The 72089-nt window shown below is 38.9% G+C and overlaps 1 protein-coding gene across 1 annotated transcript; it reads left to right on the top strand.

Annotated features, from left to right (window-relative positions):
- Positions 1-28272: 28272 nt before the first annotated feature.
- On the top strand, positions 28273-71251 carry ESRP2 (epithelial splicing regulatory protein 2; the record flags this gene model as incomplete). Its single annotated transcript, XM_082489294.1, has 15 exons — positions 28273-28416; positions 29355-29483; positions 47318-47431; positions 49320-49434; positions 50207-50305; positions 50427-50481; positions 51295-51405; positions 52232-52364; positions 52573-52615; positions 53127-53428; positions 55555-55776; positions 57028-57214; positions 58457-58649; positions 59676-59853; positions 71162-71251. The coding sequence occupies exons 1-15, from the start codon at positions 28282-28284 to the stop codon at positions 71249-71251; spliced, it is 2106 nt and encodes a 701-aa protein (XP_082345420.1). The 5' UTR covers positions 28273-28281.
- Positions 71252-72089: the final 838 nt, after the last annotated feature.

Below are 72089 nucleotides of genomic sequence, written 5' to 3'. Positions count from 1 at the left end.
TCGTTATTGTCAAAGCAAGAACTGATTGTGCGCAGTCAGTCTCCAGAAAAGCTTAAGAAATCAGGAATTTGGATGGTGGATGCACTTTTTTCTCTCGGTGACAAAGACAGTTTTCAAAGTTTGCTGCCCTTGTACCGCTATCCTCTTGCGTAGTCCTTGGTGGTGACAGTACAACTGTTTGTGAGCCTACATGTTAAACAGATGAGGGAAATTGTCTGTGTTAAAAATAACTCTTTTTCTTAGGGTTATCTTAACCCCTAATATCCTGAGAAAAAAAAGTTATTTTTAACACAGATAATTTCCTTGCTGTGTTTCATCATGCAGCCCCACAAGCAGTTGTGTGAACCGTTGTACCAAACCCCAGAAAAGTAAATTTTTGTTTTCACATTTTTTCAATATAGAAGTTTGCTTTATTGTTTCTATGGAAGCCACTACAGAGCAGCAAATATTTCAAGAGTGGTCAGTCGTAAATGTAACTGGTAAATTGACATCAAGATGATCAGTCAGGTAATTATGGTAAAAGAAGCAGAACTGGGACACTACTTGCCTGATTTTCTTACAGATACATTCTTTTTGCTTTCTTGGTATGATTGCAAATAGACAGTACACATTTTCAGGTGTAGTTCTACAGGCTATTTCTTTTCAGTGACCTTCAGAATTATATCTACTCCATTCACAAGTTTAAGCAAGTGCTTATTCGTCATCACAAATAGCAGTTCGCCAGTTTGAAAGGCAGGAGACATAAGATCAAATCATCACTAGTGAGAGAGTTTCTCTAATTGGAAATTTGTCAGTCAGTCTTAAAATATGAAGTAGATTACAATCAGGCTTGTGTCTCTGAAGATTTTTCATAGATATTGCTTATCATTAAGTGTTCTTGCTGAAAAAAAAAATTCTGTCTGAACTGGCCCCTTGATTTTCAGCATCAGCAGAGGGATGGAGCTTAAAGGACGTGGAAGTTAAATCTAGCCTGGACTATTACAGATTATGTTTTATTTCCTTCGTAGGCAGATTCAGCCTTTAAGAATGTAATTTTACGCCTTTTAAAACAACTTTCTTATTTAGGTCTCCAGGGTAGGATCAAAAATATGTATGATAAAGCTAAGTTACAGTGTATTCTTTGGATAGTGAAGGCTACATGTATACAGTAACCAAGCTTTGCCATAGCTGGGAGGCAGGATTACTATATTATAGTAAGAACAACACTAATGGTTGCAGTCACAGCATGTATTATCTTACCCCACTGCTGTACCCCCTATCTTTATTGGGGAAGAAACGGAGAAGAATGGAGATGATATGCAGTTTTACTGGGGATAAGTGGTAAACAAGAAAAAAAAATTAAAAAGGGAAATTTAATATTGCTAAATAAAAAAAAGGACATAAGATCATTTGTTTGGTGTTGCAAACCACACAGTTCTGGTGGGTGAACTCTTTCATTGCCCAAATAAGAATCGTGCAAAACCTTGGTAACCACTCTGTAGAAAAGACTATTGAAGAGTTTCCATGGAATCTGTTCCATGATCCCATTTACATCACACAGTTTTATGAGAGTCCAGATATTCAATCATTTTGGTTCCCAGATCTTGTATGACAGACCTTCCTAGCACTTCCTACCTTGTGAGAATATCCCAGCCTACTGGCCTGGGATATCAAGAAACAAGCAGAACAAAGCAATGACAACAGAAATATTCTTTAACTTAGCACAAATAATACTTTTGAAATTATTTAATTATTCTGGATTTATGAGAGATTATTTCAGAACATTATGAAATGATCTAAAAACATGAAGCTTGTGTCGTCTGAAAGCAATTTTGTGTTTTGGATGAGAGAGAGTTAACAGCCTGAGGCTGCAGTAGGGTTTCAGAAGCTCAAAAAAGATTTTTTGTTTTTCAGGAGTTCCTTATATCTTATATAGAACTGTAAAATCTTGCAAATTTGGTTTCACAGTTTTAGAGTTTCTCTTTGGTCCACTGTTTTGATGTCTTGAAAATGTGTCTCCAAGTAATAAGAAACCTTCGTCTTTTTGTTAGTGGGATCACAAGCTTTCCAGTGAGTGAATGTGACTGAACATACCAAACATATTTGCATGCTGACAGGTGGGGTAGCTATGCTCCCCTTGGGGCAGGGTTGGTGCATCTTAGCTTGTAAGTAAAAACATGTCTGTCCCAGTGAGTAACTGCTGCTGGGAAGAGCCTGCTTCAACAGTAGTTTTAGCCAGGCTAGCACTGAAGCTGGCTCTTCCCTTTGTGTCAATTTAGGATGAAAATTAAGAGAATCAACTGAAAAATCTTTTGTCAGAATCCTAACCAGACTGAGCAAAATGGTTGGAGCTTTTGAGAGTTTAAAGTTTCAGGTTGCCAGAGGAATTATTAAGTAGAGACTTTAAATACAGCTTTCCTTTTTCACTGTCATGGTCGCTAGTTTGTACATGCGAACTAGTGCATGTGGACATAAAATGAGAGAAATTAGCTTGGTTCTGTCCTTAGCTTTGCCTCAGGACTTGGTTTGGTCATCTGGTCCAGCCTAGCTTCAGCTGGCTCATGAGATCTCTAGACCGGTGTATCTGCTGCTGTCTCTACTCAGAGGATGGCTGACACCTCAGATTCACCAGCAGGGACACTTTGCTTTGGACAATTGCAGCTGTTCACACCCCTATTCTCCACCTTGCTGCTCTTCAGGGATGCTGCAGCCATTCATGCAGCGGTTGCTGAATTTTTGCATATTTTTGGACATATTTTCATATTTTATTTTACAGCCTGCCATGTTAAAGAACACCAAAATCTGTCATTCTTATCTTCAGTGTGTTGGATTGTAAATTGCAGCAGTACAGCTACTGCTTCAGAAGCTTTCGAGCTGCTTCATAAGCACCTGTGCTGAACCTCTACAAAAAACAGAGGCAGGATGCACATCAGGCTTAGCTTCTTTGTTAGTCAGAACTGCAAAGCCACTCTCAGATCACCTCCTAGATTGCAGTTTGTAGCAGGGTATTCTGAAACTGTGGTAGGTCAGGGGCTGATCCATAGACAGCAGAACATCTGTGCAGCAGAAATAAGGCACACACCTAGGAACAATATTTTCATCAGCATCCTAAGCTCATGCATCCATCTGACTATTCAGTTGCCTTCTGGTAATTCAGTTAAATTCAGGTATCATTTCGTCTGTGACATGAACATAGGGAAGAAACATGCCAAAAGTATTTTGATTAGAAAATAACACCAGTTCTGCATACTGACATTTTAAAGTGTGTGGATCTCAATAAATTTAATAGCAGGCATAAAGATAGTAACAAAAAGACATTTGAGTGATACTATTTTTATCTCAGTTTAGAAAACTAGACAGATAACCCAGATTCTGTGATGGTGCTGATTTGCATTCTCTCATTATCATACCAATGTAGAATTGGAGTAACACCAATATTAGTGGGATGTTCTTGATCTTTAATTGAAAAAAAAGATGTTAAAAGTTGAGTCATATTAATGTATATCAAAATAGTTAGACATCATGGGTTTGTGAGTTTCAGAACCCAAAATATCTGTGTGAATCTGAAGTCATTCGTACTAAATTTCCAAGTTAATGTAAGAAAAAGTTAGAGCACCAAGTTTACATATGTAAACATAAACAGTGGCAACAATTAAAAGGCCCTTATAATTAATTTTATAATTATATTTTTACATTATTCATATATATTCAGTCTTTTGTATGCTGTTTACCGTGCTGTATAAAATGTATGAATTAGTTTTTTATAAGACACTACTTGAGATCCTTGTCTTCCCAAGGTGATTATTTATCCTGGGTCAGGGTCTAGGTCTCTCAGGTAGCCTGAGCTATCCTGGGTTCCGGTTCCAGACCAATTTAAGATGACCAGGATGATCTTTGTCAGCACAGTGCTAGCTCCATCCCTCCCATCCCCTGCCATACACATGCCCTCTCCCCACCAACCTTTTGCTGCCTGACTTGGGGGTTATGTTTGCTCTAATCTGGCACTGTCAGACTCAACTGAGTCAGATTTTCCCACATTTTTATCATTGACTTGGCCATTCTTACTGTAAATATCCAAGTAATCTTTTTATATAACAGTAGTTTTCTGGAGAAAGAAAAGTTTCAGTGTTTGGTGTTGAAGCAGTTTTCAGTCATGAAGCAATCTGCTAAGTGGAAAGGGAACTTCCAGGAGCTGTCCAGATGTTGTAGGAAGGGCGGCTCAGGGACCAGTCAGTGGCTCTTTTCTTGTAATATACAAGAAATATATAAATTTCTTCAACTTTAAGTGTTGTCCTCTGTTAAAGCAAATCAATTCTTACAAGCTTTTTAAAAGAATCTCAGTGAAAATTATTTTTTTACTAAAGTATTTTTGTAGAAAGAACTGTTCTAAACTACCTTATTTTTATGTAAAAGCAGAGTAAAAATTAAACAATAGAAGGCTTCTAGATTTTTGAACAATGGCTTTGATAGAACTACATAGACTTATTTCTTCCAATTTGTATTTTAATGAAAGGAACTAAATTGTGTTGTTTTTCTATTTGCATGCCAATTTTACTTTGGAGAAAAAAGCCTTTCTGACAATATTGGATCAGTCTTCTGATGAAAGAGGCAGCTTTTTGGAAATATGCAAACCCAAGATTTTTCTTCCCTGCAGTCATCAAAAGTCCCTGATTCCCTATGAAAGAAGAGTATCAATCTGGGTGTTGTTGCCAAATTCCAGTATGATAATTACATTTCCTCCCTAAATTGTCCCCTCTAATTTCAATTCGGCGAGGTTTTCACCACTTTCTGTCTTAAGATATCTGTGTTACTGGCTCCTCCCTCCAGGCAGCTGACTTAGTCTTGAAGGGTGACCGCATTTCACTGTGGCATAAGCAGATCCTGTAAAGAGTGTGTGCCCTGTAATTGCTTTGTAAAACTCCCTCTGTGCCTGGACTGTAGAAAGGAAAAGCAATGGAAAGGTGAGATCATGCTGTTATGAACAGACAGTAGCATGGGACTAGAGGCTAGCAAGACATCATTTCACGTGATAATATTCAGTATTCATTAGTATGATAGTATTCAGTATTCCAAATATGACAAGGTAACGGAAATACACTGAAAGGCAACAAAAGCCTAATAAAGAGAAGCTAGCATGCAGGAGACTGACCATCAAAACCTAAAAGTAAGTTCCAACAAGTTTTGACTAGTGAACTATCTGGCTAGCTGGGAGGAGGTAAATAAAATCTGGACAGCTCAATCTTCTCTGCCCCTACTTGAGGGCTCACCTGCTGATGGGGAACATCAGCTGTGTTACAAAACTATTGTGATTCACAATCCTTGGACAGAACACAGATCGCAGAGTACACTAGGTAAAATTAGAGGAAACTTGTCACAGAACCCTTTGATCCACTCTGTCTGATGATCTGTGTTTGCTCTCACATGAGGGTCTAATCTGAGTTCAGGCTTTGCCTCTGGATTTTTGTGGAGCTATTCTCTCCTTGATACAGCAAACTATGTAGCCACTTCCCTGTAATGTGATGTTCATGAGGAAAGCTGCAGTCCTAGATGAAGGAATAGAAAAAGAATTCTTTTCAGTGTTCCTGAATTCTAGCATTGTGTGTCAAGATTAGCCCAGCATTTTCAAGGTGGTTTATGTCTTGTCCTTCTTGTTTTCACTTCCTTCATATTCTTGCAGTCACTAGGAAAAAACTCTTAATGTCTAGGTATGTTGGATCTGAGCATTTTCTGATTAGTACATTCCTGACAAGCTTGTCATGTTTGACGCTGTGTCTGTAACTCCTACAACACTGTCAGCATACCATTAGCCACTTGTCTACTCTAAGGACAAATAGTTTCTTTCTTACATGACAGACTTAATGTGGAAGAATCTCAGAAGAAGATCTGGACCAAATAAATGAATGTAATTCCAATTAACATAACAGAAGGCCTATCTATATGTACACACAGCTGCTCTATCAGGGTTCAGGGTTCTAAACCATATGGGAAGGCCACAACGGTAATTACAAAGTAGTTCAGTTCTTACCCATAACAAAGGACCAAATATCACACTTGATTACACTAATCTTACTATACTCAAAAAGATATATAGATGAGTACTTCAGATTGTGAAAATCTCTGTTCTTCTGTACTTACGAGTGTTGTCTGGAGAATCTGAAATCACCTGGAAGCTTTTTTCCTATACAGCTCCATTAAAACCTAGAGATTAGCTGAGATGGATGAGCAGCAGTGCCTTCCTATTGAATGGCCTTGTCTCCAATTACTGCACTATCACCTGTCTGGATACCCAGAGGGCTTATTCCCCTGCCACCAGTACAGGAAATAGCTCTGTCCTTAGGCTGGTGAAGGAAAAGGGATCTTACTATCCTTTGTAAGAAAAGAGGGGACTAAGACAGGAAGAAAGGTAAAAGTAAGAAGTTATGATGCAGTTCTGGTTTAGGAAGCTCAAAAGCAAAATGAGTGATCCCTGTGCTGATACTTGGGGTATATATAGATTTTCTTGTTTGTTCCTTTCCTAGTCAGGTAAGGGGAATTTGTATTACTGCCTTCTGTAATTTCACTGAGGTTCAAGGAAACTTTAGGTGAAGACTCTCAAGTAAAATATATTCCCTCCTACAGCGTGCTCAGAATTGCAGTGTAAATATGGTACAGTAGCACTTTTACAGTAGCAGGTTTTGTAAAGTTGCAAGAGATTTAGAGAGTCTGAGGAGTGCTTTCTATGACATAAAGAGTATTGGTGGTTCATGACATATTTGACACACAGAAACAAAATAAGAACTTTGCTGGCCTCATCATGAGAATTAATTTTGGGTCTGAAGCAGCTGATACATTTAATGATGTCCCCCTCTTTACCTTCCCAGTCTGAAAAAACATTTTTTTTTTATTTTGGATGTACATCCCAAACATAAAAAAAGCCAAGATTTATAAAAGTTTTCCAAAAGTAGAAAAGTTACTGACTTTGTGCTTCCAAAGTTGGCCTCAACTACAAGCAAGGTCAGTGATTGCTTTTGATTCCCTGTATCCTGACACTTCAGTAACGTCTCTAGAAGAGGAAGCCTGAAGTTTAGGAAGCTAAAAGATATGTTTCTCTCATTGAAAGCTCATCCCTGTGAGACCTTCAGTTTAACTTTTTTTATGGCTTACTATTTATTTCAGTGTCTTATATCCAGTTCCTGAGTACCTGTGACAGAATTTCTCCAAGAGTTATCCTGAAATTTACCTGGCTACCTCACAGAAGAGGAGACAGAAAAATAATTTGATGTTTTCACCACCAAATGCAGAAGTCATCTTTAATGGTCCTCAACAAATTTTATTCTCATATGACAACATGATCAAGTCATTTGAGCCTGCTGGAAATAATCAGATTGATCATTACTCCTGACCTCTGATAGCTCCTAAAAATGATCCTGAATAGTGCTATATATGAACTAAAACCAGAAATACTGGGTAAACCAGTTACACTGGTACAACTGGAGCCAGATGATGACTTCTGGTAATCTCCCGCCTCACAAGAGAACAGCATCAATTGTACATTTTTTTTCTGCACCTTGTAAGTACAAGTTTCAGTTTCATTCCTAACCCAGAAGATTATAGTCATAAATTACTTAACCGTAATATTTCTTCCAATATTTTGGAAGAAAAAATATTTCAGGAAAATAGATACACATGTTGATTTCTCTTTGAATTAAATGTTAGCTGAGTGTCACTCTTCAAAGATTACTGCATATAATAATTCTTATGGATTTTACTAATAGAAAAAATTTAGAATAGTATAGGTTGGGAGGGACCTCTGGAGGTCTGTGGTACAATCAAGTTAAGTTACACAGGGCTTGTCCAATAAAGATATGAATATCTCCAACACAGAGATCTCACAACCTCTCTGGGTCCACATTTGGACATTTGACAACCTCATGGTGAAAAAAAGCATCTCCTAATACATCCTCAGAACGTCCTTTTCTACAGCCTGTGCCTCTGTCCTGTCACTCATCCTCTAAGAAGAGTCTGATTCTGTCTTCTCTATACTTTTTACCCTTTACAGTTTAGTTTATTTACAAAACTTCAGCATCCTCAGAGCTTGAGGCAAGGAATATCTCAGACAAGTTTCATTCAAATGGTGAGTGTACATTTCTGATAACCTGATTTTACCTGTAATGGTTAAGATTAATGCACATTGTAAATATTTTCTATTTTCAACAATAAGAAGTCAGTGGTAATTTCTAACATAAGATGATCATTTTTTGTTTTCCACAACTGAAGAGCTTGGTTATTATAGTATTAATTTTTATAGAGCATTGACCCCAGGCTGTAACTGCAAATCAGTTAATTTTTATTTTTTATTATATAATGCAGTTATAAAATTTTATTTTATAACTTTGTGTTACTGGGGAAGCTGTCAACTGTGCAGAATGATGATAAGTTATGCATGGAACCTACCTCCAGAGCATTAGAGTACTATCTGCACAGATGGGCCTTTATTACTGTGACCAGCATCACCTGGGGCCTCCACCTACAGCCCTTGCAAATTAGTCCAGGAGCCCTATTTCAGCTCAGACCTGGGAAGCTGTTTCTGGCCTGAGCTCCCTGATAAGGAGTGGGGATGCTCCATGTGTTTGGGAGGGGGCAGCAACCCTGGAAGCATGGGTAACTATTGCACAGGTTGCCCCTTTGCTGGGCAAGGGGTATTCCTGCCATACCTGCCCCAGGTATACAGAGGTTGTGATCCTTCAACAGTCCCAAGTGAAGCAAGTTAACAAGTCAGGGTCTATTCTAGGTGTCCAAGTCAGCAGCAGGAAGAGATGGGGCCAGAGATCACACTGGAGAGAGACAAGCTACCTATGACATAGGTACATGTACAGCATGGCTAAGGGATAAACTCAGGGGCCCAGGGCTGAGCTGAAATGGGCTCTTGGGCATGTTATGTGGATGGAACCTGCAGCTGAGCTGAGTCTGGTCACCTAAGGCCTGCTAGTGTACTTGGGGCACAGACAGTGAATATAGTATATGCAGAAAGTAAAAAAGCCTTTCTGAAGCACCTTGCCACAGTTAATCTTCTGAATGAGTAACATGATAGGTAGATCAAACTAACAGAAGTGGAGTCTATGGTAGGAACCAGATTGGGATTGTTATCTGTGAAATCTGTGTACTTGGTTTTGGCCTTCTTTCTGGTACAATGTTCTCTATGGATTGCCTACTAAATGAGGAAGAATTACTGTGTGAATAGCTCACAGTACTGCAGTTTTTGTGCTAAGAAACAACAATAAATGTTCTGATCTGAAACATAAGATTTCTTTTACCAGCTGCTTTCCTGCGTGCTGCCTCATCCTGCTCACACATACAATGCTCTTCCTTCAGGGAAGCATCCGCCACTTCAGTGCAGATGAATATGTAAAAAAAAAAAAAAATAGGAACAGGACTAATTTACTACCCAATCTCTGTAGGTAGCTGAGAGATCAGTTACTACCCTTGCAATTTCATTCTCTAGTGGCTGTTGTGCAGCACTATGTTGCCTGCCTTACATGGCTCAGATACTGCTTAAGTAATTCTGACACAGTATCACAAATTAAGTACATAGTCTGCAATTAGAAGGTAAGCAATTGGGGCTTATCACTCCCAGAAGTAAGCTCAATTTAGATCTTCAAGGCATACCTTAAGCCTCCATCTTTTCACCTAATGCCTCCTAAAGATTTCAAAAGGTAGTCTTGTGACTCTGGCATCTCCAATACCTAGCTCTTCTGACTAAAATGAAAGAACATGTAAAAATACTTGCATAGTGCACTAGTTTTCCTGTGAACAATTGTTGTGTTTGCTAGAGTGTTGTTGTAGGTTCACAGATTGTAGATTTTTGAAGTTGTGAATGGAATAGGAATTTCTAAAAGACTTTCATATTAGAATACGGGATCTTGTAAATCTTGTATCTATTGATTATGGTAAATTTGTAGCATCTTTGAAGAATGAATACATGAAGTCCAAGATAAACATCACTGACAAATTATTTTTTTCTTTCCCTCACTTGGGACAAATCAAACATCCTGTGGCTCTTTCTTCTTTGCTTTTTTTGCATTTCCTGTAACCCATTACCAGAATGTAAATGTTTCAGCACCAAATTAAATTTTATGGCACAGAAATCAATATTACTGGCTTATTATTTTTCTACTGTCTTTCTTCATCCTTGTTCGTAGGCCAGTATGTGGCCAAGAGCATCCTGGACAGCGCTGCGCAACATGAGCAGGTTATAGCCTAGGGTAGCTCCTATGGTGAACCACTAGAGGCTGCTCAATAAACGCAGCCTACAGCCTCACCCCTTGAGGAGGGTGAATGAGATCATGTGTACAACTGAAGGAAAACATTACTAGAGCAGTCACCTGAAAGACAACCGGTTCTTCCTGGTTGGCATAGTGAGGAGTTACAAAAATAGAAGTAAAAAAAAAAAAATAATAGAGATTTCCTTTCCTGATTTCTGGGCCATTTTATTTGCTGGTTGTAAATATTAACAGTTGAAGACAAGATCTTGCTGAGTGATGCTATTTCTATGACATGTAGGCCATTCTGCTCGGTGAAATTGAGGGGAAGGCAAAAAATATGCACAGGAACAAGTTAGAGCTCCAGCAAAAACATCAAGGGATGTCCATCCGTCTGAATAACTGCTTGGGGAAAATGGTGTGTGTATATATGCTTATATAATATACATTTTAAGTATATATAAATACATATGCATGTTGTTGAGGAAAGGGTTCCTAACAAATCCGTTGATCCTTCTGTCTTGTTTCCATCATCCACTGGAGTTTCTTGTTAAGCTCAGATGAGAAAATGTTTTCTGTTCACTGGAACTGCTGTCTCTTCAGTGGGCTCTACCAACAGAATACTCTACTTTGATGTTTAGTAAGGTCATTCAGAGAATCACTGTAGGTATTGTACTAAACTCTGTATCCCTGAACTTCAAAAAACATTAGGACCTTTCCAGATAAGAGCAAAAAACTATATAGATGTCATGAGTTCTGATAATCAGAATGAACTACATCATAGAAAAGAACTGCATTTACCAGAATCTGGAGATGGATTCAAAAGAAGAAGAGGTAACGAGTCTCAGAGGCAAATGTGAACTCTAGCATGACCTCCCAAAATGGAGGTCGTCTGAGTCCTGACACTTTCATCAGTCAATTTAGTATTGTGGAGCTGAAGGGACAGTAGAGTCAGAAGCTTACTAATAGCTCAGTACTCATTCATCTGGGTTGTTAAATGTTGCATTAATTAAGCAACAACAATTGAGAAAGAAGCTGTTTCCTGGAGTTTAACAGGTAATGGGGAAGGCTCGATGGCCTGAGGATGCTGTTATATTAAAAGGTGGGATGGGGAGGAAAAAAGCTGGCTGCATGGTATTTGTTCATGAGCAAAGCTAGCTAACAAATAGAGACGAGATGTTTCTAAAATGACACTTCCAACCATCAGATTGGAGTCCCTTCTTGAAAACCTGAATCATTTTGTAGCAGACTGAAATTATATTTAAGGAAAGCAACTGTTTGAAAGGATATGTCTGTGCATACTGCTGTAGATGCATGTTCACAATTACCCAAAGGGAACACTCAAAATACATATGCTCATTCATCTGATATGTTGAAAAGAACTGTCCTTCATACCATCAGGTTTTTGTGATATTCTGGGAAACAAACACTGACATTCTTGTCCAAGATCAGTTTCTGTCTTGTACATTGCTGGTATAAAAAGTTTAAGGATAGTACTCTGCTATACTTTTTCCTCAGCTGTTACATCAGTGCCTTTAGCTATCGCTCTAAAAAGATTTGAGACTGTAAAATTCCAAATTTGAAAGACCCAGAGGCTGAAATAGTTGCTGTGTATATTTCAAAAGACTGCTAAGCAGCTATGAGTTCATGACCCATTAACTAATGAAGAGTTTGGCTGCTTACTGTTTAATCTCACTTCATTGCTTTGTTCTTTTCTGTACGTGCATCTGAAGTAAATAACTATTATGTCTTTAGATCAATATGGTCTGTACTAAACTGATTTCAATGTATGCCATGATATTTTAGTTATGACACCTTAAGGAAGCCTGTTCTTATGTCACCTCTCATACTAATGTTATATTTGTTTGAAGGACCCTATAAGGGCATAATATCATGATGATTCTTTGTGTCAGTACTTGCTAAAGCAGCTTATAGTTAAAACAGCATTTCTAGCCCCAGCCAACTCCCAAAAAGGAAAAGGTTGTGAAACTGCAGCTTAATTTAGCTAAAGGATAGTTAGGGAGTCAAGGCTTCTGAAAATTCCCCCAAAAATTTACTTGCCAAAACAAGTTTTACACTCCTGGTTACAGGCACAAAATCAGCTTTTTACAGTGTGTAAGTGATGAGAGGGATGTTGCATCATGGCCTCTGCCAGTCTTATGGTTTGCTGAAAGGGAGAGACTCTTGACTCTCACTCCTGACTGTATGCCTCTCTATTTATGTAGGCCCTGGCAGTAACAGCCTTCGTGTAGAACAAAGTCAGCCCGGTGATTAAAAGATGTTTTACTGGTGAATTAACAAGTTACATTGGCTCAGCTAGAGTCTGACCACAACCACAGCAGGTACAAAGAGATGGAATACGTGAAGCTGGGAAAGAGAAGAGTGGGGAAACAAGAAGGACCTCCCACTTCTGGCAGTAGCAAGCTGTCAAACCAGCTTAGCTGTAGTTTTTGCCTTCAAAAATTGTGTTCAGAAGTTTTACTTGAAAAGGTAAGTGTCAAATTAAAGATTTCTCTGAACAGTTTATGTTTGGAATTCAAATTTGAAGGTGGTCATGTGAGCCTGTTGTCTGATAACTATTCAGACTATTAAAGTTTTAGACTTTTAGGTATCATCTCTATATTAAAGTTTTTAAAATTTCCCTTGGTAATACAATGCAATGAAACAAAACAGAGACTTAATACCCTCAGCCAGTTTTGCAGTAATCTTACCATGCCCACTCAGATGAAAAGCGGCAGAGCAATATATCGGTTTACTATGATTTTATCAGTTTCTTAAACTCTAGTCCAGCATTCTCTCAGCAATGCTGCTGAGACTATTTAATATGCTATCACCCATAACCTGTTGGGTTTTTTTCCTGTCATCTGGAGCAGTTCTGACAGCAGAAAGGGTCATATGAATGCTCCCTAGTACTCTAGGGATAAAATCATCCCAGATGCATAAAATGTCTTTGTTGGCTGTTTAAACTGAAGCAGGTGACTTTGAAGGAAATTAGACAGCATGTACCTGCCTTTTCTGACAGTAGACCCAAGAAGGCTGCTCTCTCTGCTCTGACAAGTAAATGGGATACGTTACTGTTTTCAGCTGATGAAACTGTTCACAAAGTAAACTTTATCCATAGCAGGTCTGGGAACATTTTCCTTATTCTGAGGCTGAACAGATCTTTGAAATGCTTTTGGCAGGCCAACTATTAGTATGTACTTCTGTTCTAACTAGTTACAATGCACGCAAAATATGAAAAATGGTTGGCTGTAGGGCCACATGAGAGCTGAATTAAGTTATGAATTGTGTTTGCCCTCTGGATCATTGTTTAACTACCCTGATCTACATGGTAGAAGCTGTTCAACTGTTCAAGCAGAGGATGCCATATTATTCAGCTGTAAGGGTGAATGTAGTAATGATGATGGCTAAACTAAACAAATACATGGATGTTTACCATTTAACATACATGATGTAGTGTTTCTGTTAACAAACACTGCTACAGCTAAATGTTCCTATGGACTGTAAAGTTTCCTCTTGGTTTTTCAGAACCACAATTCAATACAAAAGACTTTTTTTCTTCTTTTTTTTTTCCCTAGCAAGTTAAAATACTCCTTTTCTCCTGCCTCATTGAGACAAACTGTACAGCAGTGCAACTGCAACAGCAGTGTTGTCCTCTTGCCGTGGATGTATTGTGCAGTCACTGCCTAAGAACATTTTCAAAGCTGGCCTGGTTCTGGGTGGGCTATAAAGAAAAATGCCAGTTTAAAAACGGAAAGGGAAAGTATATCCATAGACTCTTCAAGGCTTCTGTCTATCACCTCTATTATGAAAGTCTTGTATCTGATTCTCACATGTCATTATTATATGTATATAAACATACATATTTTATATTTAAAATTGGATTTGTCTATTAACTTGTGGTTTTCTTTGTAGTGCATATGAAGTGTGAGACTTACTACTGTTTGAACATGCCTCCTATATTTTTTAGATACATCTGCTTGTTTTGATACTCTTCTTCAGGGTAAAAAATTCAAATTGGTCCAGAGAACACACAAACCTGGGGGAAAAGTCTAATTATTGGGTAGAATTTGACTGTCATATTCCCAAGACATTAAGGAGAATTATTAGAATTAAGTTGAAGGAAGCAAAGAGAAAGAGAAGGCAAAAGATGTTGTGCAACTGTTGAGCAGAGATTTCTTCTATGATGCTTTGTAAAACAAACAAAAGCAAGAATCTCTTCATGTGAAGTTAGTCATTTAAGACTGAATTTGCAAATGTGAATGGTGTTTGATCTGCACAGTGGTCCAACCATAAAAGTAGTCTAGGTACAGCTTAATATCACATCCTTCTACTATTGCCTGAACAGCTTACAAATTAGTATGGATTATTATTTGAATGAGTCCATAGGAGAAAATCCATGGTTACATACTGGTTCAGTTGATAGCGCTTACCATTTGATTTGAAGGTAAGACAGTAACTGCAGAGCACTGATGTAGGATACTGTGCCACTACCATCTTCCAGAGAATTTCTTATAAGAGGTTCATAGTTTCATGGCCAAACACAAATGCATCATGATATTATGTCTACTTAAAGGCCTCCCACACTAATTTCAGCTTTTTAGAGCATACTTCACTGCATGCCTAAGCTAGTGTGTGGTCTTGCAGAGATTAAATGACAGTTATGTTCCATTAATATAATTCTACCCTTTAGCCATGGGCAAAGTACACAGTTTTGGAATTTTCAAAATGAAAATGAAGGCAAGTATTACAAGTAACCTTAAAACCTGCATTCACTGCATATCTTACCATGGTGGAATAAAATGCATCTGAATAGTGTAAAGGAATAGGGTACGTCAAGCATGACACCAGCAATGCATTCTTTATTCAGAATGGATCTAGAGTCCAGGAAGTATAACATAACTAATTTATATAAAAGTAATGGCAATAAAGCTTTTCCTTTCTTGCTTTAACTTTCAACAGGAATCCACACATGTACTGTTCAGGACTAGTAAATGAATTTGTACAAGGCCCACTGGAGTCTTTTATCTGCTGACTTCTATTGAGTCTGCTTAGCAGGGAGCAGTAGTTGAACTTGAATGCAACAAGTTAGTCCTGTGCTGAATGCTGCCTTCACAACTGCACGTCACAATGAAATTTCTTGAGAAACTGCACAAATGGTAAGAAATACGAGATCTTTTGCAGGAATGTGGTTTACATCACATTTGGGACCTTGCATGGCCTAGGTAAAATTCAGTCATGATCCAGCTCTGGCCTAAAGCCTTCCATTGGAGTTGACTTAATATACACAGAGTTCTTTTCTACATTCTTAATCAATGTAAGCATATCCTCAGCCCCTTCCAAAGGCTCTGTCAAGCAGATGTCTTTTGAATGGTGGCTAAAATATGTCATGCTGTGGCCGTGTGTTGGCATGTGTCTATACAGAGGAAGGAGTAATGAGGAAAAAAGATAAGAGATTATACACCCATTATATGTAGTACTTGTAGTTCATAATAAACATTAAAAAACAAAAAATACTTTGAGTCAAGCAGTTCAGAAGTAGTCCCTGCTGTACTGACATGAACTTCATTTTACTAGGTTTTTACAGTGCAGCCTGATGCAGAGTACATGACAACAGCATAATCCAGATGGAAAGCAATTATTAAGGGCTACACAAGGACCAACAGTTGCATAGGTATAGTACCTTCAGAGTGAAGCTATTTAAACATGAAGGCATTGCTGGGAGGGGTGGAGGAAAGGTATCATAAAGAAGCATTTACGTGGAAGGAGCATGTCTCTCCTAGGCAGTCATTCTAAAAAAAAAGTCCTGTGCACTGCTGGTAGAAAGCTGAGTCACATTCAAATCAAATGTAAAAATATTCAGTGTATAATAGCATTATAGCAGATGTGAATTTCACCCTATTAAGGCAGTTTTTCTTTGAAGTGTCACTTCCTTTCATTGGGGGTTAAGGGGGAGACAGTAATGACTGTATGTCAGGAATGATATGTTAAATACATATTCAATTTATACTTGTACTACTATTGTGGGAAACATGATATTGTATGAAACTTATGTTGCTATATGCTCAGCTAATATTCTGCATTTTCAGATAGTTGAGAGAAAGTATAGAAAAATATAAACTAAAGGAAGATTGAGAAAGCTGGAAATGCTAAATGGGAACAGATCGTGTGTCTGCCTTTGACCCAAACTTGAAAACTCTGAGGGAGCAGAAAGGTGAGGAATGAAAATGAATATATAGCGAAGGATCTATGTATATGTGCATGTAGATATACATACATATTTGTGTATGATAAGAGATCATGTATTTTGGTGAGCTTGCTATCCAAACATTAATGTTACCTTGGTTGAAATAATATGTATTTTGATCTAGCAAATAGATTGGGAAACTGAACTGTTATATTTTGATTCTTTGAAAATTGATGTTGAAGTAATTGAAATATTTGTTGATGTAATTGATATACATCCTTTGCCTCAGTATTCCTCAACCATTCTGCAAACCATCATGCCCAATGCCAAGCTGAGTTCCCTGTTGAAATGTGACAAATGTTTTTTGCCATCTAGCCTTGATTGTGCTGTTGAAAGACAAAGAAAGACTGAAGAGCAAATTTTATGTTAAATAGCAGCACTTGACAATGAATATTTGTTGCCCAAGAACCAGGAACTGTGTCCCTGACTTGCAGGACTGTTCGCTTAATTATCCCTTTTCCTGAAACAGACTTAACACTTTTTGTCAGTGGTCATATGATTTTTTTTTTTTGCCAGGACTGTATAATCCTGCCTGCTTAACACACGTATTACCAGTCACTTAGCATTCTTCTAAGAAAGGCACGTTTTCTCTTCTACATGAGAGAAAAAACAAGTCTATCTTATGCAGTATATTGTCCCTACAACAATGAAGAAGTTACTCTATGACTCTGAGTGTGTGTATGTAGTGGTTTTGTAAATCCCTTTGAGCCTAGTCTTGAGAAAGGCAACTAATCCCTGTAAAAGGGTATTGCTTCATATGAAATCCTTGCAGAGCTGTGAAATACATTTCTCCACCCCAGTTGCCCAGGCTGTTTGCATACTGAGGCTTTGGTTGCTACTACAGATAAACTGCACAAATAAATGAAACTGGCTGTTATTTTACACCCACTGGTTTTGTTTCATTATGTATATGCTCACAACCTCTTCCTTTCCCCCGGCTCCCCAGTAGTATATTGTGACTATTATGGAGACTGCTGTTCCTCTGAAGCAATGAATATACATCCTCAAATGTATTGTCTGTCTCCTCTACGGCTTTTAGGCCTGTGCAACCAAGCTGTAATTCTTAAAGTATGAATCCTTTCCTATTGCATTTGAGGCTATGTCATCCTAATGTGTACTGCAGGTTTCATTCTCAAAAAAGCAAAAGTAACAAAGTAACTGATTCCCAATTTTTATTTTTCTGTAGTTGTCTGTTTGTAAATATTTTCCTCTCTTTAAAGAAATCCTGAAGGAAACTTGCATTAAAACACTGTTGACTTTCTGTCCTTTCTTTTAATTGTCATGATTACAAAATACTTTCAGGCCCATGAGCTGGAGGATTCTGATTAAGTTCCCACAGAATACAATTACTCACACCTACTCCACCTTACTGCTGTGCTAGTAACTGTATCTTATTAATCATCATTACTATCCACCCAAGACTTAGAAGCTACTATAATTTGTAACATCACAAAAACTAAGAAATACTTAGTGGTAACCTGAAATCCCGTTTGAAGTATGCAGTGGTACAAAAAAACCCAAAAGATGGTTTTATATCCTGAATCAGATGGAGGGGTAAAGGGGGAAATCTGTGAAACTACGGGGATGATTCATCAGTAAGAAGGTTTCTAATAGGTTCACTGTGCTTTAGGCATTTTTAGGCAGCTTGTGTTTCAGTGGTGAGTTCTGTGCTTTGATTTTTTTTTTAATAGTACTGAATGTGTTTGTTTAAAAATTGTTTCTTTAAGTATATTATGGTTAAAAAAAAAAAACAAACACAACTTCCTGACACTCATATAAATACTGAGCATTGACAGGACTGACAAATCTTTTTTATCTAATAATATAAATTACAGAGGAACCAGAAAAAGGAGGATGCAAGTGATCTGGCAATTATGCCATGAAACTGCCTCAGAGCACTGAGAGGGTTGTTTATGTACAATGAACCCTTATCCTGTCTGCTGGAAATGCAGTCAGCCTGCCATTACTCTAATACAGCTTATATATCAGCCCAGAGGGATTTGGGAGGAACCGACCAATTTGTTTTCTTCTAGTCACAAAGTAGCCACCAATGGAAGAGCTGGAGTCAAACGGATGAAAGGGTAGGAAATATATTATCAGTATCCTAAGTGTCAAATGCTTTTGGGAAATACATCTCATGGTAAGCGCTTCCCCCAAACCTTGTGTGAACTATTCAACAAGAGCACAAAGACAGGTGATGTGCACTGACCTTGCCAGCCAGCCGAGATCTTAAGATGTAGCTGTTAATGCTTTTTAACTACCAATTATCTCTCTGGAATACGAGACTGCTCTTAAGGCTGCACCGTGCAGGAAGTGCTAAGTATGTTCATAAAGGTGTGGCTTAGCTCCCTAGCAATTCCATGGTAACAGGGGCGTAGTAAACTAGCCTAAAGTAAAACAAACAGGCTTTGTAGAAATCAAAAGTTGAGAATGCAAGCTGTTCATGTCTCTCTGATTAAAGCGGCTTATCTTTGATTGAAGGTGGTGGGCTCCACCTTGTTCCCCTACACCCGACAAATTCACAAGGCTTGGATAGATTAAGTCTTGTGCTTTCAATACCAATGCAAAGGAATGTTTTTAAAGTCATTTTTGTAAGGTGTGTTGTGAGAAAAAGAGATTAAATTTACACGTTATTTTATCACAAACAATGTTAAATAAGAGGAGAAGCCCCATATCATTTATTAAAAATCTCATCACCCTGTAAAGAATGGCTCATCCTACACTGAGATGTATAGAGCAAACCCATAATACTGAAAAAAATCTCCACCTTTTGTTGTTGAGTCCTTTTGCCTTGTCTTCCCCAAGGGATATTATGTGGTCTTACCGGAAGTTGACCAGCACAAGTTCAACTTTTACACAAGGCAAAGCAGATTGCTGGTACTTTCATCTGGATAGCAAGAATTTAATTTATAGACAGTATTGCCTTCTCCAGGAAACTACACGGCAAAAGCATGCTTTTGATACACCCTCAGACAGGGATTCCTGCATAGATAGAAAGTAATCCTGAGATCTGAAGAGATGAGAAGACCTGATCTTCACAGTATTTCAACTTATGTCTGTACAAAGTAGGTGTAAAATGCTGCCCAACGTGACTCATCTGTAACAGTGATAGCCGACTGGCTGCCTTTAGTGACAGCTGTAGGTGTTGGGTAGTAACTGGCCACAGAAAAGCTTGATGTGCCCTGAAGCCATGGATTTATGATACTATAAGGCAGCAGTACCCATCTTGTTTTCCCATTCCCATGAGTCTTGTTTTTGCCAGGATAACTGTTTGTGGACCAACCTCTGAACCAGATGAGGGAATGGATGCATCTTAAGGAATACTCTACCAAAATGGGGGGTGGTGGTGTTCTTTTTGGTTTTAGCTGAACCAGATCCAGCTTTCTGAAACTGGATCAGTATTTCAAAGCTGATTCAAAGCGTAGCCCCAGAAATAGTAGTGCTGAAGAATCAGAGGGGACAATGAGCCAAGGGTGGGATGAAAATTAATAGCTGAGGCTGGATGAGCGAGGTATACCTGAAATTTATATTTATGTCAAACATTTTATTATGAAACATAAATCTTAAGAGTGCAGTTTGTCATATGTGACAGGAGCAACCAACTCCGAACTAGTCCCATTTCTTCAGTGGGGGTATGTTTGTTTATAGTGGGTACTAGGATTTAATCCATCTGAAAAATAATGGAGTAGTTTGGACACCTCTGCCTCCCTGCTCACACTAGGCAAAGCACTAGAGAATGGGAAGAAGTGGTTGAAACGTTGTAAGCTAAAGTTATGTCCTAGACATCTACTTTACCCAAAACATTAGTAAGTTCACTCTACTCACTGTGTGGCCACTCCCAGGATGTGCCAGGCAACTTTCTCTTGTGGGTGCCTCAGGCCTCTTTTCCTCACCACCATATATTTCAGTGTAGAAAAGACAAAATCTTAATGTATGTTACTTGTGTCACACTATGATTGAAATCATTATTTGAGAAGACCAAGGAATGACTGAACACAAGGTGACATTTCCTGTCAAACAAGGGTGTGCCACATTAGCAGAGGGCTGTGGAAAGGTGTGGTAGTACTGGCACTTATAAAACAGCTCTGTCATGGTATGTTATCACAACTCCAACTTATTGTGAAGGGAAAGGGCAGATTTCATTGCACCTGCTTGCCATGTGCTTAGTTATTATCTGTGTTTGTAAAGCAATTCTGAGGCTATTAAGTGATAAAATGCACTGAATTGCATCATATGGCATCTTAAATTTAAAATTTCTGCAGGATGCCAAAGGGAAGAATCTAGGTAGATCTGTCCTCTTTTTTTTTTTTCCCTGTTTTTGTTTTTAACTTGAATACATTTACTGACTGTGTAATATGTTTCTTTGAGAATGTTTCTTCTCAGAAATTCATATCACTCTCTAGTATCTGCCAAATGTATCAATAAGGAGACTACTTGCCTCTTACTTCCACTGTGTATTGCACAGCGTATAAAATCCATCATCAGGCCAAAGGATATTCGCTCAACTGTGCTCAGAGGTTAAAGTGAAGAGAGGATTTGTTGAATAGAAACAAGGAAATTTATTTAAGTGAAAATCTGATAACTCTACTGACATAACTGTAACTGTATACTACAGTTCAGTGTAAACTAGAGTCTTCCATGCAAGCAATTGCATCTAGAAGTGCTGTAGAAAAAAAAATGAGCTATGAGTTTGCAAAAACTGTAGTTGTCTTACCAAGTTGCAAATGGTAGAGCAGAAGATAAACTCATCTAATCTTCCTAGAAGTTGGCATACTAGTTCTGCTGGAGTCTGGTAGTAATGAGTCAGACAAGGCTTTTTAAAGACCACGTGCTTTCAAGGCAAAGACAGTGAAAGCAAAAATACAAAAGTTGTATCAGAGGCCTGATTCTTTTGAAAATTGTTCCATCCTTCTATTTGGTTATAATAGGACATAGATCATGTTTGAAATCTCCCTGTCAGATCCTAAGTATGTAATAATTGGTGGTAGAAGTGGAGCAAAATAAACATAATCAAGATAAAAGAACAAGAAACCATTGAATGATGGGTCTCCTATCATGTCTATTTTGGATGCCTGTGATTGCATTCATCAGTTTATTATACAAAATACTTCGATGAAATATTTTTAAAGCCTAAGTACTTCAACAGGTGGTTAAGTTTTGCTTAAGTTTTGCATTTGTATTTTACTTCTATTTATACTGTGGTGAGAAAAAGATGTGTATTAGCATATCTGTATGTGGAGTAAGTTTAATTAAATTATAATGAAGAAACAGGTTAAATATCAGAGCAGCTAAATCAAATGGGAATTAAATATTGTAGGAACACACCCTCATTTTTTATCAGGGTTTTTAAGTCATCTGAGAGCTTGTGGTACAATCTGCATAAAAGCCAGAGCTTAGTAATTTCTGCCAAGATACTCTCATGAGGCCAGTATCAGCCAGTTGTCAGGAAAGCTTGAGAAAATGTAACTTGCATAAATTCGTCATTAATTGTGTAATTCGTACAGTTGTTTTTGATTGAGCAATTTGGACTTCCAGTATACAGTCTTTTGCATTCACTTGATGATCAGTTCTTACATCACTGCTGTATTGCAGAATTGATTATCAGCTCTCAGTCAGAGTAGTGTATAGCATGTAGATCTCTTGATGTAGATAATTACCTTTACTTTTCTTATGATGTCTAATTGTTTTTTGTGATTGCATGCAAGGTGACTGGAGTTGGATATCCAAAGTTCCAGATGACTTTGGCTGTCTCGCTTTGAAACATTGGTGATTTTGTATTTCAATGAACTTCTGAGAACCTTCTAGATCTACAGTGTGAATGCATTTGTGTGGGGGAATATGGTGGGCTGAATATCATCAATTAATTGAAGGAGTGAATATAAAAATTCTTTTGTAAAAAGTTAAAGGACGACTGGATTGCCTGGCTTGCTATTCCTATGGCTGGAAGTCTGGTTGGTCTGTTAAATATACAGTATAAAATGGCCCAAACTAAATACTTCACATAGATGTCAGGTCATTCTCATTTTCAGTTTTGAGGAGTTAACCACTTGATCTTTTCACAAGAGGATATAAAGTTTATCCTGTTGAACTTTAAACACGTGAAGTAATTTTGTTTTACTGTTTATAAAGTTAATAAGATTATTCTATTTAATTGCATTTAAATAGTAGTGACTGAAAGCCAGCATTTTGGCTTTTAGCTATTGCAGTGAATTGTGTTACCAGTTCATGTATTTACTCTCTTTGATAAAGTGTGGTGGTGGTTAGTAGCAAGGATGGTGGTAGTGGGTTTTTTTCCTTTATAGCTGATGTAGCAAACAACTCATTATATTAAGCCTCATCATTAAAAAGCAAGTGTTTTACTGTTGGATATGCAGTCACACTGACAGTTTTATAAACTGTTATATCCTCTCAATGGACAAAGAGAAGATGGGTTAGTAATAGAAGTGTTTTAATCTAAGGCTGAACATCAATTTGCTTAAAAACATGCCACAAAATGTTTTCCATTGAATTTCCGTTTTCATATTATACCTGAGACTGGGAAAATAGTGACCAGTTGCAATGAAAATTTATTTAGGCGGATCCTAGGGGCAGTAAAGCTTCACACAACGTAAATTTTCAATCACGGGTAGGGTAGATGGAAAGGTTCAGGAAGTGCTTGCATATTCATCTCATTAGGTAACAGAAATCGTATCACATGGCTTGTCTGACTTACCGCAGCTCAAAGATCCTGTCTCAACTAGTTGCAGTGAATTATTTAAAAACTTAGCAGTGAGATCAGATTGGCCACTAGGAAAAACTTTCTCATCAGCAATGCAGTGCAGCATTGGAACAGGTCATCCATGGAGGTTTGGAATCTCTGCCCTTGGAGGTTTTCAAGATGCAGATAGACAAAGCATTGGCTGGGTCAATCTAGCATTGGCAGTAGTCCAGCTATGGGCACGGTGATGGACAAGAGGACTCCCAGAGGTCCCTGCCAGCTAACATTTCAATTATTCTGATTCCAGAAAACTTTTGGTAAATTATTTGAAGGAAAGCATTATTTCTGATGAGAGAAAAATCTAAATTTAATGTGTATTTGTTGTATACTGTTCACTTTAATGTAAGTCTATAAAAATATTAATGAAAGACTCTACTATGCATGCATGTTCGATCTGTGTATAAATTTGATAGAAAAGTAAATCCTTAGAGCTTCAAAAGCCTGATACCTGTAATCTAGAGAAATTTGGCTAAACAGCATACACCTATACTCAAGTGGGAGCTGAGCACATATAAAACCTTTGCAGGATTAAGACACTGGATTGATTGTCATCCCATAAAGGAGAGAAGCTATGTAAAAAACCAGGGAAAGTAATTTCATTTCTATTTATCTCACCTAATGACCAATTTTATGTTTTAATTTAGCTTTGAGTCAATGGAAAATAAATTTGAAGTGATACAGGATTCTAAGTGAATGCTTTCAGTATAGCTTGATGGGGCTAGTATCTGCAGGGTAATAACAGTCCGTTGGAAACCACCTTTGTGAAGCACTTTTGCATATTGCTGAGCTTTTGTGAATATCCCAGTGGAAATTATTTCAAGGCTTCTATGTTGCATTGTAATCATGACAGACCTACCTGGCAGACCAAAAAATCTGATCTCTCCAAACATCTGGACAGCAATCAAAGAACACTGTTTGTTAAGCTGCTGTTCCCATGCCCTTTCTCACTCATTTGCTGTTAAAGAAAGGATGCCAGAAAATTTTTAACATATGCGTTTATGTTTCAGGAGTTACAGTAAGCGCCTCCTTCAGAAAATATTGCTACAGTTCCTTATAATCCCATCCAGGAGCCAAGGACTGTATAAGTATGAAATCTAAGTGTCTTTTCACATTTACTTATAGAACACCTACAGATCTTTTACTTCCTGTGCCAGTTCAGTTTGGAGATGCTGAGGCACACAGAGAATTTACTGCTATCCTTATTGTGCAGATAAACACCAAGGCTCCATACTTACTTAATTTAGCATCTCTGTTTCTCAGAACCACAGAATAATTTTGGCTAGTAGAGACCTCTGGAGGTCATTTGGTCCAGCCTCCCTGCCCCACCAGCATGGCCGATTTTTAAGTTAGACCCAACTTCAAAATTAGCTCACTTTTCCCAGGTCATTTAAAACCATTTTACAAGGTTAATCATCATCATCATTGTCTTCCTTTTAACTGATGAGTAAAGTAGTCATAAGGAAGACAAATAACTTTTCAATATCATACAAGTTTGGAACAGAAGATTGACTTTTAGCTTCCCTGAAAGATAACTGAAGTATTGCTGTAGGTCTGAACGTGATCAGGATATTTCTCCAGATCTCATGTCTCCAAGTTTCATACTCCTTTTATTAGGCTATAACAAAAGAACTTCAGTGATTAGGACATTCAGTCCACAGGGGCTTTTAATAATAACGTAGTAAAGGTAAAAGGGGGTGATGGTGTTTTCTTTTCAATTTTTTTTTGTCTTTGTTTGTCTTGATTCATGAAACTGGATAGTGTGTATAGTAAGAATGAAATTGTCACTACGGATCTGTCCATTGCAAGCACAATGCATTTAATGAGCTGCTGCAGTGTTCTCATGTGATCTAACTGTAGAAGTGTTCTATTTTCCCTTTTTGTTTGATTAAAAAAGAAACAAAACTGTTCTATTTTCCCTTTTTGTTTGATTAAAAAAGAAACAAACAAAATAATCACAATACTGAACTTGCCTAACAATGAATCTTTAAAACTTTTATTCTCCACCCAGTTACATTTATAAGACATTATCCTTGCATGGAGCCTACAAACAAGAACGAACCTCTATAAATACGCCTGCCAGGATTAAAGCTAAAGGTGAGCAATAACTCTTTATTTCATCAAGATCTTGGTTACAAATTAACTTTGCTAATGCTCAGTGTACAAGGGCTTGTCCCACATGTTGTTTCAGGAAGTGGATCCTGTTGCTGGTCTGTGGAAACATGCCATGTCATTCCTTTAAATTTTTTAGATCAATAGGATTGCAGAAACTGGTATAACTGCATGCATATAGTTGCACGCAGAGGGATGGAGGATTGTGGATAGAAAGTGAATGGGAAAACAATTGCATAATCTGATACTTTAAAATGTCTGAAATCTCAGTCCTAAAAGACAATTACACAGGTATTGGCATTCTCTGTGCCAATTCACTGAAGCTTGTGAGCAAGAATATGTCATGTGTATGATGTTCTATAGAAATCTGCTAATTATAATCCCATTTTGGATGACGTAGTTACATATCAGGTTTATGAAATGACACCCTCATGATGGCAGCTAAATTGTAGCAGACTGGTACTTTTTTTTCTGTGTACGCAGCTGCAGGTAAAATCTGTGTTTGCATTTACGTGTACAGACACTGCCCCCCCCCCCCCCCCCCAAACACCCCCATGTTATATGTGTATTTGGGAGGGGAGGAATAGGTTGGGATAAGAGGAACAGTTCTTACACTTGAAGTCGGTGTATTGTTATGGTTGTTATTATAGACTTAAGGGACAAGAGTCATCCCATACACAATGAAAAGGCTGTTATGCTGCTTCGTTACCACTATGTCCAAAGGATGTAACTAACCAAAAGGAATGTGAATGAATTTTTATTCTACAAAGAACTTCTAGACAGGTATTGACAGAGGAAAATATAGCTGTTGCATAAATTCAGCAATGCCAGAAAACATACTGCTGACAACATTTTGAATATGCAAATATATATATATTTTACAGATTAAAGTTGTCATCTCTGAGCGTTTGGGAGTTTGCCCTTTCAACAACGATGATCTGTCTTCAGAACTGCTTTTCAGGCAGCTGCACGTGTGAGAGCAAAGACAACAGCTGAGAGGCATTTAGCAACTGTCTTGTAATGGTCAGTGTGATACACCTGTGCACCGCAAAATTCTCTGCATGGCCTCCGCCAGGTAAATACTTGCAATACGTGAATTCTAAGATAATTCACATGAGAGAGCATTCTTAAAATTTAGTTTACTTTCATTAAAATAAATGGAAATAGTCTTGGTGATGGTGTTAGCATGTGAATTGGTGCTTGCCCAAGGAGGTCCATAATAACTGCTATAATTAACCAATTATAAAATTAGCATGTTGAAAGAAGGAGAGAAAATGGGATGTTAATATTTGAACCCATCAGATATTCACAGTTAAATGTCCAGCTCTGCATTTTCCTGTGATAGACATCAGTAGCTAAATAGCAGCACCATTTTTCATTCAGTGAAAAGTGTATTTCAACACAAAATTAATATTGAAGTGCAAACTGAAGATCTAATTCAGCAAAAGAAAAAATGATGACCATTCTAACTTGCAGCATTTGGCCTTTAAAAATCATTGGTAACTTGTCAGTGGTGGCAATCCGAAAAATAATAACGTGGCTAAAACAGTTTAGAGGCTTTTTGATTTTCATTTCTGCTTTAAAATAAATTTGAGATTGACAATGTCTCAAAAAATTGTCTCAGCCACTCAGTTATTGCTGCTCCCATGGAGCAGAAGTACTTCGAGGAGTACTTTTATAAGGTAGCTAAACTAGGTGGTGTTTTCCCATTATAGATTCTCACCTGTGAAACAGAAAAGAGGTATAGAGAAAAACGGTGGATCCTGACCTGCAGTTAATGCCCAGGGGGTAGTTCTTTGTGGAGCAGTTACAGAGCACAAAATACAGTGCTTTATATTTCTATTCCACAGAACATCCTAGATACACCCTTTCTCAAAACCAGAAATCATTTTACTGGGACCCATATGCAGAATAGGGCCTTAAATGCAAAGTAGTTTCTGTCTATAAAACCAGGACAAATATTACTTTAAAATTTCCGTGTAATACTACACTTTTATTATACATTAACGTTGGCAGCTCAATACATACATAGCAGCCTGGGCAAAGGGCAATTAACGAGAGCAGGTGAAGACTTTGTTTTGTGCGTTTCAAAGCGAAGGTACAGATTGTGTTTTAGCAACTGTACGTGTATATTCCTCAGATTTAATAAAAAAAAAGGGGGGGAGCGGGAACCTGGTCTGAGTGCACAGAGTCCTAAGTAAACCCCCAAATCCCCCCTCCGGGTGGCGGGCGGGCGCGCAGCCGGAGCGCGCATTGCCGGCGCCGGGCGGGATCCCACAAAACTGAAAGCAGGTAGAGGCACTTCCTGCAGGCAGAATTAGAGAAGAAAAGGGAGTTCTCCTCTCATCTCCCTCAAAAACCAATCAGGCCAGATCAGCCAGGCGTTGAGTCTCCCTCCGTCCCTCCTACACCTTTTGCGAAGGCCCAATGGCCTCGTCCCTCGGGGAGATTGACTAGAGTCACATGAGCCGCACCGAGGGCAGGTAACTCAGGAGAGGGGAAGGGGAAGGGGGAAGGAAAAAAAAAAAAAAAAAAAAAAAGCGGGGGGGGGGGAGAGGGAAAAAAAAAAAAAGCCCAAGCCCAGGCTGGGCTTCTGCCATGATGTCAGAGGGAAAGAAACCCACAGCGTGCTAATTTCACCTCCCAATCAGCCCCGGGAAGAAGATCACCGGGAACAGGTAGAGATGCAAGCTTTCTCCATTTTTTTTTTTTTTTTGTCTCAAACACCCTTACCTCCTAAAGAGCTCTTTCTCTCCTCTTGATATTGTGACTCCTAGTTCGCTCCTTTCCCTTTTGATCACTTGGAGGTAGGGGGTGAGCATTGTGGGATTTTTTTGTTCTTTTTTTTGTTTGTTTGTGTGTCTTTTTTTTTCTTTCTGTTTTTTTTTTTTTTTTTTTTCTCTCTTTTTTTTGACCTCTGCTTTTGATTGTAGTTGTTTCCCCCTGTGGTCATGACGGCTTCGCACAGTGACTCTTTGGTGGTGTTGTTTGGGGCAACAGCTGGTGCATATGGGGCTAAACTGGGTTCGGATGAGAGGGAACTAATTCTCTTGGTGTGGCAAGTTGTGGATCTACACAGCAAGAAGGTATGGCTTCGACACCCGGTCCGAGGGCGCGTTCCCCGGGCGCAGGGCGAGCAGGCTCGCCCGCCCGCTCGCCGCCTCCCCGGAGCCGTTTGTTCATTTCACAAATGCACCGAGGGGAGGGGAGGGAGGGAGCGGGGCCCCCCGGCCCGGGGGTCATTCACTCAGCGGGTTAGGCGCTCCAGAACCTCCTTTTTGTGGCATTTTAAGGGAAGAAGTAACTTTTAAAGAAAGTTTGGCCGCTTCCCACCCCCCTGCCCCGTCCTCCTTAAAACATCTGTACCTTCAAATTCGAAGATGTCTACGGACTTTGGAAGCTTTAAAACAAAAAGCTGCCTTCAGTAGGCTCCAAACGTGCACGCTTTCCTGGAAGCTGGCGCAGGGTAACCGTTGGACCCTTTGCGGCCTGCTGCGGGAGCCTCTTTTTTTTTTTTTTTTTTTTTTTTTTTTTAACAATGTTTGGATAACCTTTAAAAGAATATTGACTTCGTTTAATTTTAGGGTAATCTGAAAATACGCTCTATTTTTTTTTTTTTCCCCAAAAGCCCCATGCTCAACAAGAGCCCCCTAGAAATGAAGTGCTTTGATAAAACGTGACTATGAATTTCATGAATAGATTCAGGAAGCTGCCTTAACATTATGTGATCTTCCCTTTGCAATTAACGACCCCCGCAAAAAAATCGGTGCTAACTGCAAAAGGTGTCACATGAAAACCGGCTGAGATCACCGAAGCAGAGAGCGTGGCTCTCCTGGGTGGGAGGGAAAGAAACCGAGGCAAAAGGTTTCGATTTGTGAAATCGACAAATGCTTTTTCTCATTGCGATTGTTATCGGGACCGTGACTCTGCACCTTTCTGATTTTTCCACAGTCTGAACGCATTGTTAAAAAGAGCCAATTCGCTTGTTCCTCACTTTTGCCTATCATTTCTTAAATGTTTTTAGGTAGGGACACTACACAAATCCCTGGTGAAAGCAGACAATTTGGACTTAAGCGACCAGTGTCGCGAAGTGAGTGGCTTAACACCAGAGGGATTGGGCAAAGCTGAGCCACTGGACCGGGTTCTTCAACAGGTGAGGTGCTGCTCTTGGGAGCAGGGGCTGTTAAGGGTGAAGCCTGGGGACAAGATTCAATTGGTTTGATAAAAGAAATAGACTTTAAATTTGCCTTTCACTTTGAAATCACTTGCAAGTTTTTGTGCTTATTTTAAAGCTAACCCTAAAAGAGACCTAAACCATTTGAAATGGGAACCCTGTAATTCTGAAGCAGTTATGTGCAACACCAGAATATTTGAGCTGATGCTCTAGTCCTTGGACGGTCTGGTTTTTGATTATTTTAATGGGTCTAATTTTATTCCAAATTTCTCTTAAGTCTTAAAAAAGTGGGACAATAAGACCACTACTCAATTTAGCAGTGCTAATCAAGCTTTCAGAATTTACGTGGTATGTTTTAATCTACAGGTCCACCCCTATAACATGTATTAAAAAAACAATGTTTTCTCACTGGTTATTCTTAAAGTTAGTTGAACTCTTCAAAACTGTATGTTCATAAAACATCAGCTGTGCTTGTTGTGTATCACTCTTTTACAGATAAGCTTAATTAGTTTAGTGGATTATAAAGTGATTGTTGGTGTTTGTTTTTTTTTTTCCAACAATTTCTGTATTTTGCTCTTTGGCTCACTTAATAGCACACTAAGACAGTAAATCTGTAAATTTGTATGATCCTTGTGGTTCAAGAGGTCCTAGGTTACCTGAAAAATTTTAATGTGAGTAATGTGTACGTATGCAGTTCCTGAAAATTTGCTTTCTTTCCCTGCCTTTTCTATACACAGAATGTGCTTGAATGGAAAAATACAATAGTGCATTTTTGTGTAACATATAAAACTGGCTTTCCACACCTTGTCTGAATCATTCGTAGGTGTGTTTCAGCAAGAAACTTGCTTAGGCAGTAGAACAGGTTCATGTTGCTGTAACTTCTGGTGACACAGATAACTTGGCAGACTAGCTCCTAGCCCTCTTTGATACTGAATGGTTAACACTTCACTCTGGAGTGAGTATCTTTGAAAATAGAAATGTGTAACTTTTGTGTGTCTTAAAATCTGTCAACGTTAGCTGCAGATGGTGTTTATTCTACTTGTGCTAGTTTTGCTAGAGTCCAAGACCAAGAGGTGATTTAATTTTACTTTTTTTTTTTTTAAGCTTCAAAATAACCCCTGAGAAAATGTGCAGCTGCAGGTTTGATCTTGTCCCAGATCTTGCACTAAAGACATCTGGAACAGCTTAGGCTAGTACACTCTGTTTACCTTTATAACAGACACACTTTAATTATACTCAATACTTTATGAGAGATTGTATCTTATTGCTGTAAATTGCACTGTAGGTGGGTCTGCTTTAGCAAATAAAAGGAAATACTACCTTTGTGTGTAGGTGGGTAGACTCTTGAAAAACAATTTTTTTCCTTTTTGTTTGTCATATCTATGCAACTAAATTATGATTTTGCTGTTAATTGTTGGATGCCAGTTGTGATGTGGCCAGTTCTGTTGTAGGTCTTCTGGAACACAATTTCCTGAGCTCGTCCCCCTTCCCCTCCCGTCCGTGTGTCCTGACTCCATGGGAATTAGGAGAGAATTAATTCACCCTCCCATTTGCAGTGGTGGCAAAAAGCAAAATTCCACATTCTTTAATAGTAGGTCCTTTTCTGCATTTTTGAAGATAAACACATTAAATATTTTAATTGCATCGTGTATTTTAAGGATGAGTCTGGTATTTGTCAACACATACAGATTCTTTCCCCTCCCCCTCAGTTAAGCCTTTTGATTAGCAAAAGCACAGGTGGGTGAAGTGGTTATTTGAAAAGGAGAAGGAAAAGGAAGTAGACTTGTACCTTGATTTGAGATAATGTTATAGGGTATGTGAAATTAGCTTTCCACACCCTGCTTGGATTGTGGTAGAAAATTTGATGATGCAGCTGAAAATCACTCACTTTAGCACACATCTCAATCATGTAAATGAAAGTTTCAGTGCCCGCTTCTGGCTTTTGCCTTGGGTTCCCAGTCTCCACATGTACAGGGAAGTGAGAATCACTAAGCACAAATCCATTGTAACTTGTTTGTGCTTCAGCGGTCTCTCCTAACCTCAGCCATTCTGTGACTCTGATTCTGTGATTTGTAAACAGTAGATCAGCTACTCTGGTTCTGGAGTTTTTCCACTGACCACAGAAAGCCTCCTATTACTATTTAGTTCACTTTCCAGCAATGATAGGGTCTACCAAAAGCTGGTAATCTGTGGTTAAATCTTTACTCTGCTTGTAACAAGGCACTTGAGCAAATCATTTCGATGATCATTTCAATTTTACTTCATATTCTTAGTGTTACATCTCACACAACTTACTACTTGGGTTTGTCTTAAGAAATGTTCTAAAATAGGATTCCCCACCGATATATTTTTGCTGTGTAATCTTACAAAGTGAGGTTCTGAAGCACAGTGCCCTCAAATAACCAAGCTGTTTGTTGCAGTGTATGTTCTATATGTTTTGCTGCAAGTTTTTAAATACTGTACTTGTCCAGGGTAACAAGGATTTGATTCCACAGATGCTAGTGCATTTATGGCATCCAGCTGTAATTTCTGATAGGTGATGTGCAGTGTTTTGATAGCTATGCTTTGGGTGGGGACGCAAGATCCTGGTAATGTACAAATATTAGGGAAACAGTTACCTGAAGTCATAAAATGTGTGCCCTTTGGAAGCAGTTTGCTTGATGTATTTAGTTCAAAATTGCATTAATAACTTATCTCTGGTGTCGGACCAATAATAGTGAACTTGTAGCTGCTGACTCAGGTGTGTTGTTGTAGTCGCAGAATGCTACCAACTAGAAAAATGTGAGGATTATTTTTAACAAAGTAAGGAGGAGGTCTCTTGTTGAAGTGTGTATTTGGAACTGCTGTATATGTAACTGCCAGGGCTTTACGGTTTCCCAGTTTCCAAGCTTTTAAGGGAGAAAATTATTTTCAGTTTGCTCTCTGAAAGCTTTCAGGAATGCAGGAATGGAAGCTTGCTTTTAAAGAGCAAAACCAAAATGAACTTTGCCTTTCTCTCAGCCCCATCACTGTGTCATCAAAAATCTAAGATCTTCATGTGCTTCTCTGGTTCTAGCCATGGGGGTTATAAGGTAAAGATCGAATACTGAGTTGAAAGGGTTGTGGATTTCTTAATCCTTCCCATACAGAAAACCTGGCTGAATCAGCATGACTTGCCTTAAGACATGTTACTTTCCTTTTGCAAGGCAATATTTGCATGTCTCCCTGACAAAGGATAAGTCTAAGAAGAGCTAATAATTTTGGAGAGCTGTCTGCAGTATTTAGCTGTAATTACCATCTTACTTTGAACGATATACATAAAAAGGGAGAGGTTCTCATGAGAGCTGGGTCTGCTTTTCGACCTATTGAAAGCACCCAAATTTCATCCGTGGATTGACATTTAAGTATTAAAAAAATTGTTTGAGAGGGTGTCTTAGTTTTGCTCTTCTTTCATCACATTGTACATTGAATCCAATACATCAGTGATAGATTGGATTCATATTCTTAAACACAGAAAGACAAAGCAGGGCCTTTTTTCCCCTCACCCTCCTAAACTATGCACAATTTGAAAATACTGAGGGGTTGCCACTTCATCAGGTGACAGCAAATTCGCAGTTCTCTAAAGCATGTTTGGATGCCTATTGATCATCCAGCTGACCTGCAGGTGCAATTTATTTTCTCACATATCAACAAATTCAGCAAGAAACAAGCTGGTTAGATGCGCATTTGGAAACAAATGGGATGGGGGGAGAGGCGGAAGAACCAGCTAATTCCTCTAACCTGATAAACCGGTTACAACTTTTTTTTTTTTTTTTTTTTAAGAGAAACTTGTTCTGCAGCCTCTTCTTCACAAAGTGCTAGCAGAAGGTTTTCTTGGCTCACTTGCCAGATGTCACACCTTCATTTTAGATAAATGATTTTTTGATTATTTTTTGTAATACACCTCTGAACCTTCAGACTGCATAAAAAAAGCCTGAGAAAATTCAGGGTGACTTTTCTACTTTTCTTTTTTTTTTTTTTTTTTTTTTTTCCCCTCCCAGTCTTGTGGTTCTCATGGTTGGTCTTCCAACTTCAGATTATTTGGTGACTGCACCACCTCGATAAAACTCCTAACAGAGTCTGTATTTTGGAATATTTGCTGGGTCTGAGTTCTGAAGTTTTGGAGCAGGTGTTTGGCAAACCTTTGGCAAGTGTTACTGAGCAGGCTGTTCTCTCCACAACAAATACTCGGCTGTAGTTTCACAAGATTTGGCTTCAGCAGTGAAGCCAGCTTCTTTCTTGCCCCGGCACCATACTTTGCCTTCTTTTTGTTGTGTCAGTAAAACTCTTTGTGAAGCTGTGCTGTAAACAGGATCACTGAAATGAGCAGGTAGGGTGGGAACTTCTAAGCTGCTTTGCTGTCCAAGCTCCCGTCCCATGAAACTACACCCTTTGGTTGTATTTTCATGATCCAACATGTTTGATGGCGATACCAGCTTAAGGTATTTCTGCCCCCGCATCATGTTCTCAAGCTGCAGTTGTATGAAAACTTTTTAGTGGCACCTTTCACTTAGTTAGGTGCTGCTACATAGACCTCCTTCACCTGCATGCTGCCAATACAAAAGTTTTGGGGGCTGCCTATAAAACTGGAGCAGGGCACTGTTCTGAGTTAAAAACAGTTCTGGTTTGGAACGGTTTTGTCTGATGTATGGTGTGGCAGATTAGGTAGGTTTTCTGAGGGCAGCCATAGCACCAAGGTGTGGACAAGCAGTGTGGGTGAGAGGAGAGAAATGTATTAAGACAGGTTGGCCACCAAGCAGTTTGTGTTGTGAAACTGGCCTTGGTCTGGTATCAGCAGTGAGCGATGAGGATTTCCTGCCAGACACAAGGTGGCCTTCAGGTTGTCTCTCCTACAGGAGAGCTGAGTGTGCTGTGTGCATGTAGCCTTATTTATAAACTTAGAAGAGTATTGGTTAAATTATGTTTGATACCCAATATTGGAATATTGTCAGTCTTTGTTGTGGGGAAGTAAGGATGTGCTAACACTTCCTGTAGCTGCAGGCTGTTACAGTGTGGAGGTTTTTTTCTTTTGTAATGAAAATGGATGGCTAACTCTTGTTTCAGAACCCTGCTTGTAATTCTGCTCTTGATGATATGGGCAAGCTATTTTTCCCTTTACAAATCCACTATGTTATGATTGAAACACACAAATCTGTTCTCTCAAAAACAGAGAAGAGTTAATGCCAGAAAGAGTTCCCCTGTTACGAGTTAATGCCAGAACCAGTTCCCCTGTTACATGTGTAATATATATACGTGAATATACATACGTAGGTCATGTGAATACATTTATTATTGGCAGCATTTATGTTCTGTTAGGAGAAGCAATAACCTTAGCTTCTCTGAAGGCTGCAATGCTTTCATCTGAATTCCTTGAGTATTCCCATAAACCTTGCTTTGTTCCTATATTTAGGTGGATTTCACTTTGAAATGAGCAGAGAATTAGATAAAGGAATTTGTCTAAAGCTGTGTATTCTTTTCTTTGCAAGCATAAAAATGTGGTAGTCTTGGCTAGCTGGGCTATCGTCTTCTCTTAAAATTAGAAGTGCGCAGTATTCATTAGAAGTGCGCAGTATTCATTAGAAGTGCGCAGTATTCATTAGAAGTGCGCAGTATTCATTAGAAGTGCGCAGTATTCATTAGAAGTGCGCAGTATTCATTAGAAGTGAATAATTTGGCCCAGTGGTTTGAGGATGAGCCTGAGCAGACTGTTTATGATAGTGGATGCTGCTGCTTTTTCTGGTGAAGTTAAACAGCAATATTAAATTTCTTACCAAACCTGGGTGGATTAGCATATATAGAAAAATAAACTTTACTATCATCTGTCTGGAATAGCTTGAAACACCTGTTTTCCCACAGTGTGGTGTTGTGCAGCGTTTGAAAACTGTGCCACTAGCACATTTGGATGTTCTCGCAGCTGTAATGTTATATCTGAATACTTGAATTTCTCTTGAAATTGTACTTGCAGCTTTTTTTAAAGTCATTGGAAGACAGTAAAGCACAGGGTAGAAGCTTTCTAATACAAAGATTGCTGGATTACATGATCCTCAAAGACTTTGAACATCTTTCTTCTAGCTTGCTGTAAGTAGCTACTGAAAAGGTCACTGGAAATGTGTCAATGAACTATTGTCAGGGTTTTCAAAAGTGGCTGAGGAGTAATAAATGAGGAATAAAGGATTTGTAGTCTAACTTTTTGACAGTAAGTATACATGCAGTGCTTTGTGTGGATACTCTGGATTGTCTGCAAATATCCACTGTTTCCCTCTTCCTGTGGTAGCATTTTGTTGGGTTCTTGTCGCAGCTTTTGAAAGGGTTGCACAGTTCTTGCATCTGTGTGTTGGTTTACTTGGAACTTTTTTTTTCCTTATTTTTTAAAAAAACAAACACCACCCTTAAGTTATATGCAGAAGGTCTTGGGTAGCTAAGTACTGCCAAACAAGGGCAACGTTTCTGTCAACGTGTTGCAGCACTTCTTTGCTGAACAGCTAGGTTTAAGAGTGACGCATAGATGCTGGAATTGATATTGCTAGCGAAGCAGTGTTGTGGCCAAAACTAAAAATGCTGATTGGAGATGAATTTTTTTTTTTAGCAACATAATGTCAGCCCTGTTTTATTTTATAATTTCTGTGCTTAAAATTGGAACTTTTATGTCTCTTAATTAGAAGCATAAACAGTAATTCTCCCTCTTCCTCACATTCATGTCTTTTCCAGAGCAGGCAGGAGATGGTAAAACTTTTTATTTCTTCATAATAATTCCTGCTTTGCATAAAAACTGCAGAGAGATGTTGTTTTCCTTCATGATCAATTTCTGTCAGTTACAACCTTATTTCAAGAAAGGAGGAAAATACTGATACTCTGAAAGGCAACTTCATGTGTATGTTCTAAGAAGGTACTGAATCAGAAGTCATGTTTGCTCTACAAACCATTTTTTAATGCTTTTCATAAATCTGTGTTGATTTTCTTTAAACTGTTCACAACTTACTCCAGTATATTTCTATACAGTAGTCCTGTTCTTTGTTTATAAACAGCTGCTTTACTAATCGGTCCTTTATTCATTAAATCCACATGCTGTGAAGATAGCTGTGAGTTATAAAATAAATATTATGCAAAAGGTATTGGGAATTGAAATTTAGATGCTCACTGCACAATAAGTGGCAAAACCAACCCTGCCACTTCTCCCAAACTTCCATTTAAAAATACTTAAGTTTTTCTTTCCCCCTGCTACCTTCCTTTGTAGAGCTGCAGTGTGCAGAAAGGGGCAAAAAGTGTTGAGAAATGGATATCATGTTAGCACTAAAATATTGGAAAGAAACTTAATTTTAGGATTAAGAAACAGTATTCTCTTTCGCAAAAACTTGGCTCCTGTGATGATTTTGGACACCTGTTAGCTTAAAAGACAATGTTCTACTACTAGAGCTCTAGGACAATCTTTGAACTGTGTTATCATTCTTACAGACTTGAAATCAGAACGTAATTAGTGGTGTTTCCATTCTCTGGTGCTAATTCTGGAGAAATTTAAGCATGTGCTTTAACATCGTAATGAATTGTGTAGACATTGGCAATGTGTGAAATTAAACATCTTTACAGAAGTTATGGCAGAATTACTTTCCTGCTAGGTAATTCTGTTGCGGTGAATTGCACCAAGAGTAAAACAGAGCTATAGTATGCAACTTGGAAAATAAAAGCGTGAAAACCACTGTGGAGGTTTTGCTTTTCAAGTAGATCTTATTGTAGCTGTGTACCTGGAAGTTAATTTAGGATTCTTTTGCAGCTGAAGAGACACACAAAACAGTGTATAACACATCAAACCTCTTGAATCAAATAACTATTGGATCGGAGGGGATGCGTGAGATCGAAAACTGGAAAATACATAGTAGTCACAAGAATACAACTGTGATAGAGTTTTGGGGTTTGCTTCATTGGTTGATCACTCGAGTGTATTAGCCAATGTTATTTCTTACAGCAGAATTAAACTGTTACAGGATGAAGTTTTGCTTATTATAAAGCATGCGTAATGGCACCATGTAAATATGAAGTGCAGGAGAAGAAAACTGCTGCTCTTGTGCTATGCATAAACAGACAAAAGAAAATACAAATCAACCCCCTCTTCTTATAAACCTCAGACACTGAGAATTGATCATAAGAAGCTGTGTGACTTGCTTCATAACTCCAGACAGCTCATATCAAGTCTCTTCAGTCATAATGAACTCACTTTGGAAACAAGAAGCTACCTGAAAGAGAGGATGTGGTTCTGTAAACAGAAGCAACATCCAAATAATGTCCCCATTAATGTCGTGCTTCTGTATTGGGCAGGTCTGAGTCCCTTGGAAGGCCAAGTGTGAATTCTGATCTTGCTCAGTTAAGAACTGTTAAACTCTTAACAATAATAATATATTACTCTAATTTTTCCTTTTATCAAACGTAATCAGTTCCTGATGCATGGGGTTGCTGCCCTTATCCGTGACTTTAAAATTTCAGAGATTAAAAGCGAGCTGACTTAGGGGTCTACTTCCACTTCTCCTTTATGTTTTCGTGAAAGCGTGTTGAACAAGAAAGGGAAAACTTCCTGTTTCTGAAGCCGACCAGAGCCAGTCTATAAAAGTTTGGGGTTTTGCTGATATTTGTAAGGGTTTGACCGAGAATCACATATATTCTTATATAAGCAAAGATACTTCATGGATCTCAAGGCTGTTATTCCGTGCCTATGCTATTTTTACAGTATAAGTTTAAAGGAGAGGCAGGAGTATGAAAGAATTTCGAAGGAAACTGAATTGTGGATAATAGGTATGTCGTCTTTCATTTTGTGTCTCGTTTTCTTTTTTACTTTCCCTGGATATTACTACAAAAACATCCTGAAAACCAACCCAATAAGAAAAAAAAGGCTTTAATTTTGCAGGTATTGGCTGTTCTCCTACAACTGGTTAAGCTTGCCCTACAAACAATGAGGTAGTGTTGAGTAAATAGAGCAGTGCCATGCATTACAGTCAATAGAGCCAGTGCTAAAGATCACATTGCTAATGAAAGTTTGTCCTTGAAACAGAGGTAAGTGGGAGTGGGGGAGGTATAGAACACTGAGAGAGATCTTGTGCTTACATCAAGACTTTAGGAAATACTGCAGTCACGGCATTAATTAAAACCTAGAGTTTGGAAAGTATGTTCAACCTTGTCTTTCCAGCTGTAATGACTTGCTCTGGGAGTTGAGCTGATAGCAAGCAACCTGTGAGGAGTGTGAGGCACCATTGTATTCCTGCTTGAAATGTAGGTAAAAGGTTGACAGAGTATGGATTTTTTGCGTTAATAATGAGAGTTTCCTTTTGCTTAAAGACAGACTCATGAACAATCTATGCTAACAAATGCTAAAGTGTTCTGCAAGATATGCATCTTTTTTCACATTATTTTGTTGGTTTTGATAGCTAGTGGCCTCTTTCATACAGGTTAATATAAAGGTGAAAACTTATTCTGTCTCAGTAACTATTTCCTTGTTTAGCAAATATAGTAGCAAAGTAAATCCAGAAACTGAAATTTGTATGTTGCTGGACTGGGGTGCTTTATCTTACACATGGCTAACTTCAAGTAGCTTATTTGTGGAGTACTCTGCATATTTCAACACTCTCTTATTAAAACAGATTGTGCTTTTGAAGATAAAAGCTGTGACCTGATTGCTGTGACATTTAGATGGCCTGAACCATGGTCTTGCCTTTTATGCTTAATGCATTACCTGAATTAGATGATGTAGATACCATCGCTGGAAAGCATGCAAATAATCTGGTGTTGCAAACTTCCATCTAAGAAATAATTAATCAAAAATGGTCATAAAATGCCCCAGTGGCATGGCTTGGACAGATCTTGGTCTTGGCAGAAGGTTAGATTTTTGCATTCTTTCCTAGGAATAATGAAAACTTTTAGTTAGCTATTTTTTACTTTGTTGCACAAAGACCCAGGCCCGATTGAAATGAGCCGAAGAGAGAAATAATGTGGAAGTTTCACCCTTAAGACAGTTTGTCACAGTCCTGAGTCACGATGGTCTGTTTTCTATGCTCTACAAACTGTCACTGGACAGACAGAGCATGACAACTGTTGCTCCATTTCTGCATTTCATATTCTACCTGTTGCTGAACCATGCTAAGCAAACCTGTTTTTATGCAGAAAATTAGCTGCGGGCTACCCTCACCTAGGCTTAAAGCTTCCAGTCCCTCTATGTAATTCTGAAGGAGTGATGAATTTTAAAGTACTTTTCTGTGTTTCGTTGAATGGTAGGATGTGATAAACTCGAAGAGTACCTTCCACTTTTCTCCCTTAAACTCTTGCAGTCATTGTAAGAGGTGTACATAGGCTGTGTGCCTTCCTGACTTGAGAATCTGTGGTGACCTGTGCGATGACAACAAGGAGGAGGACAGGGGTGGTATTATTTCCTGGAACTTCAGCTTCCCAACAAAGTAAAAGATAAAAGTGGATCTCTTAAATAGCTTGAAAAACATAATTTTGTTTTTTTTAGCGACTTCTTTTGAAGATTTGTGATGTTTGGAATTTTATGGCAGAACCCCAAGCATGGAATGGTTGAGGCCTTAACCCTGTTGCCTTTGTTAGTTCATGCCATGGGTGGAAAAGAATTAGTTTCTTTCTATGAGGAAGGCAACAGTATGAGTTTATGTCTATCCAGACAGCCGGTGTAGATGAAACTGTTTTGGAAGAGCAGCAGAAACAGCAGGATGTGTAGTACCTGGTTTGCTGTTGTTGGACCTCTATTCAGGAGAGAATACAAAATGACAAGACTAGTAGGTAGTAAGGAACAACAAAATATTCTTGAGGAGAAGACAGTCTGCAGTGCTTGAAGCTCAGTGCCACATCCTGCATCTCCTTGAGACTGAGGAGAGCAAACCTGCTCTTACACTTGCGAATTCCAAAGTTGGATAGAAACTCTGACTGGTTTTGGGTAATAGGTACATATCTCTCTCGAGTACATTTATGGTGGCCATTGTGACTGATTACTCATTCAGTTATTTAATACAGTTTATATACCTCAATAGGCATAAGGTGATATGTAACTTGACTGGTCATACTGAGCACAGTTATATTGTCGGTGGCATGTTGGAAATGAAAACCATGCTTTTGTCCAGGCTAGTCTTCAGTCACTAAATCATCTCGGGCATTAGTGTTCAGTAGAGCAAAAAATTGCTTTCCTCTTAATAGGAGAAATCAAACTGGCAATATTATTTTTGAACATTTCTAGTGAGTGGACCTGGACTGCCTCACTCATCTTCTGCAAGTTTCTCCTGCAAAACAATAAAACCAAGGGGCAATTTTTTTTTTATGTTTGTCTGAATAGTATCTAAACACAATGATTTTTCCTGTTTTGCTAGAAGGGAAAAAACGTTAGCTGCAGCTTGTGGCTGTACTGTGGCTTACGCTTTTTTTTTTTTCTTTTTTTCCATACAGCAATTTCAGTACAAGGTCACCACGTATCCATTATCAGCCATGTGGAATAGCAGTTAACAGATGAACAAAGGCAAGGGCTTACTATAGGATTCTCTGTTTAAAAAGTTACCTAGCACAATAAAGGGTTATCGTACTTGTAAATACTGCTGAAATGCAGTCTGTGCACCTCCCCGTAGTATTGACATGCTTTAAATTCCTCCATTGCACGGATAAGGCTGACATTATCACCAGAGTTTGAAGAGTGAAGGAGCAGAAAACTGCTCATGGAGAGTATTGTAAATAAATGTGAAACCCGCATGGTGTAGGGTCTGAGGCACAAAGTCCAAGTGAAAATATTTCCCAAAGTTGACATGTCATAGTATGTTGTGTGTGTTCAAGCTTTGTATGCCAAACCCATGGCTTGTTACTCCTTGAGATTTCTCACGCTGTGTTAAAGCCTTTAAATCTTAAGGGAGACTTCAGGATTGCTGGATGTTTTTTTTTAGTGGTGCTCCGATCTTGCTTATGTTTTGGTGGCAAAAAAGTTCTGTTAATCAAATTTGGCTGCATCTCACCTCTTGATTTCCTCCCCACCCCAGACAACATGTCCTTCTCCAAAGCTCCCCCCACCCCCTGTGTATATATTGTGGTGGCATTGATGTAATGATCTTCAGCGTAACTGCAGAGTGGGCAAGCCAGAGGGACCCAAGAGACCAGAGGATCACACAATAGCTGAGGTTGGAAGGGACCTATAGATACCATCTAGTCCAGCACCTGAAAATAGGGGCAGCTAAGCTGCCAAGGACCTTGTCCAGTTAGGTCTTGAATAAGTACCTCCAAGGATAGGGACTCTGCAGCTTCTCTGGGCAGCCTGTTCAACCACTGGAGATCTCCTTTCAGGAAGCGCACCTGCAACTATGTAATTGGGTTTGGGTGTTCTCTGGCAATAAACTGTAGAGGACATTCTGTAAGATCAGGTTTTGAGGCAAGAACTGCAATATTTTTGTTGAAGCAGAACTTGTAGTAGAGAATCTTCAGAGACTTTTTTTTGTCTCAGTGTATTTTACAGATCTGTGGAGTATGTTTTCACTTTCTCTAGGACAGTTAAGTATTAGTAATGAGTTCTTTAAGCTCAAGGGAATATATTGGAATATATGAGCCTAGGTGAGCCGAAATAACTTTTCTTCTAGGTTATTCCTGAAAGTTTTCCTTTTAATAATGACCAAAAGGTGTCACTCCTGAATAAGTTGTGGGGTTTGAGTTGTGGGGTGTTGTTTTGTGTGTGTGTGTTTTTTGTGAAAGACTGATCTAGAACGCTAAACCTGTTCAAATTTGGTCTTTATCCCAAATCAAGTATCATCTGTCTGTCTCATGTCTTAATTTTTGGCTGGACCAGGTGTGATTTGCCCTCTCACCAGTCTAAAGACAGAAGTCAAAATGAGCACTTTGATATGCTAATTTGGCAGAAACTTGATCATGCACTCATGTGTAATCACCAAATTGTTATCTCTGGGCAATTTAGTAACATGTCTGTCAATACCACTGATTTGAAACCAAGTCCCCACACTGTGAGGACCCTCCTTTGTGCAAAGAATAAAAAAATTATTTATATATATATATATATAAATCTGATAACTCATCTTTCTACTTGGGAACAGATGCATGCCTAGCTGAAGCGTGGACTACAAGCTAAGCTGCTTTCTGGATTTTTATGTTATGCTTTAGCATAACATTCCAGACCTGGTTAAATTGCAAGGATGCTTTTAATTCTGAAGGAGCTGCTGGAGGGCTGATACGTAAGAAGCAGCCAAATTTTCTGTTATTCCTCAGAGGTGAATTAAAGAGAGAATCCCCCTGAGTGTCTTGGTGTTTTAGAAATGGTTCAGTTGACAGCATGGATGCATTCTGCAACTGAATTGTCTCAGTATTTCATGACCATGCCAAGCACAGATACAGCGCAGAGGCAGTGGCCTTTCTCAAGGATGAGAGCTATTTTTAGTTAGGGAAATGGGAATATCCAAATAGCCAGAGGTTTATTTTAGTGCTTTGTGCATTATAACTATAGAAAGAGCTTAATGAGGAGTCTTCTTGTTTCTCTAAGATCCACAGCTTTGTTCAGTTATAGTTAAGGCAACACGAAGGGGGCTGTGTCATTTCAGCCACTTGGGATTCATTTGCAGAAAACACAGCAGTTCGTGCTGGCTTTCATCCAGCTTTGCTGCTGGCGAAACATGCCTCTTCGCTCTCTTTGTACTCTCAGCTACATGACCAAAATCCTGTTTAGCCAGTTTTTCAAACTGGTGCTCAAACTCTGTCCTTCCCTCTCACCGCCTTTCTCTAAGAACTGTTTTAGGTTTCGTGGAGGTAAGCGTACAGAGCAGCTTGTTTGATTGTTCCTCTGCTCTCTGTTCAGTTTTTAATCTCAGTATTGAATTATTGAACATGTTCCTTTAAATATGGAATGATTCATCAGAGCTCTGTTAGAGAGACGGATCTGGTGGAATAAGCAATAAAGGGTGGAGGGTGATGCCAATCCACTGTGGTTCTTGCAGTTGAAATGAGGGCTGGTTGCAAGATGCAAAAAGTGGTAATTAACACTGTATAACTCTGTTGCTATGAAATTAGTAGATTAACAGGGGAGACAGAGGGTGTGTGAGCTTGATGGAGGAAGTCTCAAGGTGGGGCAGCTTTGCATGCTAAAGTGGGGGAGTGCTATGGAGGGCAGTGTGAAGATGAATGACGGGAGGTAAATAGCTGAGATGGTTTTTATTGGTGGAGTGAAGGAGATGTGGATGGAATTTACGAAATGACAGAGTTGCGGACAGGTTGTTCAACATGTGAGACAGAAAAATGTAATGTAAATCTGGCACTGGTCTTAACTTGTCTTTAGTGTGCTACATTTGGGTGTATGCCGGTTCGAGGTTGTTTTTTGAGATGCTGCCTGAAATTCATTGAGACAAAAAGGAGGCTGAAGATGGCTTTTCCACAGGAACACTGAATTGCTTAACTTATATTTCAGTGTGGCTTTATAAACGTATCTGTGCTGGTTGCTTTAACTCCTGTTGATACATGTGATAGGCTGTATCTATTACCTGAAAGACTTAAAAGTCCAGTGTAATCTATAGTAATGAGAGCTGGTCCGCAGCTGTGCTTTTCATACTTACCCTTCCAGAATTTGGAGACATCTCATGTAGATGAAAGGAGCCGGTTTGGGCTAACCTCAAATGTCTGTCATTCCTCTGGGGCAGTGTTGGGCTTGCTATTTTGCCCCATGCTCTTCTCCTAGCTGAATCTTCCCATTGACACTCTGCTACCCCATTCTTCTCCTCGGTTAACCCATGCAATAGCCGAGCTGTTTTGGATAGGAAGGATTGCTTCTGTCTCCTGACTATTCTTCCCACACTCCTTTTGCCCTCTTCTGGTGCAGTACACCCCAAAGTCTGAAAAAGGCTGTTTTTAAAATAGAAGTTTCTAAATAAGCACTCAGCAAGGCCTGCCAACCTTGTGGCATTTTATCTAAGGCACTTTAAGCTGCTAGCCTCTAGTAAGAAAAGTAGAGAGTTGTTTTGACATGTCAGTTGTCCCATTGGAAAGGAGTGCAATGTTGAATATTATCGCTGAAATTTAGTAAATATGCAGAGCAAATGCTTAGGCTCAGTTAAAAATAAAAACAAATTCTGCCTCTCATGCCTTCTTTGAACTTCAGTACAGTTGAAGTATTGGGCTTATCAGTGTCCTTATCAAGAAGAATGGAATACTACATGTCTTTCTTACCAGGGGCTTCTGAAAATAATTGTGCTGTGTATTTGTCTTCAGCTGTATGTTGTACGGAAAACACTATCTGAAAAAAAATGCGAATATTTCAGTGCAACAGTCTTGATTTTTACCAACTTGCCTTACACCATTTTGCCTGAGCATTTCTTCCCCTGTCCAAACATTTTTCTCCTTTTGTTTTCTAGCTTGGTGAAGACTTTCTGAACTACAGTTTTTATATTTTATTTGTAAAGCAAGAGGCTGCATACATTTGATGCTTCCCTCAAATTGACTATGTTGGATTTTTTTTCTTGTATCTGATCACAATCACTCCCTATTTGCACTCTTTTTATATGAGCTCTTGTGCATCTTCAGAAGCACATGGTACAAAGTTGAAGGTTTGGGGAGTGTTTTATTACTGTTCAGCAGTAAGGTTCTGCTTCCTTTTTACAAGAATCCCTCTACGCCTTCTGGAAGCTAATTCCTATCACCATTTCTAATCCCTTTTTACAAATATTTATTCTTTACTGTGCCCAGAAGTTAAAACAGAAAGTAATAAGATGCTGCATTTAGTGAGAATGCAACTCTCCTCATGTCTGTTACTGTGGTGAGAATATTTGTTGCTGGCCTATGACAGTGGCAATTTCCAGAACTTTTCTGCATTTCTGAAGTGGTTCCTTTCGAGTCCTCTGGATTTTTCTTCTTTTTCTGTTGTTTACACATCAGCTGAGGTATTTTGAGCACTCTCAGATCTCAGTTTTCTGACATTAAATCATCCTTGAACAATAACTTGCTTTATAGCGTCGTGTTCTTCAAGACTTTAACTTGTGGTAGGAACAAAACCTGGACTAGCAATCAGGAGGAAACTGGCTTTCTGAATCTGCAAGAGTTTGGGTTGTTTGGGTTTTGGTGTGGGTTTTGTTTTTTGTGTTTTTCTTTTGTGGTTTGTTTTTTTGTGTGTGTGTGTTTTGTTTTTGTTTTTTTTTTTTGGTGGGGGGTGGTGGTGTGTGTTTTGGTAGTGTGCAAAGACTTGCCATTGTAAAGGGTTTTTCTGGTGGGGATATTTCACCCTTAAATTCAAATATCTTCTGTTTGGTGTTAAATAACTTCATTTTATAGATATATCTGTGTATATATCTGCAAATTAAGCAACTTATACAAGATGCTGATGGAAGTGTCTCTCCTTACCTAGCTTTGCCGCTCAGTTCTCTGTCTTGATATGCAGTAGCCACTACTACAGCATTTGAAGGTAGTGGGACGCTGGTTAGCTGTCCAAGCCTAGAAAAGGGCCTGAACTGGATTTGAGCAGTTATTTTGAAATAAAGCCTGGGTAGTCATGTCTCTGCTCCTACTAAGTTGTGTTCAGTACATGATTTCTCCCTCATGGAGCCTTGCCTTTGGGACACAGATGCTGCAAGGTTTATTCACACAGTGAATACTGTGTAGCTGTGGGAACGGATCATTAGGACATCATCTGTCCTGAGTGTAGACTGTAACTATGTAAAGTGTTACATGTGTTGATGGTGAAACAAACCAACCCTCTTTTCCCCCCAAACACAGGTTAAAAGACAGCATAAAGATATTGTTGAAGTTTCAAGTCAACTTGTAATTTACTTTTGGGGGTGGTTGTTTTGGAGTTGCAAGCTATTGCTGCAAGTACTGGGTGGCTGCTGCATCATGATGTTAATTATTGCTTTGTTTGTGAGGTGATGCTTTCCTGGGAGGGAATAGCATCAAGAGAGAAGCTTAGAATAATTATATTTGTCCCCTTGAAAGTTAGCTAACAAGCTACCTTTTACTGTTTCAATACATGTATGTACTATAATGCAATAGTTGACTATTATAAGCAAGGAATTTGACACTGGTATGGAGTAATAAAAGGCTAGAAAATGTTGTATAAGGATGGAAAACAACATTGAACAAGACAGATGGAGTCCTTTCCTATTGAGAATTAATCTATTGGGGGTAATCCATCCTACAGGTAGGGAATAATTTTATCTAGTGTTTATAAGTAACACTATCAAGAAGTTTGATTGGCTTGGATCTGACTTGATTATAATTTCACTTTTGAAGGTATTAGGCCACAACTTGTTCGGCTTTTCTTGGCATATAACTTTTGAAGCACTAGTAAATCCTGATAGATACCTTCTTTTTAAAGTTCAAAGTTAAAAAAAAATATTCAGGACATAACTGAAGTCAAAGATGCTATAGGTGAAAAAAGGCTATTGCAAAATCAGTGTTGTGATTGATCTTGAAAGGTTGTGTGTTTGTTTTTGTCTCTTTTACTTTCAAATATTTCATAGCTTTTATTATAATAAGATCAGATTTTGAACATTATCATTATAATACCATAATTCACAATAATAATTCTGCCATATTGTCCTAACTGTTCTTTTTGCCATACTGCTGGGTTTTTATTTTCTATTCCGCAAATGCATAGTTTCTTTGCCTGACTTTATCAAGATCCCTCATCTGTTTTCCATCATGTTTTTTCAGAAGCTATTACAAAGTGCTGAATTATTCTATCTTTTTAAAAACAAAACAAAACAAATTGTTGTAATAATAACTGCGCATTTTATGGAGTTATCTGTATCAGTCAGTACAATGAATTTTATCACTTTATTTTTCAGTTTAGTCAGCTGGTATCCAGTGATTTGAAAGTACTGGGAAGGAGCTCTTACACACTCTGCAGTGATGGCCAGTTACTCATTCGACAAGTCCTCCACCCAGAAACATCTAAGAAGGTATGAGATCAGAACTGATGCAGAAGGGCAGTACTGTGTTTTAAGGACACCAAAGAAAATAACTTGTGTGAGTTTGAGATGAGCAACACAATTCAAGCCTGGGAACCATTAATGTTCCAAGAAAATTTAAGATGATCTCCCCCCTATCTCAATCCTGAGTAGCAGAGAAGCGTTTCTTGGCGCTTGCTCTTGGAAGTCAGCTACAGTACTTGAGAACTCCCAGATGAGCGTAATTAAGAGGAAAGTTAGGAAAGGCAGGATAGAGACAAGAACAAAACAAGTACTTTGAATTCTGTGTCTCAAGAAATAGAAGCAAAGGTACAGGTCTAACCTCAGCAGAGGTGATGGAGAACTATTGCTTTGTTTAGGCTGGAGTTAGACCACAGGTTCTGTGCGGAGCGATGCATTTCTACCAAGATCTGAAATTGGTAGGAGCCATGTGTCAATGTCCTATAGAGAGTAAACATACAGGCAGTGACTTGCCCTGGACAATGGCAGTGGTTCCCCGTCCGCATTTATACAGCAGGTAGTAGTGCTACAGCTTATTTGCTACTCCCTCATGAAGCAGCAGTTTCTATTCCCAAGTTCCTGCAAGGGCTTAGAGTATCTGTCTTGCACAGGGAGAAGAATCTTGCCTTTATGCAGAGTGGTGGCTCTTGAGTTAGCCTGCTTGGCAGGGCCTGCAGGAACCCCGCAGGAATGGGAGCTGTTGACATGGAAGGAGTTGACAGATCAGTTGTATTTTTTTTCTCTATATAAGGGTATTGGCTCATGCTGAGTTTCTACAAGTATTCGTTTGGCATTTGTTTCATATTAAAACATAACACTGACTTTTTATGAAAAGTGCATGTTTGTGTAGGGATGAAGCAAGTAAGGAAACAGGAATGATATTTAACATTCAAACATGATAGTACTTCTTTCTTTTTTTTTTCCCCCCACTTCATGCCATCCCGCAATATGGATTCTGGGCAATTCTTTGTGCTTCCATCTTGAAACAAATGGACTAAACCAAAACAAACGCTGTAATGTTGTGGAAGAAGTAATTTTCCATATCGGATCAAGGAATGGATCTGACCAGTTTTCATTTGTGAAAGTTTATTTCTCCCTGCAGGTTAAATGTTAGTAAGCCTCAGACCTTAACTCTTGCTTTTCCTACCATTCTAAGAAGCATTACTTTGAGAAAGCATTACTAGAATGTCTAAGAAGCATTACTAAAGAATTTACTCAATTCCTTATTTACAAAGGTGGGTGCTGTTTGGCTAGACCAAAGTCAAACTTTTATATAGTCAAACATTTGGAGAATGTGAGAGAGAAAATAGTGAATTAGACCAGAACTGTTTGTTTCATTCCTTGAAAAAATAAGTTAATGTCTGAGTGAAGGGCTGCTTAAACATTTGTTTAGTAATGTTATATAATTAAAGTTCTTATCCAATACACAACAGTAATGAATAAATGTCTTCCAGTTGCTGGAAGATATTTTGTACACTGTAACAATATTTATTTAAACTTTGTTATCATGTTTTAGTACAATATTGCTTTTCAGTGTAGCCACAAAAGAGAAAATACAGTATCCTAAAAGAGAGTATTTGGAAAACAGCAAAATCCAGATTTCTTTTAAATTTTTTTTTCTTTCTTTCCCCGCTGTCTTCTCTAGCTGTTTTGCACAGGTCTGCCTCTCAGAAGCTATTTGGGTTTGCTCATCTAGAGATCTAATTCTGTAAGGCTGTGGAATTTGAACTGTGTTACAAAGAAACTAAACTGGTCTATCATAGACAAGACGATGACATGCAACTATGTGATTTTTGAGACTGCTTCATTCAGTCCAAAAATATTAATTATAATTTAAAGGAATGGTGTGTACAAAACAAACTTTTTGTCTTCCTTTTAGAACTTCCTGCTGTCAGACTGCTTCTATTCCTTCTATGATCTGCGCAAAGAATTTCACACTTGCTACCCTAGTTCAGCCGCCGTGAAAGATCAGACTATCAAGACCATGGCAGAATGTATCCTTTTGCTGCAGCTTTTATGCCACAATCAATTATGCTTCTTTAGGTTTTACCTCTGTGATAGTTACAGGTTTTATTCTTCTAAACTAAAATGTGGGGTTTAAAAACTCACAGGCAAAATAGAAAGAATATTTGCTAAAGTGTGTGTTGGGGAGCAGGGTTCTGCTTGCAATATTTTTTTTTTTTTTTCACTCGTCTAACAATGAGCTCTGACCACACTTGTTAAGCCCACTAAAGAAAAACATCACTTGCATTGATACTTGATCTTAAAGGAAAGGCTTAGCTATCAGTGAGCCTTTTCAGCACCAGTTGGTCTGCAGGCTTCTACTGCTTGCCGAGAGTAATAGTTCTTTTGTATGATCTGAGTTTAAAACAAAAAATAATTAAAAAAACAAAACATACGAAAAAAAAAAACAACCCAAAACAACACCCTAGATCTAAATTTTAGGAGGATTGTTGTGGCCCAACTGAATGTGGTTAAAGTTCAGTTATGTTTGAAGTGATAGGAACTTATTCTGTTGGTTTTAGTTCTTTCTTTTTATTAACTGTTAACACTGAAATGATGTAAGCTATCAATAGTTTTCAGACTGTTGACCGTTAAAGTGAATATTAACCAGTTTATGAGCAGAGTAACAAATGTCTAATGGTCACATGTCCCCGCTAAGACCAGTAAATTTGATTACCAGTTCTGTGTTAGTATCAGGAAAGCCTTATGACTTGTTTACAAATGATTGTGCAAGTCTGTTATTTTCTATAATCACCTGTTTAGATCTTGGCTTAGGGACAGATGAAACAGAGGAGGACTTTGGCGTGTGGCAAGTGAAAACCATGGTGGCTATCATTTTCAGCATGCTTTCTGAAAGTTGTAGTAAGTGAATTATTTATAAGAAATGCTGAAATCTTTCTTTTCTGTAAGAATTGGCAGTGGTACTGTCATTCTTAAGTAATCTCTGACCTTGGTTATATTTAAACTTCCTGTTTTGTTGCAGATCACATATTTACTGAGCCTGAAACTGTGAAATACAAGTATGAAACAGGTCCTTGGTAAGTGCCCTTGTCACAATTGTGTACAACCAAAGATGAGTCTTGTCTACAGCAGGGAAAGCTTGTGAATATTTCTCCGTGCTCACTGTGAAAGTAGGTTGGTTCCTGGGAACAGTAACAGTATATTCTGTAGTCTAGTATGGACAGACTATAGCTGGTACGTTGAATGCTGGCTGTACTTTAGTCTGTCTCTTTAAAGTCACTGCAAGTTAAACGCTCTTTGTTCTCTAGTTTCTGTTTTGCATGGCAGCAAGGCTGACTTATCTTACCCAGTGGTGAAGAAATATTTGTGAACTTTCCCTAAGTCAACAGGGGTAATAGCTAGCGCACCCTATATATATGCACCTGAACTACATGGTGCTTCTGAAGAGTGATCTAACGTGCTGTATTGCATATTGAGTTTAGGGAGAGAAGAAACAGAATGGTCCTTTGTTTTCAAATACATTGCAGAAATATCTTAAGCATAAGTAATATGTATTCATATTTAGCACTGCCTTGTAACCATCTATGTTGGATTGTTAGATCTTTCAATTAAAATTTATCCAGTTCCTTATTACTTCACTGTCAGCCAGTATTCCTATTTATTATTTTTAAGGAACTGCAATCCAGGGACAACATAGTGCATTTTAGGCGTTGTATGTATAAAAGGATTATCCTGGTTATCTTTCCTTTCTTTATTGAGATGAGTAATTGAATTAGAAGAGTCCCTGCATCAAGTATACTCCTGATTTACAAGCTAAATTGCAAACTGAAATTTGGTAAGATAATGGAAAACCTAGATTAAAGCTTACTGCCTTTTTCTTTTCTGTGCAGTAGTAAATCTGAAACAGTGGACAGTGAGACAGTAATACGTGCCAGAGGTTTGCCATGGCAGTCTTCAGACCAAGACATTGCTCGATTTTTCAAAGGACTCAACATTGCCAAGTAAGATAATAAGGATTTGTCTTGCTTTGTCACTTTTTCTTTAATAACAAGTTCTTTTAATATTTGTTTAACACGGATCCACATACCCCTCACTAGAGTCCTCGCTTCTACTGTCTTTCCCCATACTGGCCTTTTCCCACCCCATGGTCATGAAAACTGAACAGGTTTATCACTTAGGCATGCAAGAAAGAATGAAGTGCGTGAAGAAGAAGAGAGACTTATCAATTGAAAACCAACATACATTTATTGCTAGTATCTAAAGGGAGAAATCCCTACTGCATTAATCAAGGCGAAGTCCAAGATACAACAGAAGCTTTAATTTTGTGCCAGCTCTTCAGTACTCTTCAGTATTCTGCTATACCTCCTAAACAGGCCAGATTCAGAAACCTCCAAGTACTGTTTGGAAAAAGAATTCACATGACTGTTATGTGTACACTTCTGTGTATATACATGTGTATATAGAGAGTGAGTTTAATTTAGCATACCTGTCAATAAATATTCCAGATTCTCAACACTGAGGAAATAGATTTTTTCACTTGGAGGAAATTCAAATCTGTATCTCTGAGATGATAGGAAGGGCTTGCAAGTTTGTCTGCATGGAAGTTGGGAAAGTGGTGAAGAGCATGAGATCCAAGATCTCTCTGAAGCAGATTCTGCAGTATTGTGTTACATTATCCACAACTTAATTTCATTTTTAGTAGCAATTTCTTTTTGGATGTGTAAACTCTGTGTTACAAGTCTGATTTCTTTACTATTCATACACAATTGTTTATTAAGTGTATTAAAGATTCAAACTAAGTTTACTTTTGTTTTTTTTACTTTCCAGAGGTGGTGTGGCTCTTTGTCTGAATGCTCAAGGAAGAAGAAATGGGGAGGCATTAGTTCGATTTGTTAATTCTGAACAGAGAGATCTTGCACTGGAAAGACATAAGCACCACATGGGTAGCAGATACATTGAGGTAAAAGTAGTGACTTGAAACAAATCTTTGGAGAGCAACCTGAATATTTTAGACTACAGTTTTAAATGTGAATAAATGCACTTCTGTTTTGCTCAAAGTACCAAAATACAATTCTCTCGCATGTGGAAGAGCGTGTGAATTTGAGTTGACGGTTGTAATTTTCATGTGTGGTTGTTTGTTTTTTTTTTTTTTTTTTTTTCTCTTTAAGGTTTACAAAGCAACGGGGGAAGAATTCTTAAAAATTGCAGGAGGTAAGTGATGCTGGAGTTCTGTGTAATTACTTAAGTTCTTAGGAGTGTTGTTCTAGTTCTGATTTTATTCTTATTTTTTATCCCCCTTGGCTGAGGACACAAATGGATAATGAAGTAGCTTGTCCCGTTTTGCCTTCCAAGAATACTTGACCCTGTCAAGTTCTGGTTTCACGTGGTTGAATTTGGGCTGTGATGTTCACAGGCAGGTCTTGCTGTTTGGGAGGCAGATGAGTCTTTGCAGTGGAAGCATCTGTGTGCCTTGTATAAGTTCACACTAATCTCATCTTTGTTCCAATTTCATTAAAATATGAAACACTTTCAGGGTAAGGGAGTTTCACTTCAAAATAGATTACTGGGAGTTAGTAGTGTCTCAGGTCTTCCGTGGGTTTGTTGCTAGCTACTTACCTCCTATATTGCTCCTTAATGCTTTGCCACTCTTGTGTCCTATGGAATTGACTGACCAGCATGACCATATGTTGTTGGCTGACCATGTGTTGTTGTCTTCTACTAGGCACGTCCAATGAAGTGGCCCAGTTCTTATCTAAAGAGAATCAAGTTATCATCCGGATGAGAGGCCTTCCATTCACTGCTACTCAAGAAGATGTCTTGGGGTTCCTGGGGCCAGAGTGCCCAGTCACAGGAGGGAAAGAGGGACTTCTCTTTGTCAAGTACCCAGATGGCAGGCCCACAGGAGATGCATTTGTGTTATTTTCCTGTGAAGAATACGCACAGAATGCACTTAAAAAGCACAAAGAAATACTTGGAAAACGTTACATTGAACTCTTCAGGAGCACAGCAGCAGAAGTTCAACAGGTTGTAACTATCGGCTGTGAGATTCGAAACTTAACAGTTAAAACGTTTCTTCTAAAACTTGCACACAAATATTTTGTAGACACCCAGGACAGTCTATTATATTGAAGCGAAGATCTAGAAAGGGCAATATGGGCTTCCTGATTGGCATGGGAAATCGTATAGTATTATTTTTTGCTTGTCACAGCCAGTTTTGTTTTTTAACATCCCTTAGATTGTGAAGTAAAAATCATTGGATATTTTTGTTCTACTTAAAGGTTGACTTAAATCACAAAAATAATTTTTAAAGTATACTAGATTCATAGTAGTGATGTAGTGCTTCTTAAAAAGCTGCAGCGTTGTTTTTGAATTCTGGTCTCCATGGGCAGAATTTCTATCGTTAAATCCAAATCTGGATGCATTAAAACAGCTTTTCCTACAATTGCTTTCTTGGAAACTAAGAATTGCCAGGATGTATCTGACTTTTGGTGAATGAAAGTGGAATATTTGTTTTCCTAAGATAATTTTTACTTTTTCACTATCTTTCACCAGTTCCTATTATCACTTTCCTAAACTGGTAAAAGCATTATATTCTGGCACCAGCAACTGGAGCCTGTGAAAAAACGTCACATATTGCATTTTTCTGCCCGACACAGAATATTTCTAGACTGATAATGCCAAAGGGAACCATTATGAGATTTGATCTGGTCTTTGCATAACCACTGGCTATAAACACTTAATATGGTTACTGTTTCAACCTATGTGACATGAGAAGCCTTTTCCATAGAAGGGATGGGGCAAGGGAAAGAGTATCCACACTTGTAAACCTGCCATTTACCCTTAGTACTGTGATACGGAGATTAGAAAAGTCAAGAATCTGATATGTGTATTGTGAAGACTATGTGAAATGGCATGGTAAGATTTTTTTTAAATTTTTTTGCTTTCTTCCCCCCCCTCCTCAGAACAAGGCTAAATCCTCTAAGGAACAAAAACACTCTGTCACAGTGACCAAGTCTTTGCTCTCACTTTTGTTAGGGAGACCTGGATAAAACTTACATTCTACCAATATGTCATTACTTCTTCCTATATGACAGCTGTCTAGGGTAACACCCTAATTTTTTTGCTGCTTGAGCAGGAGATGATTTTTTTTAGGGAATTACAGGCTGCTTGTTTGAGTAATTACAAGAGGTAAAGCCAACTCTCATCTACTTAGTGTTAATATAAAGTAATTGCAATATTCTATGCACAACTGTGGGAGAAGATTTCTGGCCTGAAATGTATTACAAGTAGATTCTTGAAGAAAGGATTCTATTGAGACAAACTCCCTAGACTGAATCATTATTGACAAAACAAAAGCTTTGTAACTTCTTTTTTTGGTACCTCTTTCAATGGAATGTATTTGTTTTTGATAATCATCGTTAAATATGTTTTTTAAGTGGTAAGCCCCAACAGCAAGTTATGTTCCTGTTGTCATTTGAGAATGAGTCAAGAGAAAACACAATGTTGAGATCAAAGTCTCCTATAGTTCTTATCCTTTATCCTTTTTTAAAATTCCATTTTTCCCCCTTCTTTCTTCTTCTTTTCCCCCTTCTTTCTTCTTCTTTTCCCCCTTCCAGAAACCCTGTACTTAGAGATGAGCACTCAGGTTAAAAAAACAAGTACCCTCACTTAACTGATCAGGTTTTCTGAATGAATTAGAGCTAGTGTTTTTACTTACTAGTTATTTCAGGTCTCAGTTATTTTAAAATGACTATTTTAATTTACCCTCATTTAAGTAAGAAGTGTATGTGACAGTACTGTTTTATTAGCACAAATGTGGTTTGCAGATGTTCCTTTTTGGGAGATTCTAAAATGAACTGTAAATATGTTTTTAACTTTTTTATAGTGAGATTAGAAAGGTCTGTCATTCAGGTCTAGCAAATTAAATTTGTTAGACTTTCCCTCTCCCCTTCTAAATTTGAAACTTTCAAATGGCCAACAGGAAACTATCCAGAATAATTTGGTTTAAGAAGGCATGGGGTTTTTTTCCTCTGATGTTGGAAATGGATTTATTTAAATGTGTGAAATAGTATTGTGAGAATTGATTTGTGCTCAGCAGATGATGTGTAAAACTCTACCAATGTGCTGGTTGTTTTTTTTTTTGCCAACAGGTACTTAATCGATATATGTCGACACCTCTTATTCCCACTCTCCCAACTCCCATCATTCCTGTCATACCCCCACCATATACCATTGCCACGGGTAGCATACGTGACTGTGTCCGGCTCAGAGGCCTTCCTTACACTGCTGGCATTGATGACATCCTGGAATTTATGGGCGATGCCACAGCTGATATCAAGCCCCATGGAGTTCACATGGTCCTTAATCAACAGGTAACAGCGTTTTGCATGGGAGGGCTAACTTTCTAGTTACTGAACAGGGTTAGAAGTCAGGGTAGCTTACCTGTTCTTGGCTGTGCTTTAGGTCTTCTATAACCTTGAAAAAATACGATGTTCTTTTTGCCTGTCTTTTCGTTCCTCCCCTTTTACATACACTCTTATTTTTCTTTCTATGTATGTGTACGTAAGACTGGGGAGGATGAAGCTTGTTCTTTTAATGATAGCTTTATCCTGGAGGCTGTCCTAAATAGTCGCTTGTGTTTTGGTCCAGTGCCGGAAATACACAAGACGGAAACATCTCTCGTTAGATGGCATAGCTGCTCTGTCAGCTTCAGGGTTTCTGCTCAATGGTAGCTGTGTTGTTTGAATCGTATTTGTGGAAAAATTAGGTTTTCCTAACTTCTAACTTGATTAGAGACTTCTCAGGCTTTAAAGGAAGTTGGTAATTAAAAACTGTGTTTTGGATATATTTTAATGACATACTCATAGGGATAAGTTTTCCTTTTTGTCTTGTGTTAAAAATAAATTTTATTAGCCACAGAAATATTGAGGTATTAAAGAAAACAAACAATATTTGTTCTGCTTTTTTGTTAAAGTTTTTAATATTTTATACACACAGCAATGTCTGTCAGGCTGCAGAAAGTCAGACCTGGAAATCAAATTCTAATGTAGCTATGGACTTTACTAAAACGTTGCTGGAGCTTTATACTGTTATACTATTACCTATAAGGTAGTTACAGGGAAGGCAAAGCCAGACTGCACCTAGAGCTTCACAGCAAAGCGTAAGATGCAATGTTAATAAACTGCATCAAAAAAAAATCCAATTGGGTGAAAAGGGGAAAAAAAAAGTCACAATAAGAAATTAATTATGCACCTGAACAGGTTCCAGCCCTGGAGATGCCCACATTTCAAGTGGAGAAGGCCATGAGCAGCCTGATGTAACTTGAAAGTTAGCCCTGCTTTGAACAGCGTTTGGATTAGAGGCCTCCATACTTTGTTTCCATGCTACATTATTCTCTTCTTTCTGCAGAAGACGGAAGTAGTGTTGTGTTAACTGGGCAGTGGTTACATGACTCTTGCCTTTCTGCTCCTAAAAATAATCGTTATTAGTCATTGGTACCAGTTGAGGAAGAACAATAATACAGACTTTCAGCAGACACTTAATCTTAGTGCTTTCTGCATTTCTTTGTGCTCTGGGTGTTTTAATAATAGATTGACTTACGATTATTTACCCCCCTCCCCTAGGGACGACCATCAGGTGATGCTTTTATCCAAATGAAATCTGCTGACAAAGCCTTTTTGGTGGCTCAAAAATGTCACAAAAAAATGATGAAGGACCGTTATGTGGAAGTATTCCAGTGTTCAGGAGAGGAGATGAACTTTGTTTTAATGGGTGGCACTTTAAATCGTAGTGGCTTATCCCCACCGCCATGTAAGTTACCATGTAAGTCTCCAATTCTTCTGCTCTCTGCTGCTAAAGGCTGATATGTGGTAGGTGCTGAAGCTTTGTGGCCTTTCACCTTTTGACTTGGGTTTTGCCATAATCAATAATCATCCATCTGTACATGTGCTGAGATTGGAATTGTTCCCTTTGGGCAATAATGGGATTGATCAGAGGCATTTTTATTGTATTTTTCGGTGGTGAGTAGAGGGCAGCAAGGCCTTGCCAGTGAAATTGTTGCTCACTTTGCTTTTTATGGGCATACTGTTCTTCTGAGCTCTGCAATAGACTTTCCTGTAGTGAAATCTACTTGGAATTAGAAGGATTTTTAAAAGGGGGGAAAATTCTATATTCTAGCTGCCGATGAGTGCTCTTGCTATCTTGCCTTAGAGCATTTAGAAGGTACTCTATGGGCTTGTTTTTGAAGGAAAACACCCACTGGGATGATACACTAACAGACCATAGAGTGGTGAAGCTGGATGGATTTTTTCTATTTATTTATTTTTATTTAAGATTGCAGCAAACCTTGTTGTGGGACTATAATGGAACTTTACTGTTCTAGTTAGTCTCTAATTGGTCTCACTACTGAATCACGAAGCAGATACTGATGTGTATTTGCAAAATAGTAAAAAGCTGCCAAATATCATGTATAAAAACAATTTGACTGCACACCAAGCCAATCTTAACGTTCCTATACAAATCAGGTATTTGTTCATCAAAATGCATCAGATCTAGTGGGGTATTCTCTTTTCCCTTTGCTATACCCTAAAAATACTTTTTGAAGCTTCAGGAGGCTTAGACATGAAGACTCATGGTCAGCAGTTGTGGATGCCCATGTGTAGCTAATGTAATGTAACTTTTGTCCCACAGAGTACAACTTCTGTTAGAAAGAACAGAGGGTGTGTTGGTGTGCACGCCTGCTTTCTCTATGCACATGGCTTTATCTTTCTTTGAATGATTCTGAAGTTCCCTACTTTCCATTTGCGTATGGACAAGGCTGCTCAGCTCTAGGAGTTGTGAACTCTTAGGAATTGCTCATTTCTAATGCCCCAGTTGTCATTCATGGTGATGTAGCAGGGGTCTCCAGGGGAGAGGCTAGAGAGAAGTCTTTGCACGAGTGTTCATTAATCATGTCTGGATGGTATTAATCACATTGGGATGAATAATTCCTTTCCTTCAGCAGAGATCTCCATTCTGATTGTTTTTTGTTGCTGTGTCCTGGCTTGTTTTTAGGTCTTTCTCCACCAGCTTATGCTGCTTTCCAAACAGCAGCTGTGATCCCAGCAGAAGCAGCGCTTTACCAGCCACAAGCCCTCTTGCCAGCCACCAGGACTCCCCAGGCCTCTGCGGCTGCTCCTCCAACTGTTACCTACTACCCAGCTCAGGCTGCTCAGCTTTATATGAATTACACAGCTTACTATCCCAGGTAACCCCTAGACTTAGCTGCTTCTCTTGACACTTCATCTCAGTGGAACAGGCAACTGTGTGGTCACCTGCGGACAGCTCTTAAATTTGTGCTTCTTGTGTAGATAATCCTGGGAATTTGATCTTCATCGACAGAGGCAGTAGCCATTTTACCTGATTCTCTGTGGCCTTGCAATGAAGTTTGGCTTTTCTGTAGGTTCTGTTTGAATCTCGTGATAATGTTGGTCTAATATTTAACAGTGTTTTTGGCACTGGGGCAATGTCATCAAGGCAGTTCTATTTCTTGGCCAAATGAGAAGCTGTGTCAATACATGCCTCTACCCTCATGCCTTAGTTTGTTCTTGTACTTACAATACTGTTTCCATACTGAAAGACTCATCATAGGTGTGTACTAGGTTTGATTTCTTATATCGGTGAGACCAAAGAATACTTCTTACGTGTAAGGAAAGGAGAACAACTCCACCTTTTCTCTTAACCACAGATGGTATCAACATGGCTCACTGAAGTCTGGTACTTGAGTCCATGGGGAAATAGCTTGTTCATTGATAGTTGCTAGGCTCGTGACGCTTACTAGCCTGAGTATCTGGTAAATTGCCTGATGGGCTCTGACAAGAGATGCTACTTTACCTGCTGTTTTGTGGCTCAGAAGTACCAGATGTGGGCCCTTGCCTGCTTTTCATACTATGATTTCCTCCTCTGCCTTTTTTTTAAATTTATGGTTTTATTAACTATCTTAGAACAAGTCATCTGCAGCTACTATTTTTCTCCTTCCCTGTGAAATAACAAATGCCACTCTTTGTGTCTTCAACTACAAATGCTAGCTGTTTTCATTTCCCTCCCTTCTCTAAAAATAAATTATCAGATGCTGAAGACAAATGAAGAAAGTCCACAGTGCAGGCCGCATCGGGACTGCTTGTTCTTTTGTGCTTATTCTCAAATTTAAATTTTCGGTTTTGTCTTTGCCTATTCGGAGCACTAAAACCAGTTATTGGTTTTCATAACGATTTTGCCCCTCTTTCTCTTTCAGTCCTCCAGTGTCCCCTACCACGGTGGGGTATATTGCAGCTCCTCCAGGAGCTGTAGCTGCTGCTGCCACTGCCACCCACACTCCGATTCTGCCCCAGCCTGGAGCATTAGTCCGTATGCAGGGCTTGCCATATAACACAGGAATGAAGGAGATACTCAGTTTCTTCCAGGGGTACCAGGTTAGTATGCAGTCCCTCTCCTTGATATTCTATTTGGACCTTCAAGTAACAATCAGTGGGGATCAAACTGCACAAATGAGTGATTTTGGAAACTGCTGAACAAGTGCGCTAGCTCAGTGTTGTATATTTAACTGGCAGACTGAAGTGTAACATACAGTTTGCCTTATTCCTTATATAATAAACATATCCTAATATGAAAGCAGTGATTTAGTGTCTTGGGTTAGGGATTGAGTTTGGAGAGGGAGAAAGTGCAGAGCCCCAGCATGAGTGGGGCTGCGAAGGGGCTGCCAGAGGAAGGTGAGGGCTGCCAAAAGCTATTGGTCCTGGCTGCTTTTTGGTGGTAACCCTAGGTAGGGTCAGTGTTTGACCTTCAAGACTTAAGTGTTAAAGTCTGCTGAGACCAAATTTCTAGTACAAAAGGCTGTGATCTAGGTGTGGTGACTTCCTTGCAAAAGGAGACAGACAAGAAGCCTCTGTCAGACACTCTTTCAAGGACTAATTCTTTTGTTGCAGCAGGAACATTTTCCATTAAAACTGTATTACATTGCAACCTAAAGGAAAACTGTATTTTCCAAACCGTTTTATACTGATAGCAAATATTCTACATGCTATAGATGACTTGGTATGTACTGATTCAGTGCTCTATCAGTGAGCAAACACATAGAACCTTATTTTCTTGAAGAACATTAGAGGAAAAAAAAAAAAAAAGCACCGTGTACAAACATTTTTTTTCCAGCAGCACTTATTTGAATTCATGGAATGGGTCTTTCCATGTCTTCTGCCTCTCGTCTCAGAGGATGTTGTATCTATATCCATGTTTTGTCATCACATGTTTGCTAAAAGGAAAGATAATTGAATATGGTATATTCTGGTGAGTATTTAACTTATGTGGATAAGAGCACTTACGCAAATACCAAATCTGCCCTTTTGGTACTACTCAGAAGCCCTGACTTAAAATCTTCTTGGTGGGTCTCAAACCACTATTCAAGTGATATGAGTGAAAAGAAGACAATTTTTGCATTATTGTCCTTCAAAGTTCTTTAAGTTGGATAACAGTGGTATTGCTAAAGGGTAAGATGCAGATGGATTCTTATTAACGCATAGCAGCACTTAGTACAAAACATTCAGGCATGGTATGTTTTAATTTTTCTTTTTTTTCTTTTAAGATTCTTAAAGGACAATGGCTTTAATTTGTAGAGCCAGATGCCTGCTATGCAAATGAATGTAGACTGAGAACAGATGCTTAAACGTGTACATTTTAAGTTTTGAGTTTTTGGAAGATACAGTGCTCTACCTCTTGTGGCTTCTCTTTGAATCTTACATTTATGTTTGAAAGTAGTTTTGCATACTTGTTTTTTTCAGTGGAAAAATGTGAAGGTTAGCTTATAAAAAGTGTGATGAATTTTGACAAACATTACAAAGAAACTAAATGTCATTGCATTTAGGGCTTTTTCTTCAACAGATTTTTCCAGAGTTCAAACCAAATTCAATTACTTGTGGGTTTCATGATTTCCAAACAGTAGTAATCGTTCATCTGTTGCTTTGCCATTGACTTTTTTTATTTTATTATTTTTTTTTAAAACTGTCTGGGTTTTTGGTCAATGGATGGTGGGCGTATTAAAACCTTAAGTGAGAGAACCTATTTTCTAAATTGAAAATCAGCTGTAAGTGTAAGTGCTCTGTTGAAAAACATGACCTGAACCTGTCTGTGCATGGAACAGGTCAGTGACAATGTCTAGTAGCTCTGTCTTCTACCAAATCTTCAGTTCAGTGAATCTGGGCTTTGGGTCTGGTGCTGAATTTGCCCTTTTCATTGTTTCTGCATTTGGAGAGCAGTTCATAGTGTTTGTATTGCACAATTAAATATTTCAAAAGAATAGAAATTTTGCCACAAGGTGAAAACTATATTCTTCTGCTGCAACCTCCTGTCATCATCAGTTACTGTTATTAAATTGGTCGCCTCTTTGATTTCTTTAGAAGATGTTGTCCAAATGAGATCGGGTTCAGTATCTTATAAAGGAGCCAAGGAATTATTTTGAATTGTTCTTGGAATCCCGCATGTGGTAATGCTAGTTTTATACTCGCTCATTCCTTTAGGGGAAAAAAGGTGGTGACTTACTGTATTGGGACAATATTATGTCTCTGGTGCAACAACTAATCTTTTTTTTCTTTTTTCCTCCCCTTTCCTCTCTCCTCGCGTTGGTTTTTCATTTTCTGCTGCTGCCCAAGGATTTATTGCACGATGCTTCTGCTTGTTTATAAAGTGAGCCCCTAATAATCATCAGTGGTTTGGGCATGGTTTTGATCTCTGTATAACTAATTGATGCTGGTATTCAGTGGGCTTCAATGTTGGTATTCTGGGAACCAGATTGGAGATGCTGAGATTGAAGGGTGATTTTTTTTTTTTTTTTTTTTTTGTCTTTGTGTGTCCATGTCTGAAAGGAACAGGTTTTAAGTTTCAAGTTCTTCCTTTATTGTCTTCTGTTTTCTTCCTTCAGTCTTCTTGGGATCTGTATATTGCATGTATGCACATGTTGCTACATAAGCGAAAGCACCTTTCATACCAGACCTGCCTCTTAAAAGATAGACTTTGCTTATCATGGGCTTCAACAACCTGGTCTCAACATCAGTACATGCTTCTAATAATGAATAATGTAAAAAATCTGCAGATCGGCATTTTAATTTAATTTTATCAGCACTAGCCTCCTGTTTAGTGGTTCATCAGCTTGATTTCTTCTTGTAGTTGTGCTTTCTTGTTTTTATTGTTGAAAATTCCTTCTAGTTTGCATGTGTTTAATGTGTGTTGCATTAAACAGTCTTGAAAAACTTGTGAAGAATTTTAATAGTAAATCTTGAAGATGGTAATTTTCCCCCTCACCTTTCTGTATAATATTCTAGTGTACCGTAATCTTCAAAAGAGCTAATATTAGTACTCTCTGATTTGGTATGTAATTGCTGTTAAACTGCTTTTTAGTTGTGCTGTAATGCAACAGGGCCATTGATTTGACTCCAGTCATATACTGGATACATAGCTAAAGGACCCTTAAAAAAAAAAAAAAAAAAAATCAACAACAGAAAACAACCAAAATCACAGCAACAAAAAACCCCACTGTACAATTCGGAAAGGACAATGGGATGACAGTAGTTGTTCTGACAGGTGCTAAAACACCAGCTGCTCAGCAGAAGCTGGTCTTTGGCATTACATCTGCATAAGGGATCTATGGATGTTAAGAGGAAATAATATTTTCATAATTTGAAAAATATATGATTGTGATTTGAGAAATATTGTGATTGTAGAATTAAGAAAAATAATTCCTATTTCAGATTCTATGGGGAAAATTTTGAGGAAGAAATAGTGCAGAAATAGTAATTGCATGCAGCAGACTTCTCAGTGTTACTTTAGGCCATTGCTCTGTACCGTTGCAGAAGCAGTGAGAAAAATCAAGTAAATAAGGAAAGAACAGGTGTAGTACTTGGGTGACGGACTTACATTAAGTTGTTTGTGCATATCATAGAATCATATCATAGAATGGTTTAGGTTGGAAAGGGCCTTGAAGATAATTGAGTTCCAACCCCCCTGCCATAGGCAGGGACACCTCCCACTAGACCAGGTTGCCCAAGGCCATGTCCAGCCTGGCCTTGAACACCTCCAGGGATGGGGCCTCAATAGCCTCTCTGGGCAACCTGGGACAGTGCCTTACCACCCTCAAAGTGAAAAACTTATTCCTAATGTTCAATCTGAACCTGCCCTCTTCCAGTTTAAAGCCATTCCCCCTCGTCCTATCACTACATGCCCCAGTAAAAAGTCCTTCCCCAGCTCTCCTGTAAGGCCCCCTTTAGGTACTGGAAGGCCGCAATAAGATCTCATCTCCAGCTGAACAGCCCCAACTCTTTCAGCCTCTCCTTGTAGGAGAGGTGCTCTAGCTCTTGGATCATCCTCGTGGCTCTCCTCTGGACACGCTCCATCAGGTCCATGTCCTCCTTATGTTGGGGACTCCAGAGCTGGATGCAGTACTCCAGGTGGGGTCTCATGAGAGTGGAGTAGAGGGACAGAATCACCTCCTTTGACCTGCTGGCCACACTTCTGATGCAGCCCAGGATACGGTTGGCCTTCTGGGCTGCAATTGCACACTGCTGGCTCATGTTGAGCTTCTCGTCAATCAGCACCCCCAGGTCCTTCTCCTCAGGGCTGCTCTGCAGGCATTCCCCGCCGAGCCTGTGTTTGTGCTTGGCATTGCCCCAACCCAGATGTAAGACCTTGCACTTGGCCTTGCATGAGGTTGGCTTGGGCCCACCTCTCCATCCTGTCCAGGTCCTCCCCTCCAGCGTGTCTACCTCGCCAAAGAGCTTGGTATCATCAGCAAACTTGCTGAGGGTGCACTCGACCCCACTGTCCATGTCGCCGACAAAGATGTTGAACAGTACAGGCCCCAGTACTGACCCCTGAGGAATGCCACTCGTCACTGCTCTCCACTTGAACATCGAGCTGTTGACCACAACTCTTTGAGTGTGACCATCCAGTCAGTTCTTTATCCACCATTTGTCGAATCCGTGTCTCTTCAATTTAGAGGCCAGGATATAGTGTGGGACAGTGTCAAACGCTTTGCACAAGCCCAAGTAGATGACATCAGTTGGTCTTCCCTTGTTCACTGCCCCTGTAACCCCTTTGTAGAAGGCCACCAAAATTGTCAGGCATGACTTGCCCTTGGTGAAACCATGCTGGCTGTCACCAATCACCTCCTTGTTTTCTACGTGCCTCAGCAGAGTTTCCAGGAGGATCTGCTCCATGATCTTGCCAGGCACAGAGGTGAGACTGACTGGCCTGTAGTTCCCTGGGTCTTCCTTGTTTCCCTTTTTGAAAATAGGGGTTATGTTTCCCCTTTTCCAGTCGACAGGAACCTCACCAGACCACCACAACTTCTCAAATATGATGGCTAGTGGCTTAGTGACCTCATCTGCTAGCTCCCTCAGAACCCGCGGATGTATCTCATCAGGTCCATCAGAACAAAATTTTTCACTAAAAAGTATTTTTCTTTATTTACTGGCTAAATCCTCTATGGATTTTACACTTTAGCCACTAAATGAATCAATGAGAAATATGCATCATTACAGGTTAGGGGCTGACCTCCTGGAGAGCAGCTCTGTGGAAAGGGACCTGGGAGTCCTGGTGGAGAACAGGGTGACTGTGAGCCAGCAATGTGCCCTGGTGGCCAAGAAGGCCAGTGGCATCCTGGGGTGCATCAAGAAGAGTGTCACCAGCAGGTCGAGGGAGGTCATCCTCCCCCTCTGCTCTGCCCTGGTGAGGCCGCATCTGGAGTATTGTGTCTAGTTCTGGGCTCCCCAGTTCAAGAAGGACAGGGAACTGCTGGAGATAGTCCAGCAAAGGGCTACAAAGATGATTAGGGGATTGGAACATCTCTGTTCTGGGGAGAGGCTGAGGCACTTGGGTCTTTTCAGTCTAGAAAAAAGAAGACTGAGGGAGGATCTTATTAATGCTTACAAATCCTTAAAGGGAGAGTGCCAGGGGGATGGGAACAGTCTTTTTTCAGTGTTGCCCAGTGATAGAACAAGAGGTAATGGGCACAAACCTGAACATAGGAAGTTCCATCTTAACATGAGGAGGAACTTCTTTCCTTTGAGGGTGGCAGAGCACTGCAACAGGCTGCCCAGAGAGGGGGGGGGAGTCTCCCACACTGGAGACATTCCAAACCTGCCAGGACACCGTCCTGTGCAACCTGTTCTAGGTGTACCTGCTCTGGCAGGGGGGATTGGACTAGATGATCTCCAGAGGTCCCTTCCAACCCTGACCATTCTGTGAGTCTGTGATTTCTACTCTCGAAATAAAGACCTAATTTTATTTTATTTCTTCTTATGAGAATGCAGGTTTATTGCTAATATTGCCAGAGTTGCTATTCGGATAAGAACTGTTAGGTTTATGTACAAGTATGGTCTTAGCTGACCAAAAGCTAATTCACAGCTGTTGCCTTAGCTCAGATTCAGCATGCATTTAGTAGCACCTGCCCAGTTTCTTGGAGGCTGGCATGGTTGTAAAGTGAACTCGCGTCTGCCTGAAAAAGACTGTGTGGATTAGGTCTTAGGAAGCAAACTTGCTATTTAGGTAAGTTGTGTGTAAGAATAGTAGGATGTTTCATTCAGAACTATTAAAAAAGTAAACTTGGAGAAGACTAAGATTTCGGGGCCACGGTCACCATCTCAGCTTTATTTACAGTCTCCTGAATTTGCTGAAAAAAGCTAGGCTGGAAATGCAGGGACTTCTTTGTGTACATGTTTTTATGTAAGAGAAGCTTAAAATAAATACTATTCTTTAAACCTGTGCTGGGTTTAGGTGCCTTTTATCTGCAGCTTTTGCAGTATATTAATCCTCCAAGTCTTCAGAGACGCAGAATTCGAGGCTCATTGTTGGGAGGGGAGGAGGGTGGCTTGTGCTTAAAACAGTAATAAGGAAATGAAGGGAAGTGGATGGATGGCTAAATTCCAAGGGCATTAACAACATTTCTCTCTTGTATCAGGACAGCAGGCTTCATTGTTACTGACTTTTTAGGGATTAGGTTTTTTTCTCTGAAATGCATGATTGAACAAAGAAGTATTCTCTATTTCCTATGGGTTCCTTTTGAAATCTGACGCTTTGTAGTCTGAGAGGGGTACCCCATCGTCTCTGTGCCAGTTCTAGGGATAGCACCTTCTGACTAGGGAAGGGGAAGAGGATGTGGTAGAGGAAGAATTCCTACTTACTGGTATTTAAAGACATTATTATATGCTCACTCCATGCATTCGGAATATAGTATGCTGTTTGTTTTGCTTTATCCCTAAATTCATCTTCCGCCTGGAAATGTTGAAAGTGTGAAAAAAGCATCTGTGAGACTGGGTCTAGTAAATTAACAGTTACTGTTTCTGTCTGTTGCCTCCCATGCTTGGAGCAAGAGACTAAAGTGGCACCACCGTCAAGCTGTATTTCTGGCAACAGGCGTTACATATTTCACTCTGTTCCACAAAACATTTGGGTGGTATCTGTTCCACAGAGCATTCAGGTGATATACTTTATTGGCAAAGCCAATTTAGGGTATTTCTTTTGACTCTTGCACCAAAGGTTGCAGATACCTATTCATCAAACCAGATTCTATGTTCCAGACTTACTATATCTAGACCTTTTCCCAAAGTCTGACAGCGGGACTTCTTCCCTTTAGGAACTGTTCTGTGATAGAGTTTATTGGTAGTTTCGGCTAGAATTGCAGCCACAAGGCTGAAGTGGCCATTCTGCCTGTGATGTTTTCCTTTCCAGGTGGGGACTGTTTTTATCGTTCATTTCCCCTTGTTTTTTTTCCCAGTTGGGGCATGTTTAAATATATTTTCCAATTTTAGTTTTGTTTTTAGCAATGGATTTTTTTTTTTCCCCTAGATTGCTTTACGTATGCTGTTTTAGACTGATCTTTGAGAGTCCACTGTAGGAATTGCAAAAATGAAAAGGAAATCAATGTCTCGCTGTTTAGTGACCCATTTAAATCTCTTCACAGTCTGTGAGGGGACAAGGACAGTCCCGTAATTCCCCTCAATATAGCAGGTATTTCTGAAAGAAATAAACTAGCTTGAAGAAAAAGAAAATACATGTACAAGGAGAGAGTGTAGTATACTACCTCTTTATTAACTAGTCTGTGTCTGATCCCTATCATCTTAAAAAGCTTTGCACTTCTGTAAGCATAGCAGATAGTCTTTCTGGGAGATGCTACCATACTGAAGGTAATTGTTGGTCAGAAATGGTCATCTCCTAAAGGAGAGAGGAGTTAGTGTTATTTAACATACACCTGCCATTTATTAGTATTATATAGTCTATAATATTAAATAACATAGTACAATAATAAGTGTTATTTAATATACAAGAGTTGAAATATCTCTGCCATTTCAAACATTAATACCTAGAAAGGTATTTACCTTACGCTTGAGGTAAACTGCTGATTCTGTAAAGAAGCAACATATACTTTAGGAAACATTTTGCCATTATTAACAGACATGTCTTAAGCTATAAAAGTCCCCACTGTCCCAGGGGATTTAACAAGAATAATAACGTAGGGAACGGAAAACAACATTCTTCACTATTCAATGCAATCTCTGTTCCAATCAGTTGTGGGGGTTTTGTTCAGTGTATATGCATATTCTTCCTACCATCTTGCAGCCTGCTATAGAGCTAATCGTTGACCCCAGAATTTTATATAGCAGCCACTTGCAATGGTTCTGTTTTGCTTCATTCTTCTAGGTTATGTACTAAATGCAAACCTTATCCCATACCTAGTTTCCATATTTCCATCTTCCTTGATCATAGCTCTCATCTCTGGTCACTAGAAGTCAGTATAGCACCAGAGTGTATGCTGAAACCATATTTTGATGTCTCTAACATCTGAGGCTGACTTTTCTAACATTTAACAACGGTATTCTGTGCAGTCTTCCTTAATAGACTAAGCTAGGCTTCTCGATGGCTGCTTCAAGGGGAAAAGAGAAATTGCTTTATTGTCTGAATTTATTTCTGCATTCTCCTTCAGTCATATTCTAGGAAATAGGTCTCCCCTGTTCATCATCTATAAGCCTGTGACAGTATCCAGTTTAATAGGATGAGATAAAGGAAAACTTTGATAAAGATTGTATTCCACAGTTTAAGTAATGGCTGAAAAAGCAGGATTTGCTACTGTGTCATTCCAGTAGACCACTATATTTTAATGCTACTGTTGACATACTGAGAGTAAGTGAAAGTCCCTGGGTGAGAAAAAAAATCACAATCTTTTAGGTTGGAAGGGAAGTCCAACCCTCCAAGAGTTGTGAGCTCAAAGGGAGGAAGGGACAAGGCAGCAGCTCAGAGGAAAGGGGCTGTGTTTCAATTCAGAGAAGCAAGGAAGGTGGGAGTGAGGTGATAGTGGGATAAGAGGAGGGTTGTGGAGGCCCTAACAGTGAGGTCAGGTCTGCATTTAATTTTATTTCATTTAAACTTAAGGGGAGCTATTGCAGTATTTGGTAACTTACCAGTTGCTTGAGTGTTAAGGGCAGGTATTTGAAAATACAACATGAAGTTTCATATTATCTCAGTATTGTCATACTTCTCAGGTCTCAATAACATTTATACAGGAAACTAACTGCTCAAATCTAGTGCAGTGAACTTGCAACTGGTTATATTGCGGGGGGGGTAAATCACTAGGTGGTAATTTTCAAAACTAAATGGAAGCAGAATTTGGCCTGCTGCATTGCAGGTGAAGCCAGCAAAACTGTGTTTCCATTTTGAGCACAATGAGTTCATAGGTTTACCCTTGGCTTTACCCTGTTTATCCTGCGTGGTTGGATGTTTGTGTTTTGTTCTTACGGGTTTCTGAAATGCATACAGAATCAGAAGTATTCATAATGATGTACTTCCTCAGGCAAATTAAGTTAGTTTCAATGTCATTCACAGGGAATAAGAATTCCCCCACTTATTTCCTAGCTTGGTTTGCACTACTACTTTTTGAAATCTGTAAGTTTGAAGAATTTACTGTTCTACTTCTGTTTTAATTAACTGCAGTCTTTCGTGTGATTAGAAGTTGCTCCTATAGCTAGGTATTTTGACTTTCTTTCTTTCTTTGTTTCTTTCTTTCTTTCTTTCTTTCTGGGCCTAAGCTCTGACAATTTTGACATTTTGTGCAGGGATGTTTTCCAACTTTCACATTTTACTCATTGTTTATGCATTTCAAGTGTAACCTTTCAAACACTGTCCCTCACAAAAGACTATAGACCTTTACCTGCTGTACATCTACTGATAATCTAAAGTATGTACTATCTTGAGACATTCCTTCCAAAGAGTAAACTTACATTTTGTAGATTTGTTCAAGGGCAGGTCTGGGAAGTGATAAATCTAATATTTGCACGGTCTGGTTGCCCTGGCAGAGACTATCTAGAAAACACTTCTTATATTTGTCTTTTACTTAATGGCATGGGTCTAGATGTGAAGGTGGCTAGAATTCAGTAGTAAAAATTCTGGAAGGTTCTTTTCTTTTACGTTCTCTGGGCTCTTGGTTATTGTTCTCTGTAGAAGGTGTATGCTGTGATGGTTGTTTTTTCTCTTTTCAATTTCACTTTGGATGGATACAAGGTGTCCTGTATGCCCAAATATAATACCTTTTTCTCCCTAAGCTGGCAGGAGACTTTTTGTGTTATAGAAATACCAAGGGAAGGCAGCATAGTATGTCTCCATTATGTGCATTTTGGCAATCCTCTAAAATGTTAGTGCAAAACAGCCGTTTTACGCAGAAATAGGCAACTCTTCTTGCCACTGAAAGGATATTATATAACTTGGGGTTATGCTAAACGCTTTGTCTTACAGGAGCCACTCCACTAGTCTTTGTAATATGTGCAAGTATGCAGGATATGTACTTTTGGAAAGATTAGGAGATAGATACACAACAATGTTTCATATTTCCCAAGATCTATTTACTGACTATAGATTTCACATGTGTACCAGTCCCTCCAATAGTATGCATGAGTACTGTTTAGATTCAGGATCTCAAGTATTTCTTAGATCTGATCCACATGTGGCGTTTTTTGTTTTAATTTATTGGTGTGACTGTACTGTACAGTCACTGTTTCTATTTCAGTATTCTTCTACTACAAACCTATCATGATGCAGTGACAGTGTATTAGTTTATTTCTTTTTCCTGTATGGAAATATACTATACTAGTATAAATGCTATTTTATCTTCTAAGTGCATTCACGCTGGGACATTGTTTTTCTGTAGCTACACTGGTGTGTAGTCTATGCAATGCAAATACGATGTGCAGCTGAAGTGTTTATCACTCTGCCCTAGAGAAGCTGCAGTTTATTTCCATAAAAGATCTGAATGAGATCCGTACACTACTTCTAATCCCCCACTTCAGTATGTGTACTGGAAGATGCTCGGCTGTCCCAATGAGAGTCATTACTGGAAGCACGATTATGCAAACTCAAGAGTTTTCTTACCTGATGCTGCTGTCTCATGAGTAGAAGGAAAAAAGAGCACTTCATGGTCTGAACCATTTCCCTTCCTTGATAAGAACAGTTCAAATACACAGTTTAGAATATTCCCCACATGCATTTACTTTAAATTTATTCTACAACCGGTAATTCAATTAATGTATTTTTTTATCTTGCATAAAAATAGTATCTGTCAAATTCACTGTCTCCTGCCAGTTATTATAGCTGATGCCCTTAATTATGGTTGCAAATGATCGTGTGTGTGGCTTGCTGTACCAGAACTGTTCCTTCTCTTGCTGATTATCGTATATCACACTTGTACTGTAGTATGCACCTGATGACTACAATGGCCTTATTCAGCTGAGCGATCAAGCAAGGAGTGTGTTACAAGCACCGAAAGAGTGGGTCTGTTTGTAACTCTTTGTAACTTCTGAAGAAGGTAAGATGCGGCTGGCAGAAACTGGGTCTGCAGTGGTGAATGGGAAGGGAAAGAAGGGCTTGGTGATACAGAGTTTTTTGCTTGTGGCTTTTCCCTCTTCTTAGCTTGCGTTGGGATCCTTGCTTTAACTTTTCTGCTTTTGTCCTATTAAAAAATCAACTAACATAAAGAAATAGGCCAATTGTGATCTGTAGTTGATGGGATAGCAGTGGTGGAGGTCGTATGATTGCCTGGTTCTGCTCAGATGGTGTGTTAAACTTCCAGAAGGCTTTATTAGCGTTTGTTTCTCATGTGAAGCTTTCAGTCCAATATTTTATTTTTAGCATAACAGTAGATGATGATTTTTTTCTTGACATAGCTACAAAGCGCACACAAATGTATGTGCAAAAACCCCCAGACTTCTAGCTTTCTCTTTCCTGTATCACATAGCTGTCTAGAGATAACTTCTTTGTTTCTTGATCCCCCTAATGCAAGGTGAGCTATTACTTTTTTTTTTTTGGAGGAGGAGGTTTCTTTGGTATAGTGGCTTTCTAATGCAACTAACTAAACTTGTTAATGGTAAATTTCCTCACATTTTCGCTACTAACATGTAATTCTGAAAGAAACTTTGTTGTGACCTACATGAAGTTTGTGACTTCACAATACTGCTGTATTCCATTCAAAATGCTACTGACGAGTTACTACATTATTTTTCTCCTTAAACTAAAACCGAATAAAACTTTCAATACAAAAAATGACAATCAAATACTGTGCCTTGAGAGAAGTACCTTCATAAATAAATCTACCTTCACATAATCACCATCAACTCGGTTGTTT

The sequence above is a fragment of the Vanellus vanellus genome (assembly GCF_965231255.1).
Source record: "Vanellus vanellus genome assembly, chromosome: 12".
Taxonomy (NCBI): domain Eukaryota; kingdom Metazoa; phylum Chordata; class Aves; order Charadriiformes; family Charadriidae; genus Vanellus; species Vanellus vanellus.
This window is presented reverse-complemented; position numbering and strand designations above follow the sequence as displayed.